Genomic DNA, 72,089 nt, shown 5'->3' on the forward strand with positions numbered 1-72,089 from the left:
AAACATGTAGTAAGCATATCAGTAATAAATATGCACAGAGCTCAGCGTCAAATCAGAGTGCAATTTCTGCATCCTCCAATCAGCACTAACAACATCACAGTGGGAAAAAGTCCACAGTGATTTTGAGCAGGTTCCTGTAAAAACTACATAAATACTATCATAAAAGTATTATGAGGCAACAAAATGCTGCACTAGAGAGGACCTCCAGAGGACTAAACTTGTATGGGAGAGCTTCCCCTTCCCCTTCCCCTTCCCCTTCCCCTTCCCCTTCCCCTTCCCCTTCCCCTTCCCCTTCCCCTTCCCCTTCCCCTTCCCCTTCCCCTTCCCCTTTCCCTTTCCCTTTCCCTTTCCCTTCCCCTTTCCCTTCCCCTTTCCCTTCCCCTTTCCCTTCCCCTTTCCCTTCCCCTTCCCCTTCCCCTTCCCCTTCCCCTTCCCCTTCCCCTTCCCCTTTCCCACCTTCTCTCTTTTCTTTTGTTCTGTTTTTCCCCCAAAGTGACTTTTACCATTAAGAGTCAATGTATGACATGTTATACATCCTGTAAATAATATTTTTGTGTGTGTAAGTCTGTTTCAACATACTTTTTTCAATGCAAAGCATCAAGATGGATGAGATATAAAGGTGAGAAGAGTAAATGAGGATGCATCCACAAACCCCAGCCAGAAGTAGAGTATAAATCCAACAAAGAAGCTGCAATAGCTACATACTTTTAGAGGCCATCCTACAAGAGAAGAGGAAGGACCTTGGATCCTCATGAACACAGCCTGGGTGTTCAAGTGCCTGGACACAGGCATCTAGAGCTATATGAGATGTAAGCATCCTGACTGATTGACAGAAAGAGAAGGAAGCTGTTGTAAACTTTGCCAAATCAGTTCACCCAGTGTCATGACTTAGATAATTATTGGCCTTTAGAATGACATTAGATACGTATATTTAATTCTGTGAAGCTGTCCTCATGTGACACAGGCACACGACCCATACCAGCCAGAGGTACTGTGAGGCAATAAAATCACACAATTTTCATAACAATGTATCTCTGTCTCAGTTGGAGCTGATCTGACAGATTAGAGCACAGAACATGATTTTCCCTGTCATCATCAAGCCTTGTAAAACTTGAGATAAGTATTAGGGGGAAAATTTTTCCAGAATTTTAGAACTACACTAGGCAGCTGAATTTCTTGCAGCCCTTACATTACATGTCTTTATAGCTTCTTAACGAAGCCCTTAATAAAGCTCAAGGTAATTTCCCTGTATGGTCCTTCCAAGATCAAGTCAAAACATGGTTTAGTTTCAAGGTGAAGCTGATGTCAGCAAAAGATTTAACAAGTAAGTTACAAGTGGAAGAGCTTTCAGGTTATATTGTTACTATTCACTGAATAATAATCGTCATAAATGTATATTAAGGTCCAGGCAGACCTGAGCCATAGAGATTCATTGTTCTTCCCAGAATGAGTTTAAGACACAAAAGAGGTCAAATGCCACCTATCAAACAGATTTATTGAACACTTATTCAGATGAAGGCATGAGGTAATGACAGGAAAGAGAGGAAAAGACAGAAAAGAAAAAAACCTAGCAAGCAGTCAGGATAGAGTCTCAAGAGATAGTCACCACCATGGATCCAGTGGCATCCCATTGGTCCGTCATTCCTGTGTGTGTCGGTGGTGGGGGTCCCCGTAGTTCCTGTGTGCATCAGTGGTGGGGTTCTCTTCATTGTTTGGTCACATGGCCTTGTATAAGGTGTTCGGGAAGATTGTTCTCTAGGCAATGGCACGTACCCCACGTTCCCCCAGTCCCATGCATGCATTTTTTTTGTTCGTCTTGGCTCCAGCAGGTCGAGGAAGGTGTTGGTGTCTAGGCATATTTTCTACAACAAAGTACCCGTCCTCCAACTCCCTTGAAAGCTGTTTTTGGGCAGCTGTTTATTCCTTGTCTGGTTTGCATTTGGCTGGCCCACATGGAAATCAAGCTGTGCTGCAAAACAGCTTTGATGGCCTGCCAGGAGGTCCTACAGGGAGCTTAGCAAACAAGCTTTGAGGCAATTGTCTTAAGACACGGTCTCAGACAATATAATCAAGTCAGGTGGGTTCCCACTTCTCTCCTGCTTTTTAATCTTCCAATTTAAATGACATATGTGTGTAATTAATAATGTAAGTAGAGGAAACAACAAATTCGAATAGTCAAATCTGTTAATTAATTTCATAAGTTTTAGAACTGCATTATCACTTTGAACTCTAGAACTTAATTTTGACAATAAAAATGTAGAACCTATGCTGGATAGATGAAGGGAGAGCAGTGGATGTTGTCTACCTCGACTCCAGCAAGGCTTTCGACACAGTCTCCCATAACATCCTCCTAGGGAAGCTCAGAAAGTGTGGGCTGGATGAGTGGTCAGTGAGGTGGATTGAGAACTGACTGAATGGCAGAACTCAGAAGGTTGTCATCAGCGGCGCTGAGTCTAGTTGGAGGCTGGTAACTAGTGGTGTCCCCCAGGGGTCAGTACTGGGCCCAGCCTTGTTTAATTTCTTCATCAACGACCTGGATGAAGAGTTAGAATGTACCATCAGCAAGTTTGCTGATGACACCGAACTGGGAGGAGTGGTAGACACACCGGAAGGCTGTGCTGCCATTCAGCGTGACCTGGATAGGCTGGAAAGCTGGGCAGAGAGGAACCTGATGAGGTTCAAGAAAGCCAAATGCAGGGTCCTGCGCCTGGGGAGGAACAACCTCATGCACGAGTACAGGCTTGGGGTGGACCTGCTGGAGAGCAGCTCTGTGGAGAGGGACCTGGGTGTCCTGGTGGACGACAGGTTAACCATGAGCCAGCAGTGTGCCCTGGCTGCCAAGAAGGCCAATGGGATCCTGGGGTGCATCAAGAAGAGTGTGGCCAGCAGAACGAGGGAGGTTCTTCTTCCCCTCTACACTGCCCTAGTGAGGCCTCATCTGGAGTACTCTGTCCAGTTCTGGGCTCCTTAGTTCAAGAATGATGAAGAGCTACTGGAGAGAGTCCAGCGGAGGGCTACAAGGATGGTGAGGGGACTGGAGCATCTCCCCTACGAGGAGAGGCTGAGGGAGCTGGGCTTGTTCAGCCTGAAGAAGAGCAGGCTGCGAGGGGACCTAACAAATGCTTAGAAATATCTGAAGGGTGGGTGTCAGGAGGATGGGGCCAAGCTCTTTTCAGTGGTGCCCAGTGACAGGACAAGGGGCAATGGGCACATACTAAACACAGAAAGTTCCGTCTGAACATGAGGAAGAACTTCTTCTGTCTGAGGGTGACGGAGCACTGGAACAGGCTGCCCAGGGAGGTTGTGGAGTCTCCTTCTCTGGAGATATTCAAGACCCACCTGAACAAGGTCCTCTGCAGCCCGCTGTAGATGACCCTGCTTCGGCAGGGAGGTTGGACTAGATGACCCACAGAGGTCTCTTCCAACCCCTACCGTTCTGTTATTCTGATTCTGTCATTCTGTGGTTGGGCCTGATCCCCTCGTTGTCCTTCACATGCCTGGTGAGCACATTCAGGATGAATCGCTCCATAATATTCCTCGCCACTGAGGTCAGGCTGCAAGGCCTGTATTTCCCAGGATCCACCTTCTGGCCCTGATTGTAGATGGGTGTTAATTTGGCAATCGTCCAGCCATCTGAAACCTTCCCTGATAGCCAGGACTGCTGATAGATGATGGAGAGTGGCTTGGCCAGCTCCTCCGCCAGTTCCCTCAACAATCTCGGGTGTATCCCTTCTAGCCCTACAGACTTGTAAGTTTCCCGGTAGCATAGCAGGTTGTTAACTGCTTCCTCATGGATGATGGGAGGTTTATTCTGCTCAAGACCATACTCCTTCTGGTGAAGGCTTTCATACAAGTAGAAACCATGGCTAGAACTTCTCCTGGGAGGGCGAAGTCCAAGAATTAGGTTGCCAGGAAGAGGACTGGCCCTGCCTGCTCACCTTCCCCGCACTCCCTGCATTCATGAACTGACGCTCCGCACCCTAGCTGATGTGCCAGACCCTGTTTGCCGGACCTGTTCGCCCTCGATCCTGGTTGCTTGCACTCACTGGGGGCTGCTCTAGTACGTGTCCTGGGTTCGGACAGGACAGGGTTAATTTTCACCAGAATCCAGGAAGGGACACAGCCGGGCGGGCTGACCCCACCTGGCCAAACAGAGCAGGGTATTCCATACCATGTGCCATCACGCTGGGTTCCGGTGGGGGGGAGCGGGTTGGGGGGAACTCACTCACGGCTCGGGAGAGCGCGGCGTCGGTCCGGGAGAGCGGCTCTCTGGGTTGTGTGGTTCGTGTTGTGTTATCTCCTTATCTGTGTCTGTTGTTGTTCCTGTTCCCTTTGTTTGCTGTTCTGTTAAACTGCCCTTATCCTGACCCACCAGTTTCTGCCTGTTTCTTTCCATTCTTCTTCGCACCGTGGCGGGGGGAGAGGTGGCCGCGTGGCGCTTTTGTTGCTGGCCACAGCCAAACCATAACAGTATGTGGTGGTCTGGTTGCCATCACACTCATCCACATCCACGCTGAGTCAGAGCTGCCTCTCATTAGCAGCTCCCTCTTTCCCGCGCTGGGGGGGAGGGGAGGATGGAGGCTAAGGTCTCCTCTCTCTCTCTCTCGGCGCTTTTGCTGCATTGCCACCATGGTTTTGGCACTTTAGGAAAGGTCCCTTGGAGAGAACCTGAGCTCCAGAGCCCTTCACTTTCAATGGCTTTGCTGAAATATGCCTTTATAACGTCAAGATAAAAGTGTTTATACTAGCAACATTGATAGAGGATATTGTCCACTGAATTTCACCCCTAAAATTATATCCAGCAGTGGCTATATCATATGTTGTCATAGTGGACACTATAGATCACTATTATTACTCTGCTGGAAAATAAGGAAATGATTTTGATATAAGGGAAATTAAATCAACCTGTGTAAAGAATGCATTCTTCCTATGTCTAATGAAAGTTTTGTTTTAATATCTCTTACACTAAAGAACAACACTAAAGCTAGCTCTCTCCTGTGACAGAAGTCCTCACTGAAAACATCTATTCAGGTCTTCAAAGCTTTTTCCTTATGAGTATGATCTTTTTTCTTCTGCTCTCTTGAATACATTACGATACCGAGAAATAAGGAGTTTCAGCTGTTATAATGTCTTTACTTGCCATTTAGGTAGTCCTTCTGATGTTGCTTTTTGGGGTATAAATTTATACTAAATAAAATAATGTCATTGATATGTGATTTTTTTTGTCCGCAAATGTAGGTCAAAACTTTATCCAGAATAGATTTTCTGTATTATCTTACTCTTTAATCTGTAGCTGAGCTTTTGTTCTAGACCTCTTTTCAGCAAACATACAACTTATTTGGTTTAATGTTTGATATATTATTAGGATCCAAGCTGCTTTCTTGGAGTCAAAACTTACCTTCTGATAAACATTGATCTAACTTTATTTACAGTAAGCTAGCCATGAAAGCAAATGCCACTAAACATAGCCTCCGTGTCACCGTGGGTTCCATGGTCCCAGGTCATGGAATCATGATCCAGCTTTCCTGCAATACAAAAGCAGACTCAATGTACTACTTGCCAAGCACTGTTCATACTGGACTAGACATTTCAGCTCCTGATGTTTTCCTTAGCTGCATGTACTGATTAATCTTTTCCCACAAAGGAAGCAATTAGCCTTCTGAAGTTTCCATTGGGTGAGTAGAACACAGCTTTACTTACTGTTATCCAGGCACTCCCTTTTAAAACAAAATAACACATATTGTGCTACCAAAGACAGACAAAAATTTCCCCAAAATCAACAACTGCCTTCCCCCCCAGGATTTCAGAGTTTCCTAAATATTTTGTTGACTGCCTGTCATAAATTCAATAATGAAATGATAAAAATCTGTTCTTAATCTGCAACGTAGTGGAAAGCACTGGCATCTAGGTTCCCTGTTTCTTGGTTTGTGCTCCTATCTCTTATATGTGTAATATTATATCGTACCTATAATATAAAACATTACACTTAGAATACTGAAGAGGAGGTAAAAAACATCACTAGTACCACCACATATGCCTTTAAGCACGGGGGATGTAAAAGAGGTAGTGAAAAGTCTGTAATAAAAAGACAGTTTAACTTCTCAAGATCAAAAGACGTAACTTACTAAGAGACCAAGGAAAGCATATTCACCTTCTCACAGAAATCAATGGGAGGTGAGCATTTCAACAGTTAGGGGTAAAAAAACCTTTGCTAAATTTGGACCTGAAAATATTCAACCCAGCAGATAACTGGAAGCTAGGCACTTTAGGATCTTTTTCCCAAAGCTAATGACCTTTACTGAATCTAGTAGAGCAGAAACCAGTCTTGTAAATGGTGTTTTCCAACACATAAATAAAATTTATTCTGCAAATTCTTTTTCATGACGATCACACTAAAAAAGAACACAGTCAATAGCGGAAACACTGTTCCTTCGATGGTTTGGTCTTCTTACAGTGACAAGTGAAAGTCTAATGAGCAAATGTGAAGTTTTACTAACCTTTAACTGGTTAATGCACATAGAAGTCTTTGGCTAATTTTCACTTCATAGATACTGAAGGAAGACTTTGTGAAAAATGTGTTTGAGAGCTTTAAGAATATGATATTAATTTAAAACCTTATTTGATTTACTGAGGAACTTTTTTATTGATATAAACACTAAAGTTTTATTTTGGCAAAGTATGAGGAATGTTGTTAAAATGTTTCAAGTTTTCCACAGTGCATTTCCTTCACATTTATAAAATTCTGAGAATGGGGACAAAAAAATTGAACACTAAATCACTAGCAAGTTCACAGAACAATTGCTACCTTGCAGTACTTCAGACAGGTAGATGGATGAAAACATGGCATAGATTCGACAATGAAATATACCTTCCACTCAAGCTGAAAATCATTAAGACCAATATAATAGTTTCTTTTGTGCGTAGTTATGAGTGTTTCACCCTTTTATTCCAATTCAAATTGCTAGAGTTTTGTGCCATGGGTTATATATTCTTAATCACTGTGGAATACAGAAAATAGACTCATAATAAATTCATAATATAAAATAACTATTTTAAAACTATCAACATCTTTGTCATTAGAGTTTGCATCCAGCTTTCTTCAGAATTCCAGTGCAAGTCACGAATCAAAGATCTGTATGCACACAGTGGTTTGCAGGCATATATGCACGTAACACAGACACTGAGTAAGTGTTAAGGTAAATAAGTAGGGTAAAAATCTTTGGCTGATAGGCAGAGTACAGCAATCTTGCATAATGAATAATTTTCTAATGGATACCTGAGTACCAGTTCATTTAGCATTTAATTCGGTGGGATTAATCATGCAATCAGTGTTTCAGTTAATTAGTTGACTAGGAAGAATTAGTCTAACACACTCTTCTTTTGCTTCTTTTACTCCTCTCTCCTTTATTTTTTCCCCCCACAAAGCAATATGCTGTAATACAAATGTTATTGTATCATTACAAGGCATAATAAAAGTATATCTTCTTAAAGATTTGAAATATATGTTACCTAATATTCCTTTCTCTCCTGAATATTCATAACAAAAATTAGTTTGCATGCTATCTAATTTTTGGCATTTAAAAAAAATTGGATTTACTTTAGTTACTTAACATCAGGTGTTTAGTGCAATTTGAGATTCTTAGGATGCTTGAGAACTCTATGTAAGGCTGGAAGATACAGCACAGGACCCACAACTACAAAGGATCGGCTCCCATTTCATCGTGCAGTTGAATGCCAGATAAGATTCAACTAAAAACCTCAAATGGCACAGAAGCTATGGTTATACAATAGATATGAACCCTTGTATTCACACACTTCACTTCCAAATTGCAAATGAATGTACATATCTAAGTATATGTATCTACTAGGTAACTAGACATTTAATCTCCCATTACAGTCAATGGAGATCTAGTTAGTAATTCCTGTAAAACCCAGGAGTAATGACTTCTTAAATATCCAGGTGCTATCAATATCTTCCTCAAGGCAATCCAGTTCATGGGAAGGAGACATTAAATTGCAAGTTGGGCAGTTGCTCCACTGAGAGCCTGAAAAACTGTAGAGACAAGTTACTGTTAATTACAATCCATTGTTTTGATTTTTCCTCTTTTAAACTGTTTTCAGTCCCCATTATCAGGAAATTAAATGTTTTCTTTTCAGAATAAATATTGCTTTCACTTTGATACTCTTCAGTATTTAAAGTAAGCACTGTTTATCTGATAACTCAGTCATGTTCTTACTTCTCTGAACAAATTGCAAGAATTTTCTGAATGAATTTAGAGAATTTAAATAATTTGCTATTGAACTAAAGACCATAATGGGATTATAATCATCTAGCATCAGGACTGAAAGGAATCCTCTGCTTCTCTGTTCCCTTGTCCATCTACTGAGTAGAGTTTTGTGTTTAGTGGAAGATGGCAGGTGGACTGACCACAGCTTTGTACTTGATATAGTACTTTGTACCATTTTATTTTATGTTCTAACTGAAACTAATCATTATACCAAGTTAAATTCAGTGCAGAATATGTAACAGGCAGAGATTTTAATTTCATTGTCATAACAAGACACCCTAGCAATCAACCTGGTTAATTTTCCACTATATAATAATTGTCATTCAATAATCTTGAGCTCGAGTTCCTAACTTCCATCTGACCAAATGTTTTTATTTAAAGTTTCATGCATCCTTAGCTAGCAACCCTATTTTACTGTGAGAATAAAGATTTAAACAGCTTAAGTGATTTGGCTAGGTTATACAGAAACCCTAGGACAGAACAGGAAGACATACCCACACCATGATGATCAGTCATATCTGTAGACCCATTTTTTATAGAGGACACATGGCAGTTTAGCAGATAAAATCAGAGACATTCTTCTCCAACTGTACATTTTCTGCACTGAAAAAAAAAAAGAGCAAGCTACAGAAAAAACTAATCATACACTTTTTCATATTCCCATCACTTTCAAATAAGAAGAATGTGATGCTTCAGCTGTATGAATCTGTAATTTCTGCTTCTCTGCTGATTTCAGCTTGTCAAATAAGTGCTTACTTTCATGGTAACTTTGAGAGGAGACACAGCGAAGAAGTGTGGAAGGCATTTCATATGTCTGTAGATCATGTGGTTTTCATGTAGAACATAGAAAGTATATGTGGCTCTGCTTAATTTTTATTTGTCTCTGATGGTTAGAATGCCAGCTAGAACTGAAAATCTTAAAGTGTGATTCTTGTGACCATGTTTATAGATATCACCCTCCTAGTAAAAAGGTTAACGTGAAATTATTGTCAAGGATGTGCTTCCCATGATCCATCTGTTTTTCTCTCCAGTCTTCCTTGTTTTCAGAATGCACAGGACCACTTCTTCCAAGTTCTCTTCTCCTATCTCTTTCTATATGCCACAAATCAAAAAGAAATGTCCTTCACCTTGACAGTGTTCATGCTCTTTCCATCTTTCCTAGTATCTTGAATCTAATGATTAGTCCAGAGCTGTGCTGATACCAGACTTTTTCATTCATTACACTATTTCCATATGAACACTACCATACAGAGTAATATAGAGGTGTATACAGAAAGGGGCTATATATGTTTGGCTGTGAGTTTGATCAAGTATCAGTTACGAAACAACAACAGCAAAAAATAGATGTTTAGCTTCACGTCTTTTATCACACCTGACTGATATATCTCCATACAGCCTACAGTATGATGGAAAGTTAATGTGTCATTTACCTTGCAGCATTGAATCTTTGCTAGACCAACACATCACAGTGCTGCTGGACAGCTGCCATTCTTGACATACGATTGATGTATGTGCTCAAAGGTATGAAATTCCTGAGTTGCTACAAGCTATGAGTGAATCAGTGCTTCTTCAACTTGATTTCCGATTGTTACCTTGCCAAACAATTCTGTGATGTGTAACAAAGACATTTTATTTTTAAGGCAAACAAATGATGTTTTATTATTGATCACATCTTTCCATAATGTATAGTAATGTGGTAAAAACAGACTGGATAACAAGAAGGTATAACACAGTCACAGCCAGTCCAGGAATGGAAACGAAAGAGGAGAGAGAAATTTATTTCAGTCTACCCTGGCTACGGACACCTCAGATGACTGATGCTGTTACTCCTTTCTCCCAGTAGAGGAGGAAGCCTACTTTTTATTCACTATTCATCACATTTCTCTACTGCAAAAACAGCATTCATACATATAACATTAAGAATGACAACATAATTAGGTTAAGTAAATCAGAAATCTAAAACTCTGTGTGTGTTGTGTTTCTGCTTCAGCCTTCCCACATGACAAGATAATTGAGACCACAACACAGAGTCAGAGTAAACTTGGCTGAAAACTAGCAGTGGTGCAGCAAGCATTAAATTTCTTAGTGTAAGGCCTTTTGTCCACCCGCGTATTCACTTTGTCCTTTTACCTCTTCTAGTTTTTCATTTTCCATTTTAAGAGTCCAGACATCTGCAATCAGAAGTCTGACAGTTCCCTTGTCAATGCTGTACACAGCAGTGACATCACTTTTCTGCTCACTCTGCCTCTATACACACGTGCAGGGATTACAACAGCCTTTGTGACTACAGTATTGCACTTCCAGCACTGCTTCACTGTTCTCCTTAAAAATCTTCCATAAAGTCAATACAGCCTGTGTCCTCAAATGGAAATGTATTAACTTGTATATGACTACATTAATCTATGTTTTACTTGAATATCAGAGTGTCCTGTGGAGTCTCTCTTTCAGTGGTATTTACTCTCCCTCATTTTTTGCCTGATCATACACATTTTTTCAGTAGAAACTTCATGTTTATTTGCAGATGATTAAAATCATCTGCAAATAAAGAGCTTTATGCCAGTCTCTGTTATATCCCGCTGGAAACTCGGACTAGATGACCTCTAGGGATCCCTTCTGACCCAAAACTTTCTATGATTCTATGATTCTATGAAACTCATGCCTGATAAAAAATCCTGGGTAGCTACTTTTCTAAATTATCTGCTCTCTCATTAAGAAAAGGGTCTAATTATTTCATCTGTCTTTGCTTTTTTTCTTTCCCACATTTGTCTTTTATATATCAACTACATTGCAAAAGATTGTCAGTAGTGTTTGTTGAAAAATCAGAATAATTTGTGGTAAAAAGTACTTATGTTAGCCATAGTCTAGCAGCAATATTGAAACACTCTGAAGAATCTGTCTCAAAGAAGCGTAAAAACATGGATTGTACTTAAATATGATCGACTTAAACTTTTACCAAATTGCAAAAATACAGCACTGACAAAATTCTTTCATTTCTAGGGCTTCATTGACTGTTGTGAGTGGAGTTGCATCATTGGTAGGGAAATGATGGCACATCAAGAGAGTAATGTCTGTAAATAGGCCCTATCAGGAAAAAAGCAATACAGATAGAGTTGGGACTCCTTGTTTTCCACTCTTGGCAAAACAATATGTTTGTATGCCTCACATGTAATGTCTAACTCATATATATAGCAATAAAAATGGAATATAAAAATGAGTAATGGATAATAATATATTGTGTGAATTATTCCTTATTAATCTCTTTCCATGTATTTTACACCTTTCTAATTTTTCTTGGAGTGACTTTCCTTTTGCTGGAGACAACATTTTAAATATATTTGATTTTGCATATTCTGAATCAAACAATGCACTCACATAATGCAAAGAATTAAATTAATCTTCCCCTATATATATAATTATGTTACAATTTAAGGTGATATTAGTTTATTATTAAATGGACAGTTACCATTGGTAAGCATACTTTGGGAATTGTGTTAGTCACAGTTAAATATTATAAAATATAACGATTCTTTTCTTTCTCCTGTCCTGGCAATTTTAGAAATCCTTATAGTGCAAATTAATTAAACATTTATTTTTTAAAAGTTTCAGTCAAAATGTTTCAGAAATCAGGACATAAAGGATCACTGGAGAAAAAAAAAACAAGAATGTAAAATGAATAATTTAGAAGTTATTATTATTAACATTACGAATTAATGACATTTTAAAGTAATATTTGAAAATTAAAATCTACATATCCGTAGAGTTTATCAAATAGCTGTAGTTATCCTGAATAATCTGTCTTGGCTTTTTTCCTCTTCTCTTTCACTCTGAAACACTTTCAAAGAAACTACTATTACACACACACACTTATTTTGCCTATGGCACTACTGAGGTGAGTTTCTTTCAACATAGTAGCAGACAAAAAAGGTATCTTGACAAACTGCAAAGGCTAACATATGGTTCATAAGACCAGTAGAGTCCAGCTAACATGTACTTTATTTAAAATTTCAGAAATGATTGAGCAAACTTCCCGTCTACTACCACTGCACACTATCTTATTTATTACAGTAAAACTGAAAAATAAAACTGCTAAGACTTCTGGAACAGACAACTGACTTGGTGCCCTATCAGCAGCACACTGCATAGAAATGCTGGAGAAAATATCTGAAAGTACTCTGTGACCTACAAAGGGCAACTGAAAGTGTTTCTGTTAGAGTGGTTCAAATTTAGAGCAGCTTTGCCTGTAGAAGTATATAAGTTAAAATAATGTTGATGCAGGCTTTCATCTTATGAAACCTTTTTTTTACCTCAAATTTATTTTTTTTCCTTAATTGCTCTTCACTTATGTGATGAGATAAAAAATTAAATAGTTTTGAAGATCTACAAGGAAAAAAATAGTCTAATTTCTAACTCAGAAAATTACACCAGTGTTTTTTTTAAGTATTCTTAAATGAAAAAGGCAAAAGTAATTTTTTTAAAAAACTTCTTTTGATGAAAAGGAAGCAAAAAACCCCTAAAATATCTTCATCACATGTTTTTTGTCAGACAGTATAGATAAAGATCCCCAGGAAAATGATGAATCTTTCCAATCAGAAAATTGATTAGAACATAATAAGATTTTTAAGGATTTGATATTTTATCCAAATATCACTGATTTATAGAGTATTGTATAGAAGAAATTAATTGATTGAAAATACAAATGAGAAGATAAATTTAATAGTAGCCTGTGCATGCAAATGTTGCTGTAAGACAGGCTAGGAAAAAAGTTCTTATGAACAGAAGCACCACTATGTAGAACAAGCAAAATAAATACAGACTGAAGAGACAGCAGAATGACTGTGAACGACTTAAACCCCTACCTCCAAAAAGGGAAAATTCCATTCTCATATGTATCAGAAAAGATTTATTAGTTGTATTGGGGAATTTTCAGTGACAGTAAAAAAGGCACCAAGAAGAAATCAAGTGGAACACAATTATGTACACTTTTGTGGTCAAGAAATATGAATTCAGAGTGAAACAAGTACAGACAAGAATGAAGAGAGTGATGAGAAGAACGGAGAGTACTTTTTTACAACAAGAGACTACAGGAACTTTTCTTGTTTAGTCTAGTAAAACAAAATCTGAATGGAAAACAAATTCTGAAAGGAATATGACAGCTTTCTATATATATGTCAGGGGCACAAACATCAGGAAAGGTAAAGAGATGTGTAAAATAAAGAAAATGTTGGCATGATAAAGAACAGATCGAAACTGAACCTGGATAAATTTAGAAAAATATTATTCTTGGACAGACCAACACAGTCCATCTGATATTAGGTTATTTGGCTCCATAACTCTGCATATTTTCCTAGTGATAAAACAAAGATCTCAGATAGTAGTGAACTCACATTTATGAAGATTGGAGAGGATTTAAGAAGTTAAGATCCATAGAATACTACAGAAAACAAACAGACAATCTAGAAACTAACCTGCTAGGGAAATGAGTCGTAAAAGCCATAGTTTCTCAGACAATTTCTTTACATTGTCAAATTACTCCCTACCCACCTAACAAAACAGAAGCAGAATTTCAACTAAGCAGACTTCAAGGCAGCTTCAGCTTGTCCAAGGTACTTAGAAAGTAAAAAATCTTAAGACTAAGAACTTTTCTTGGTCTTTGTTAGTTATATTCAATACACAGAGTAAAACTGCTGTGTTGAATAGAGCGGGGAAAATAGTAACTGTCAGACCATATGTCTAGGAAGGTGGATACCTGCATTCAAGGCCTTTTGTAGTCATTTAAATTCATATTTCTCACTTGCCAGGAGAAGTATCCTATCTGCTGCTGTAGGGCACACTACAAGTGCGTAGAAGAACCCTTGCTATTTTTCCTGAAGCCAGGCCATGATACATCAGCTCTCAAGCTGAAAAGAGCAAGAGAAAAGTAACACTCCTCTCGCTTGTACTTGCAAAAGTCTGAAGGGAAGGGGAGCACTGAACTTTAAACACCCTCTTTATATTTCAGTTCTAATGGCTCTCTAATGTAAAATACGTGAACAGCAACCCCTGGCTGACAAATGGCTGCAACTTGTAAATCACTAGAAATATAACAGCATTGAGACCTTAAGCGAGCTTTTCATGCTTAATAATTTTTTTTTCAAGTGCAATTCAGAGCAAATGGAAAATCTGAGCTTGCCCCTCTTTTTAGAATTTTGTAAGATGGCTGTCAGAAATGAAGAATGTGTAATATTTTGAAATGTTTAATTTCTCTAGAGAAGATTTACTTCTTTAAATTTCGCTACATCGCTAGCAGTTCAATTTTTCACTGACTTAATATAAACTCTAGTATGAAAATACGCGTATCAAGTTCTCAGATACAAAAAAATCCATCCTTTTTTTTGCCACCAAGTCTGTATCACCTATGTCTTTCTATTTTACAAAGTAACAAATGAATTATCTTGTTATCCATGCCAGAATTAGTCCCTGAAGACCCTGTGTTGCCTGAATTCGTAAATCAGTATTAAAGCTTTTCATTAGTGACACATTTGTTTAAGACTATTTACCTCATTTTTTTTCCATTAAAAATTCGAGTAATGCTTTTTATTTGGCATCTTCTCCTCATGTTAAATTTTGCATTGTCCACTGAATTCTGTTTAGCCTGGTTAAGCTTGCCACGCTTTGTCTCTTACAAGATATTTCTTCTGTTAATTCTACTACAACTAAAAGCTTAAATGTCTCAATGGCTTTGTTTGCAGTAAGAAAAAAATTTCATATGTCATTTTGAATGAAAGAACAAACTTTTTATTTTGATATGAGAAGGCTGATGGTATGCTCCTGCTGCCAAGTCCTACTCAGGACCAAAACTTAGAAAAAAGTAAAGAAAATATTTTAATTTTTATGTTATAACTAGAGGAAGAAAAGAAAAACAGAGGAGTACCTCTGACTGAGCAGGGTTGTTTTTTATTTTTTTGTGTGTTTATTATCAGACTAAACATTTTGTAGTTGATTTCCATCATATTCTTCCTATAGCATAACTATTTGAGTTAAATATTTTATAGTTTTGCTGTGGGGTTATTTTTTATGAATTTGGTTAAGTAAATAGCTAAGACAGCAAACAGTCAACAGTTAAGTTCTATGCCTAAGGAGAAAACTCTGTCACAAAACTTTTTACTCCACTTTTGATGTACTACATAATTTAGCCTATTCTTCAAGACTTTTTGAGTAATAAATAGACTGCTATTGCTTAGAAAGTTGACATTTTCTTTAAAAATAACAAGAGAAACAAAGTATATGATTATTCTCCTATTCTCAGAATGTATTTTTATTTAAAAAAGGGACGTCTGGAAAATATTACGTTTGATCAGCTAGGAGGAGAGTCTTGCTAAGAAACCAAGAAAATAAAGCTGCAGAAAAAGGGAAATCTTGCTGAACAAAAGTAAATAAAGTTATAAACAAAGGAAAAATAAAAACAAACACACACAGTGAAATGGCAACATTGCAGTACTTTGTTGTTAATTGCATTCAATGAGAAATGAACAACAGATCTTAGAAGCTCTAATAAATCACCTCCTTATATTAATGGCTTTGCTTCTAGCAGGAAAATACAGACTTCTCAAAACTTTAACATAATCACTTGGGGCTGAAAATTACGAGAATTCCCTACTGTTTTGACCTTGTTTATGTCCTCACTGCCTGAATACATGTAATTACTGCATGCCAGCAGGTTGACAGTAATAGGCTTTCAGTCAGAGACAGGTGAACCTAAGAGCCCCAAGACTAATCATTATGGCAAAATCATAAAGTTAACTTCTTTTTTCTGTCATCATGTGGAAACACATAGTCCTGAGAAGAGAATATTCATTAAGGAGAAACAAGGCATATTCAGATCCTGCATGGAACAAAGAAGATAAAACACAAGTGTGGGAGAGGACCAGCCAAGTCTCAGTTTCTAAACCCCAACATTTCTAAATTGCAGTCTGTCTGCAGTTTCCATAGGACAGTGAAATGTTCCTTATATTTCACTTTATTGAAAATAAAATCCCATAACTGGCTAATCACAGAGAAATTAGCTTCCCAGGAAAAGGAACTCACGGTTGGGAGATTAATTGCCAGCAACCTCACACTGAGATCTACGCAATTTCTTACACTTCTCTACAATTCATTAAAAGTACAGAAAGGTACCACACTGAACATAAGAAATTCAATGATTCACATACTAGGTCCCAGAGTCCAACATGCATCAACTTCATTGGTATAGGTAAGTATGACAGAAAAAATTATACCACCAAATGATATGATTACCAAACACCTTATGCTGCGAGGCCCAGTTTTGCTTTCAGCTCCATTACTAGAGGTCAGTACTAACACTTCTGTTTTAATAAACCTACAGATGTGACAGATAAAAGGTGCTATAACTGTGAACACAGTGTATTCTGCATATTTATTTCTTTATTTTGTTTGAATCTTATTTTAATTAAATAGATTCAGATAATTCTTCAAATAAGCTCATTTCACTGAAGATCAAAATTGCACTTCTGTAGCAATTGCTTTCCAAAATTGTCCTTGTGCACTCAGACAGTTTTAAAGAAAAAAAAAAATCTCAAATCTTTATTCAGCACAAAAATGCAAAACTGAATAGAAAGGCAACTTCTATGTCAGTCCATAAAAGTGTTGACAAAAAATGTTGTATATTTTCATGGTATTCCACTCAGGTCATGTCACGAGCATAAGAAAGCTGTAAAGATAAATATTTATGGAACATAAAGATTCAGGTAATTTTTGTTAAGTTTAAAAGAATTCATAAGTTTCTGTCCAATGGACTATAAATTCTAAGGAACAAAAAAGAGTGCAAAATATTACTATTAAAATAAGTGTATCGTTGACATACAAATATGTAGTATGTGTTTCAACATTTTTCAAAATGAAATTATTTTCACAGTGGTGCTCCTGGGTGTTGTAGATTTTCAAAGACATAAAAGATTAGTTTTTACATGCTAATGTACTGTGTACTGGAGAATTGTTTGTCTTGGCTTCTGAGAACATTTAGTACTTTGTGGTAGATATTGTTATGTCTTTGCTTTAGTTACTTTTAACATTGTTCAGAGAAAGAAAAAAGCTGAATTGTAAAGGCTATTATAATTTCACTGGGAAGAGAGGATTATTACTTTGCTCTAGAATACCGTGTTGAACTAAATTCTCCGTGCAATGTCCTTTCAAAATTATTTTGCCAGGAACTGAAGGAGAAGGAATAAAATGTTCAGCTTTAAATCCTTCACAAGACTTCAGCTTGAGAGCTCCTCTTCTTTGAGAAACCTACTTCTTGAGGTATTTCAGTTATTATATTTATACTGCTTCTTATGGGAAAGGACAGTCACTCAGTGTACCAACTGATACAAATTTAAGGTAGAAAAGGCTATCAATCATCTTTTTCTAGCTTCCATAATCTTGCTGTTAAAGTCTACGAAGTCCTACTGACTTTGTATTAGACTGAACTATTTTTTTATATCCTGCAAAGACAAAGGGTTTTATTTAGCAGATTATAGTTCCTGTTGTAAATGTGTCACCCTGTTTTCCTCTCTTCACCTACATTAGAGACTACAAGAAAAGGTGGAGGCTGTACAATCAAGTTAGCTACAGATTTATTGGTCAAATACAAACAGCCATTTTGAAACAGAATGTAAAGTTAGAAGATGTTGGTGTAAAAGTACATATAGAATTCCATTAAAAGCTTTTTCACACACTCTTTCCGTGCCAATTTAGTATTAATATTTTCACTTGTTGTTGTTAGTTAAGAATACAATTATTCCACAGCTTTTAACTGAAGTTAAAAGATCCTTTTCAGTAGTTCTATACTAAGGGGTTTTTTTTAACAAGTCGTGTACCAGTACTTTTAAGAATAGCAAAAGAGAACAATTTCTAAAGCTAAACTAAAGAAGTCACTAAGAAACTCAAATGGATCTATCCAGAACTGAGAAGTTTTTCCAGTATTTTTCATTTATTATCAGAAACTTTCAGATGTTCTCTTCATTCTTACTTTCATAACTTCTTCTCTTTTTTTGTTCACAGCTTCTTAAGACTACACACTGGAGGACTTCTGCTTGTACAAAAGCCATGTTGCTAACACTATTCTTTTGCACTTCTCAAAGTTGGAATACCACAAAATAAAATTTGAGGAAAAGGTGATAAAAAATATTGGTAGAGAAATTTCAGTTTCATCATTTTTATAATGCGCAAAGTGATATTTTACTGGTAAGACACAGTTAACCTACTTCTTTATGTTTACTTCTATGGGACTGTATGTGGTCATCTTACATTCTCTTTAATGAAAGAGAAAGAAAAGGAAAAAAATAATTTTTCCCTGCATGACTAATTTGTCCAGAAATAGATGCCTGCTTTTTATAAAATAAATAGCAAACACCCTGAAGGTGTATGGTCTGTCCTTTGACAGCAAAGGCAGAATTGGATTACTAGAACAGATTCACATGTCTGAGCTGAGGATGATAGTTTATATCAGCACTTGACTTTCACCTCTATGTTGGACTCTGGTTTTTGACTCCTCAGAGAGAATAAACCCAACAAATACTTCAAATCCAATTCTACAACCTGGGGTCTTTTGACAAAATGTATCTTTGAAGAGGCACCTTTGATCTGCACTAGGAAAAATGGGGAAATAGAAATCATAGAAATCATAGAAAGTTTTGGGTTGGAAGGGACCCCTAGAGCTCATCTAGTCCAAACCCCCCTGCAGCGAGCAGGGACACCACTAACTAGATCAGGTTGCTCAGAGCCCTGTCCAACCTGGTCTTGAATGTTTCCAGGGATGGGGCCTCCACTAACTCCCTGGGCAACCCGTTCCAGTGTTTCACAACCCTCATTGTAAAGAATTTCTTCCTTATATCTAGCCTAAACCTAACCTGTTTTAGTTTAAAACCATTACTGCTCGTCCTGTCACTGTTGTCTCTACTAAAAAGATTGTCCCCATCTTTCCTATAGGCTCCCTCTAAGTACTGAATGGCTGCAATCAGGTCTCCCTGCAGCCTTCTCTTCTCCAGGCTGAACAAGCCCATCTCTCTCAGCCTGTCCTCATAGGAGAGGTGCTCCAGCCCTTGGATCATTTTTGTAGCCCTCCTTTGGACCCGCTCCAACAGTTCCATGTCCTTCTTGTGCTGAGGGCTCCAGAGCTGAACGCAGTACTCCAGGTGAGGTCTCACCAGAGCAGAGTAGAGGGGCAGAATCACCTCTCTCAACCTGCTGGCCACGCTTCTCTTGATGCAGCCCAGGACACGGTTGGCCCTCTGGGTTGCCAGTGCACATTGCCGGCTCATGTCCAGTCTTTCATCTATCAGTACCCCCAAGTCCCTCTCAGCATGGCTGCTCTTGATCCTTTCATCCCCCAGCCTGTATTGATAGCGGGGATTACCCCAACCCAGGTGTAGGACCTTGCACTTGGCCTTGTTGAACCTCATGAGGGTCACACAGGCCCACCTCTCCAGCTTGCCCAGGTCCCTCTAGATGGCATCCCATCCTTCTGGTGTCTCAACCATACCACTCAGCTTGGTGTCATGTGCAAACTTGCTGAGGGTACACTTGATGTCGCTGTCCATGTCATTGATAAATAAATTGAACAGCACCGGTCACAGTACGGACCCCTGAGGGACTCCACTCGTCACTGGTCTCCATCTGTACATTGAGCCGTTGACCACTACCCTTTGGCTGTGACCATCCAACCAATTCCTTATCCACCGAACGGTCCACCCATCAAATCCATGGCTCTCCAATTTGGAGAGAAGGATGTCGTGGGGGATCGTGTCAAAGGCTTTACAAAAGTCCAGATAGATGACATCCATAATCCAGATAGATGACATCCAGGGAAGACCGGATGATGGGAAGGGAGGCAGGTGCCAGTAGCCCTGTGAGTGAGTAACAGACAAGGTTGATGAGCAAAATTCCTGGAATGATGTGACAGGAAGGTATTACAAAATCCACAGAACAAGGCTTAAACAGGGTCGCTTCTGGCGTTTGGGTGTAAGCAAGAAAGTACCTACAAGCCACAACTATGGAGAAATGCTCAGAATCCTTTCTGAGAAATCAACGTGCTGGGGTACCACTCTGAAGTGTATGTATAATAGGGAATGTAGCGTAGGGAATAAAGATGGTGAATCAAAGATCTGTGTGCAGTTGTGTGGCTATGATCTTGTTAGGATCGGAGAGAAGTGGTAGGATGGCTCACATGACCGATGTGTTGCAACAGAGTGATGCAGGATTTTGGGGAAAAATAAGCCAGGAAGATAAAGAGGAGAAGTTGCCCTTTATGTGGGAGAGCAGCTTTAGTACATGGAGTTCTGCCTGGGGATGGAAGGTGAGCTTAGATCTTAGGAGTAAGTATCAAGAAGTGGACAAATATGAGTGACGTTATAGTGGGTGTCTCCACAAGGAATTGGATCAGGCCTTCTACAGGCCTTCTACTGACAAACAGGAGTAGTCTCACTTCTGCATGCCCTGGTCCTCATAGGTGATTTCAACCACCCTGATATCTGTTGAAGGGACAACAGAGCATAAGCAATCTAGAAGGTTCCTGGAAATCATCAATGACAACTTCCTGACCCACAGGAATAGAGAATGCAATGAGGAGAGGTGCTCTGCTGGACCTCATACTCGCCAGCAAGAAGAGACTCGTTGGGGATGCAAAGGTCAAAGGCAGCCTTGGCTGCAGTGACCATGAGATGGTGGAGTTTAGGATACTGAGAGGAGAGAGCAGGGCAAAAAGCAAGCTCACAGCTCTGGGCTTCAGAGGAGTAGACTTCAGTCTCTTTAAAGCGTAAACCTCAGATGGAAGTATACAGAATGTGGAAGCTTGAACATGTAACCTGGGAGGAATACAGAGACACTGATTGAGTATGCAGAGATAAGGTTAGGGAAGTCAAAGTCTACCTGGAATTGAATATGGCTTCTGTAAGCACACAGGAGACATAAGAAAGACTAGGGAAAAAGCAGGCCTGGTGCTGAATGGGGCAGAGGACTTGGTCGTACAGGACAAGGAAAAGGCAGAAGTACTGCATGCCTTCTTTGCCTCAGTCTTTATTAGTAGAGTGCCTTTCAGGAATGCCAGGCCCCAGAGACCAGGGACAAAGTCCTGAGCAAGGAGGATGTACATTTCATGGGAGAGACCCAGATCAGGCAATACTTAAGCAAACTGGACACACAGAAGTCCATTGGCCCTGGTGGGATGCATCCAAATGTATTGAGGGAGCTGACTGATGTCATTGCAAAGCACTTTCAAATAAACTTTGAATGATCATATCAACTGGGAGAACTGCTGGAGGACTGAGGAAAGCAAGTGTCACTCCTGTCTTCATGAAGGGCAAGAAGGATGACCCACGCAACTACAGGCCATTTAGCCTCACTTCAATCCCTGGGAAACTTGTGGAGCAGATAATCCTGGAAACCTTTTCCAGGCACATGAAGGACAAGAAAGTCATCAGAAATAGTCAGCATGCATTTGCTAAGGGGAAGTCACGCTTGACCAACTTGATAAACTTCTACAATGAAAGCTATGAGCAGACTCAAACTGTGCCCTGATGGATCATGGGGTATGTGATCTAGCTTTTGAGTCAAACTTCTGTGATATGGGAAGTTTTGAGTCACTAAGGATCTATTAATTCACAGCACAAACATTTTCTCTGTCCTTAAAAAAATCAGTCAGTTACGGAAAATTCAGATATCTATCAGAGCTTTACCCTCATCTATCTCTGATCAATATTCACTTTTATCTGCTCTATAATCTACTAATTTTAATCAGGTTTTATTTTCTTGCCTGCTTGCCTTATGGATATTGAACATCATTGTTATTTATCATCACACAGGCCTTTCAGCAGATGAAGAAAACTGTTTTTGCTTCTAGTATCTTTAACAGATAACTATCAAAGAGTAGATATTGAAGGTAAGGAGATTACTTGTTTCATGTGATATCCCTTGTGCTGTCTCTTTAATGGATACATATGCAAGTCACCTTGAAGAGCTAGTCAAAAGCAGTGAATTTTGAGGAGGAATCTGGAGAACAGAAATGGCATCTGCAGGCAATTTTAGCATGGGTATTTGTGGATGAAATGCCTTAAGAGTTTTGGCTTTTTTTATGATCAGTGCTGGGTGATTGATTTAACAGCAAAGGTGGAGGGGGCAGAAATAACTTCTCACCTTTTTATTCTCTTTAATTCTAATTTGCAAGCTTTCGTAGCAGTCTTAACTTCAATAAATCAGTCACAGGCTGAGTCACTGACCAGATGACACCAGAGGTTTTGCAGAACTTTCAGTGTATGGAAAATACAGAAAGAGGTGTTGAGTTATTGCTGGAAGGAAACAAAGAAAAAACAGCAAAATGCAAGCTTAGTGCTGAATGTGAGATACTGTCAGGAGCTCGGATTTGAGCAATCAAAACAGTGAACTGAAGTATGAGGTTGAAGGAAAGAACGCCTTGATTGAAGAAAAAAAAGAAGTACTTGCAAGGTTTATTTCTGTAAGCAAGCTTTTGGGTGCTTTTTTGATTTTTTTCAGCACTTGACAAATCAATTTTAAAATATAATGAAACAGTTAATATTTAATTTACTTTTGTATACACACTCAACTCTGTCGAACCCTTATAAGAATTCAGTTATACTAAGATTTGATCCTTAATTCCATAGGGAAAATTGAAGTGACATGTAATAATACTGTAGGAGCATATGTTGCCAATATTTTAACAGAGTCCCACTAAAATTTCTCCTGATAAAAACTCAAAACTTCAATAATGATCTAGAGAATATATTCTCCACTTCTAAATGCATCAAATGTGAGCTTTGACATGAAGTAAAATAGTAAAATAATAAAGCATTAACTGAAAATATTTATTCTTAATTTTAAAAGAAGAGAAAAAATAATCACATTCTAAATCAATAAAATACAGTTATCTAAAATATGATTTTTTTTTCATATTAAGGAGACAGAAAATTCACATTTACAAATAGGTGTTTTGAGCTATGAACGCCTAGAAAACTCGTATCAGTGGTCTGACTTCTGTCTATGTAGTTATACAGTTCAGGACTCATCTGAATGTGTGTAGATGTCTAGCTCATCTAGACTCCCTAAACTCCTTTTACAAACAATTGAGATAAATAGGCATTTCTAGGGCATGGCTCACCTCATTTTAAAGTAAACACCTAAAACAGGTCAGATTAATTGTGCCTTAAAATAATACTCACAAAGCCTCCCATCCTATTTTTGTTGAAACACATTAATCTTTAATGATGCAGTTCATATCTTCAATTTTCTATGCAATTTCTCTAACGTTAATGAAGAACTGAGGTATACAATGTATCTAATATGACCTCATACCACTGGTCTTGGGGGAAGTAGGGATACAACATTATTCTGTGGCAACATGTAGAACCTGATAGAAACCAGCATGTTACAAAGTTAAAAAAAAAAAAAAAAAAAAGCTTTTTTTCTTTATTTTAATGTGCCCCATGTATGGTACATCAGAAGTGATTTAATACTATTTAAGATGGAGCTAGATCCTTAAAAAAAAACACACACACAAAAAAAAAAAAAAAAAAAACAGAAAAATCACTTCACTTTCTCCCATCCACTTTGTGGCTGTAGTCATAAATTACTTTTAGCCTAATCATACTATATGCTCCGTCTAACTATTGCACTGGTTTTGAGCTAGTCTAGTTTGCCTTTCATAATCAGAAAATTTTGTCAGAAATTGACATTTGTGCAGTCAGTGTTTCACAATTGAAAGTAAGTATCATTTAAGAAGTGTGATATGCTTCTCTCTTAACCCCTGTGGCAACAGTATCTGATACCACGTAACAGTACACACACTATTCAGAATCTGTTAAACAATACCCTCTGTAGTTGTCTTTTATATATGGGGTTTCACAAGAGTTAAGGGAATGTATAGCTACTTTCCTGACTTTGGTTAATAATTTTTATTTCACTTTGTTTGGATTATGGAGTTCCTTAAAATCCTTATCCATAATTTAAACATCAATGGTCTTAAAAACTTTGTCAATAATGAAGCCTTAGTTCCTTACTGGTTCAGGTACCCAGGACTCCCTATGCCAAATCATTAAGTGCTCAATTTTTCATCTGAATGTGCAGATTAGTTGGGAGAGGTGTGAAAACAGAGTCGGGCCAAGAATTCTTCATTGGCTATGTTTGAGTAGAGTCCTGATATGTGTTTGCTTTAGTAAGCTCATGCAATATTTCACTCATTGAGATTGTATCTGATGCAGTGCTTTCAAAGTCAATATGCAAAGAATGATCGTGTTTGATTGAAATCTTTGCTTCTAACAGACCGTGTCACAGTTCACTGCGGATTTATTCACAAGTCTAGATCTCTCCCTTTATTTTGGTTTGACATTTGAAATAATTGACAGCTAAATTACGTTCAACCAAAGTAGGCGTGGATAAGTCCAGAGCACTATACTATTCATTCCACACTTCTTAACACTGCTATGAAGAGGCAAGCAAAACAAGAACAAAGACATGTTGTATAATGTCAGAACAGGAAATGAAAAGAGAGACTACTTAAATTCCCAGTAACAAAAGTGTTACTATAGTAACATGATAAACTATTAAGAATAAAAAATCCAATTTTCCATCCTTGCGGAAATTCGCAGGCTAGAAAAAATATTGTTCAAGGTCTCATATGGATCTCATAGACCTTACAGATATAAGAATGAAAAGTTACCTGTGGATATCATAGAATCATAGAATGGTTTGGGTTGGAAGGGACCTTATAGATCATCTAGTTTTAACCCCCCTGCCATGGGCAGGGTCACCTTTCACTAGACCAGGTTGCTCAGAGCTCCATGAAACCTGACTTGGAATGTTTCCAAGGAGAGGGCATTCACAAATTCTCTGGGCACCCCGTTCCAGTGCCACAAAACCCTCATAATGAAGAATTTCTTCCTTATATCTAATATAACTCTTGCCTCTTTCAGTTTAAAGCCATTACCCTTTGTCCTGTCATGCCCTTTCAAGAAGTCCCTTTCCAGCTTTCTTGCAGGCTCCCTTCAGGTACCAGAAGACTGCAATAGGGTCTCCCCAAAGCCTATGTGCAAAGATGCATACAGACCTAAAGACAGGGAGTGGAGGGAAGTCTAATTCATTTCCTATCTTTAAAAAAGTTGAATTAATATCTGTTTTCTACACAAGTAGTTGAAATAAAACAAAACCTATTGTGTGTATATATTTAAATCCGCTGAGGGTTTTTTGTTTTATTCTTTACTCATGCTATGGTTTATTAAGTGTAGTGCAAGTTCTTTAGCAATTAAAACAGAAAAAAAATTCTTATTTTACCCATAATTTTATCTAAATTTGGTATAATATCTTATTAAGAGTTCAAGATTACGCAGTAGTCCTCTTACGGCAGGAAAAGATTTGCATTTCCCTATTAACTAATTTATAGACACTATGATTTAGAGTGCCATCAAATATCCTCTGGCAAATTTCCCTGGGCATCATGACCTGCCTCTGCTTTCCCTCTGCTTCATAAAGGTAATGTCTAGGAGCAGCTCTAAAGTTAAAGCACTGTGTTTTCTTTGACATAGCAACATAGTGCCATTTACCAAGAAACACAGGAAGATATAGAATATTTTCCAATAATTTAATTGAATTAAGAAAGTACTGAGATCATTATGAGACGTATTCATCAGATAGCTAGAACAGATGCCAAGAGTGCTCATCAGCTGCGAACCTGAACAAGCTTGACTACTATTTGAGAATACTTCCTGTTACAGGAGTAATTTATTATATCTTTGTTTAAATACTGAAAGATTTGCTTTTAGAAGTTAGAGTATTGAAGATTACTTTTATATAGCAGGACAAGAACTTTTTTCGTATGTGAAGTTCTTCTTAGCTGGACTAAGATGTTTGTATATACAAATAATAGATTTTGTTCATAAAATGTCTTAAAATATCAGTTAACAAAACACGGGGGAAAAGCCAGTGCTACTTACAAGAGGGTCCCTGAAGAACCACAGTAACTCATGGATCAGAAATAAAGAATTTTTTAAATAGCTTCCACATGCTCTACCACAGTAACATCTATATCAAAGAATAGCTATTGTATATAACACAGATATCTTAAATACAGATTGCACACACACAAAATATCCAACAAAACCAAAATTAAGGGTGAAAAGTCAAGCATTTCAACATTAGGAGAGGACAGAAATAAATTTTCCACACAAAATTATGTTCCTTTTTTCTCTCCCTATTTTGCCCTAAGGGCAGTAGTCTTCTATGTTTGATGTGCATTTTTTCCAGAAAAGATACATACATAATAATTAGGACAGATAGTTTCCCCCCACGCTGCAAAATATTTTTACTCACCACATTGTTTATACATGGCTCATGCCATTTTCTTTCTTTCTTTCTTTCTTTCTTTCTTTCTTTCTTTCTTTCTTTCTTTCTTTCTTTCTTTCTTTCTTTCTTTCTTTCTTTCTTTCTTTCTTTCTTTCTTTCTTTCTTTCTTTCTTCCTTTCTTCCTTTCTTCCTTTCTTCCTTTCTTCCTTTCTTCCTTTCTTCCTTTCTTTCTTTCTTTCTTTCTTTCTTTCTTTCTTTCTTTCTTTCTTTCTTTCTTTCTTTCTTTCTTTCTTTCTTTCTTTCTTTCTTTCTTTCTTTCTTTCTTTCTTTCTTTCTTTCTTTCTTTCTTTCTTTCTTTCTTTCTTTCTTTCTTTCTTTCTTTCTTTCTTTCTTTCTTTCTTTCTTTCTCTCTTTCTCTCTTTCTTTCTCTCTTTCTTTCTTTCTCTCTTTCTCTCTTTCTCTCTTTCTCTCTTCTCTCTCTCTCTTTCTCTCTTTCTCTCTTTCTCTTTCTCTCTTTCTCTCTTTCTTTCTTTCTCTCTTTCTCTCTTTCTCTCTTTCTCTCTTTCTCTCTCTCTTTCTTTCTCTCTTTCTCTTTCTCTCTTTCTCTCTTTCTCTCTCTCTCTTTCTTTCTCTCTTTCTTTCTTTCTCTCTGTCTCTCTGTCTCTGTCTCTCTGTCTCTCTGTCTCTCTGTCTCTGTCTCTCTTTCTTTCTCTTTCCTTCCTTCTTTCCTTCCTTCCTTCCTTCCTTCCTTCCTTCCTTCCTTCCTTCCTTCCTTCCTTCCTTCCTTCCTTCCTTCCTTCCTTCCTTCCTTCCTTCCTTCCTTCCTGCCTTCCTTCCTTCCTTCCTTCCTGCCTTCCTCTATGTCTTTCTCTCTGTCCCTTTATCTTTGTTTCAGCCTATCTATCTATCTGAAATATCCATAAACATTTTAAATATATGTGTATATATATATTTCTAATGAAAATAAAAGTATAATTCTGTACTAATTCTTTTTTCAGTAGAGGTCTTTGCTACCAGACACAAGTACTTCCCAGACAGTAAAAAATTTGAAACCAACAAATGTTATCACCATTTACAGAAAAAAAACTGGGGTAAAATTATGATTAAAAAATATCCAGTAAATAAATTATTGTGTACAAAGTGTTGTTTACTTTTCAGTTCTGTCACAAGTGAAACAGCATCCCACAGACAGAATTCCATCTTTACTCTCCACTGAATAATTACCAGTTTGTCACACACACTAAATGGAAAATAGCAATTCTATAATAAGAGTTAAAATATTATAGAAGAAGAGTTTGTGATTTGAGAAACCGGCTTCCTTTTCTTTTGCCTTAGTTCAGCATATGATTAAAAGTCAGTACTCATAATAACAAACATATCTTTGTCAAACATTGGACACTGCATGAAATTATCTGGAAATGTGAATTAGCAAAATGCAAACATACACAACAATTCAGAGTCCTGTAGAGAAATTACAAATCTTACATGAAGGTAAACATGCGATTAATTTCCAAGCAGTACTATGTAAACTTTTCTTCATAAATTAATTTGGTCAATCAAGATACAGTTTCAGATTTTGGAAGCAATATTATCTCATGTCTCTTACTAATAATATATTAATAAATTTATTTGCTACATTGACACTGGACCTAGTAGTCTTTTTCTGTTCTTCTGTTTGAATACTTAGTTTGCTTTTCCTCCACTGCTGTACTCCTTTTTCTAAATGTTCTCTTTTTTGGGTTTTTTTGGATATGATATTTATTGTTGCACCCTTAGCAGTTAATCTTATAGAAAATATTTTTTATGTTCGTCTGCTTTATATACTTTGAACTCACTGAAATGTCGACTTCTGTCCTGGTCTCCCACCATGTCCTAACACAGATTCAAATCATAGTAATAATAATTGTTGTAAGCCATGAAAAAGAAATAACAAAACTGTGAAACACTGCATGTTGTTTTATGTTTTCTATATTACTTCTTGAAGACTCATTTCTTGGTATAATTAAAAGACCTGTTTTTGGAGAATCTGAAAACTGCACTCAAGAAATTACATGAAATTACATTAAATCAAGTTCTATTTTAATAAAGAAAAAATACTAAACTTGTAGTAAGGTGGGGATTTTTCTCAAGCACTTTTAAATTAGCTAGTCTTCAGGCTGTGAACTGAAACTCATTAAAATGATTATGGATGCTTCTTCTTAAGTCTAAATTATCTAAGTTCAGTCGAAGATGTAATTTCTATGTACCTTTAGACCTACAAAGCCAACTGACAAAAGTTTTACTTGAGTGGGGTTTTTTTAGTTGTTTTACAGGGTTTTGATTTTTTTGTCACACTGCCCCAGTGCTATAAATAGATATCTAAGCTGGATGCCTTAGAAATGACTGTATCTTTTGGCTATGGAAGAACCCAAAAGAAGTGAGTCTTATAGTTAATACACAGAAAGTTTAATTCTGTGGTTTGTCTTCAACAAGTAAAAGCTCTGAACCTCTTTGTCATCCTGGGTAATTTTCTTGCTAGTTAATTTTACTAAGAAGTCCTTTCAACTCCAACATTCTTATATGAAGTTGTTTTTTAACAGACAGATTATTGGTACTTCGATTCAGAAGTTCCAGATTCAACAGTTACATATTTTTCCAATAAAAAAGAAATCTCTGGAAAAACCTGTATTTTCCACTTCTGTATGTATGTGCATACACATACACAACAGTTTGCTCATTTCCACAGATACACGCTATTATACATTGAAGTTCAAAAAATAAGAATAGTGTACTTGTAACAAAAGCTAATGGGGTTTAAAATGGACTTAGGTTCCTACAGTTTTATGCACCAGTCTCATCCTCCAGTTTAATTTTTCCTCTCTCCACATAAAGAAGTCACCTTTTACCATAATTTACCACTCAGTATACGGCACAATGTTTTAAGTTTACTTGATTTCTGTTAAAAGGACAAAAATAAGTAACAACTTCATTACATCTTCATAAAATTATTTCTTGTTTGGTGATACTTGTTAACTTTTGCCATAAGCTTCATTCATCGTGACACATTGAAAGGCAGCTCTACAATTGCAAGTGAATTTAGATTAAGTGCTATGAGATAATGTCACCTAGTCCTCAGTAAATATTCCTGTAGTTTTTGTTTGAGATAAGTTGTTTCAAACACCACTTTTTTATTTATTTCCTACTAGTTTGTAAAGATGCAGAACCTTGATTCTCTATACACCTGACTTGTATTTGCATTCTACAAGTGTATAATAAAGAATTTTATTCTCATGTTAAAACAACCTTTGCCATTTTATTAATAACTTGGCTTTTAAAACACTGACAGGATACCAGACAGCATTTATAAAGCATGTCTGGAAGCAATATATTTGCTCTCCTTAACTGAAATCCATTCACCCTGAAAGTATGAGCTCATGCGGGATAAATAACTCAGAAGACAAGATCATTCCTATTAGTAAAGAATGTAACTGGACTCACAAAGATTTAAATTAAAGTGAAAGCATGGTTATTGTCTTAACTCATCCAAGTAAATGTAACAATCTAAGGATTTATCTTCTCTGTGTATGCGTATGTGTTACATGTAATCAACTTACATATTATGGCCATTTATTTGTTAATGTTTAACACTTATTTATAACTTAATGCACAAATATAAGATTCTACTGTTTGTTATACATAGTAAGTTTTCATTGAAGCTGAAAAGCAGTTATATGCATAAATTCAAGCAAGATAATGAGACCTCCAAGGAATTTTTTGTGAATTATTCCTAGTTCCTTGCTAGCTCAGTACAGCAAAGAACAGCTTTCCTTCTTCTAATGAGTTTCCACTTTTCAGCAAAGATGTGGGCAAAGAGTTTCTCCTCTCCATCAGCTATATACATGTAATAAAATTCTCTTCACTTGTCCTTCAAATCTTGGTTTTGTCCCGTTTCCTCCTCTCTAAATTCACAACTTATCTTTGTCTTCACTCTTTTCTGTGTATTTCTGAGGCCAAGGCAGCAGGAGGGAGCTCCACAAGAAACAGATGACCGCCCTACCCTCTTGTCACTAAGCACAAGGATGGGACCTAAGAGACAGGGAGGAGTGGAAATGGATCCCTGCTTGGGGCGGCAGGTGAATCCCGTCCCGGCCTCCCTCACCTCCCCAGATGCCCTTAAGCAACAGATGCGGGGCTCTAGAAAGTGAGGGCCCGACAAATGAGGGTGTGGGGTAAGGTCCATCGGGGGGGTTGCCTAGGACGAGTCGGTCAGCCCCACGTATTATGACTGCCCTGGCTAAGAAAAAAAGGAGGGTAACTGTCATAGGCGATTCTCTTCTGAGGGGAACAGAGGGCCCGATATGCTGACCGGACTCATCCCACAGGGAAGTCTGCTGCCTTCCTGGGACCCAGATTAGGGATGTTGCTAGGAAGCTCCCTGGTCTGGTGCAGCCTTCTGATTATTACCCCCTCTTGGTAAAGCAGGTTGGCAGTGATGAGATCGTGGAGAGAAGTCCCAAGGCCATCAAAAGGGACTTCAGGGCACTGGGACGACTGGTTGAGGGATCAGGGGCACAGGTGATGTTTTCGTCAATCCCATCTGTGGCAGGGAAGAGCACTGCAAGGGGCAGGAAAACTCACCTGATTAACAGGTGGCTCAGAGACTGGTGCCATCGGTGGAATTTTGCTTTCTTTGATGATAGGGAGGTTGACATGACACCGGGCCCGCTGGCGACAGACGGAGTCCAGCTATCTCAAAGGGGAAAAAGGATTCTTGCCCATGAGCCAACAGGGCTCATTGAGACGGCTTTAAACTAAGTTTGAAGGGGGAAGGGGACATCGCCCATCTTACTAGAGATGATCCTAGGCTTGGCATGCCAGTGTTAGGGGTGAGATCAACACCCGAGCTTAAGTGCATCTACACCAACGTATGTAGCATGGGCAATAAACAGGAGGAGCTGGAAGCCATTGTGCAGCAGGACAGTTATGACTTGGTTGCCAACACAGTAATGTGGTGGGATGACTCTCACGACTGGAGTGCTGCAATGGATGGCTATAAGCTCTTCAGAAGGGACAGGGGAGGAAAGAGAGCTGGTGGGGTGTCACTGTATGTTAGGGACAGCTTCGACTGTATGAAGCTCAACGATTGTGATGACAAGGTTGAATGCTTATCGGTAAAGACAAGGGGGAATGCCAACAAGGCAGACATCCAGTTGGGGGTCTTTTACAGACCACCCAACCAGGAAATAGAGGCAGAGGAAGTTTTCTACAAGAGGCTGGCAGAAGTCTCACAATCACTAGCCCTTGCTCAGTTTGGGGTCCAGTCTTGTTCAACATCTTTATCAATGATCTGAATGAGGGAATTGAGTGTTCCCTCAGTAATTTTGCAGATGACACCAAGCTGGGCGGGAGTCTCAATCTGCGTGAGGGTAGGAAGGTTCTGCAGAGGGATCTGAACAGACTGGATCGGTGGGCCGAGGCCAACTGTATGATTTCAGCAGTGCCAAATGCTGAGTCCTGCACTTGGGTCACAACAACCCCATGCCATATTACAGGTTTGGGAAGGAGTGGCTGGAAAGATGCTCAGTGCAAAAGGACCTAGGGGTGTTGGTCAACAGCTGGATGAACATGAGCCAGCAGTGTGCCCAGGTGGCCAAGAAAGCCAATGGCATCCTGGCTTGTATCAGGAATAGTGTGGCCAGCAGGTGTAGGGAAGTGATTGCGCCCCTGTACTTGGCACTGGTGAGGCCGCACCTGGAGTACTATGTTCAGTTTTGGGCCCCTCACTACAAGAAGGACATTGAGTTGCTGAAGCGTGTCCAGAGAAGTGCAGTGAGGCTGGTGAGGGGTCTAGAGAAGTCTTACTAGGAGTGACTGAGGGAATTGGGGCTGTTTAGTCTGGAGAAAAGGAGGCCGAGGGTAGACCTTATTGCTCTCTTCAACTGCCTGAAAGGAGGTTGTAGTGAGGCAGGTGTTGGTCTCTTCTCCCAAGTAAATAGTGATGGGATGAGAGGCAATGGCCTCAAGTTACGCCAGGGGAGGTTTGGATTAGATATTAGGAAAAATTTCTTTACTGAAGGAATGGTCACGCATTGCAATAGGTTGCTCAGGGAGGTGGTGGAGTCCCCATCCCTGGAGATGTTTAAAAAACATGTAGATGTGGCACTTCAGGATATGGTTTAGTAGGACTGGTGGTAGTGGGTTGATGGTTGGACTCAATCATCTTAGAGATCTTTTCCAACCTAGTCAGACTGTTTAGTTACATATGTGTAATGGAGAAAAAAATATGAGGTTTATTCTGATCTGGCAGCACCTCCTATATGTCCTGGTGCTGAAGATGAGATTTGACAGGGCTGAGAAGCTGATATCTAGGATTCTAGATGCAGTTTCAGGCATCTGAGGTAGGAAGGAGTAAGTAGCCACAATATTTTATTCTTTCAGTCCTGCTTCAGAACTGAAAGAAAATAAGAAAAAATTCTTTTCTTTCTGACCAGGTTTATGTCTGACGTCACTAAGTCCATGTGCGATCTCTGCAAGGCATGCTTCCACCTTTATCAGGCAGCAAAGTATGCTGCAGTTTGCAGTTCTCTATCAGCTGCCCCTTTTTTTACTTGTTTCTACTCTCTCTGAAATACACTTTGTTCTCACAACTGTCTCCGTTGCTCAGCATCCACAGTGGGTGAAAATGATGCGAGTGAAACAGAATGCAAATGTAACAGTTTGGGTGGGCTAAGTGTGCTTCCACAGCAGTTTTGCAGCAAGGAAAGCTTATCCTTCACAGTGCACTTCTAAGGACAAAACATATTAGCACAAGGAAGTACGTGGTTGTGGGAGAGGATATTTCACTCCTGCAAATAAAAGACAAATTTGAAGGCATATACATGAGGTTTCGGTACAATATGAGTGTTCCATGCAGATATGGATACTTTATACAGAGTGACCAAGCCTGGGCTCACTGAACAGTGAAGGTGAACCCAGCTTTTTATTTTCAGTCTTAAATTCTTTATATCATTTTTCCTGTTACACGAGATTTCTCTCATTGTCTTAATGACATTTTAATGTCATTGCTTTGATTCATCCCTGCCTGAAATCTTTCTTCAGCCCTTCATCCTCTCTTATTTCTGATTCTATTTTGTGATTTGACTGTTTTATTATATCTTATTGTCATTATAAGCATTTTCTCCACTTAAGTCCAAAATTCCTTGTTTTTTTCAAGTCCTCCAATACAGAAATGAAGTGTTTTATATTCTCCCAGGTGGAAATACGAGATGATAAGATCAATTTCACCTTATAACCCCATTTCCCATGCTCTTCACTCTCCTCAACATCAGTTCAGAAAGTTTAGGATGAGGAGTTCAGGATAACACAGAATTTATTATGAGATATTTAGGGGAGCAACCAAAGGCAGGAAAAGAGAGGGGAGTAGGGAATTTTGAAAGAATCAACTGTGAGACAATAGAGTTGTAAGGTGATAAAAAGGGTCAGTCACATGTAAATACTTTGCTGGTCAGTATGCTTGTCTGGTGATGCTCTGTGCCTGTCCAATGCAGTCTGCTTTATTTTCTTATTAAAATCCTTTCTAACTCTTCGCTGTGCAAAGGCTCTCTAGAGTGTGTGTGCGTGTGCTCATGAGGGGGTGAGTGCAGCAGCTGGAGTCAGGCCATGGATTGGAGGGCCCACGTATCACTGGAGTGAGTGCAGGTGTGCTAGTGAATGTGTCACTGTTAGCGAAGATCAAGCTGGACTAGCTCGTGAATGGACGAAGTGGCCTTGGAGTGAGCGGGGGAGTGGGTCTCCAAGGGCTTCCTCTGGGTGTGACAGCACCTCTGTGTCTCTAAGCATGAGAGCAGACGAGTATCAGCTATGGGACCAGCGGAGTCCTGGCCAGCCCTGTGAGTGTGTGTGCACATGATGGTCTGTACCAGCAACTGGAGAGGGGCTGTGTCCCTGGGGGCTTGTATGTGCAGGTGCCAGCAACTGGCTGAGAACCAGGGGACAGCTGCTGGAGGGATCCACCTTGTACAGATGTGTGTATCACAGCAGCCTTTCCTGTCTCAGGCAGTTGGATCTGACATGAGAAATTTTTATCTAATTGTTTCAAATATAATGTGTATTTTCCCAAGTTTCTTGTTAATTCTGTCTTAAATATTAAAGGGCCATTAGATACTGGCAAATGGACAACATCAAGGAATCAAGAAAAGCTGTATAAATTCATGAGGAACAGTCAAGTTTTATCAGAAGATGTAGTAGATAAGAAACTTGAAAGTTGTTTTTCTTCTTAAATGTCTCTCTATATAGTACAGAGAATTTTTAGATCCTGTTATTCTGTAGGTATGGAGATGATGGGAAAAGTAGCATAAGGAGACTGAAAATCTTGGATTAGGATTTCTCTGATTAATCTAAACACAAAAAAATTGAGAAACCGTATAAAATGTTGGTTACTAAAATTACTTATAGAGAAGGAGTGAACTTGGTCTGGGCCTAAATTATTAATGTAATGCAGATAACTAGGCTATTAATAAATATAAGAATCTATTTACATAGATCTTTCAGCAGAAAAGGTGTATCACAGTCAAAAAAACCTTAGAACAAATAGGGAAAAAAAAAAGATTTTTATGTAGACCCACAGCAGTAGCAGTATAAGCTTGACTTTCAAGCACTTTCATGATCCGCTTGAGATGAATTTGAAAGACCTCATAGGATCAAGCCTTATTTAAATAGAATCTTTGGCTTGTTTACTACCTACAGTTCCTATATATGGATCCATGGCTCTGTGGCTGGTGGCACAACTTTGGCTTTTTTGACAATGGGATGGCCTACATGGCACCAGGCTTGCTGGCATCAGCCAGGATTCATCTTTCTCAAAGGGAAAAGAGGGTCTTTGCTCAGGAGCTTGCGGGGCTCATTGACAGGGCTTTAAACTAGATGTGAAGGGGGAGGGAGAACATATCAGGCTTGCCAGTGACAAACTATGGGGTGATACACAATGGTTGGAGGGATAGAGTGCAGGAGCTCTTAGTCCCCAGGTGTAAGAAGTCAGGCAAGGAAGGGAAAAGACCAGCATGGCTGAGCCGACACCTGCTGTTCAGACTGAAGGGCAAGAGGGAACTGCACAGGCAGTAGAAGCAGGGACCAGTATCCTGGAAAGAGTATACGGATGCTGCCCAGTTGTGTACGGATGAGGTCAGGAGGGCAAAGGAGCGGCTGGAGCTGAACTTGGCAAGGAATACTAAGAATAACAAGAGGGCTTCTACAGGTGTGTAAATGAGAAAACGAAGGTTAAAGAAAGTGTACTCCGCCTGATGAGCAAGAATGGCAACCTCGTATCAACAGACAAGGAGAAGGATGAGGTACTCAGCAACGATTTGGCCTCAGTCTTCACTGGCAACCTTTCTCCTCGGCCCTCCCCAGCTGATGGACTGCAAGATGGGAACCAGAGGGGCTAAGCCCCTCCCTCTGTAAAGGGAAGACCAGGTTCAGGATGACCTAAAGAATCTGAACCTATGCAAGACTATGGGACCTGATGAGATGCATCCCAGAGTCCTGAGGGAATTGGCTGATGGAGTTGCCAAGCCACTGTCCATGATATCTGAAAAGTCATGGCAGCCAGGTGAAGTCGCTGGTGACTGGAGGAAGGGAAACATTGTGTCCATTTTTAAAAAGGGTAGGAAGGAGGACCCTGGGAACTACCAGCCTGTCCACCTCACCTCTGTGCCTGGCAAGATCATGGAACTGTTCCTCCTAGAAGCTATGCTAAGGCCCATGGAGGACAGGGAGGTGATTCCAGACAGCCAGTATGGCTTCACCAAGGACAAGTCCTGCCCAAACCATCCTAGCAGCTTTCTATGATAGTGCGACTAGATCAGTGGACAAGGGAAGAGCTATGTATGTGATCTATCTGGACTTCTGTAAAGCCTTCAACACAGTCCCTTACAACATCTTTTGCTCAAAGTTGAAGAGATATGAATTTGGTGGGTGGACTGTTCGGTGGCTAAGGAATTGGTTGGAAGGTCTCAGCCAGACGGTAGTGGTCAAGGGCTCAGTGTCCAAATGGACGCTGGTGACAAGTGGTGTACCTCAGGGGTCCATCCTGGGACCGGTGCTATTTAACATTTTCATCAATGACTTCGCGAGATCAAGTGCACCCTTTGCAAGTTTGCAGATAACACCAAGCTGAGTGGCGCAGTGGACACACCAGAAGGAAGGGATGCCATCTAGTGGGACTTGGACAAGCTGGAGAAGTGGGCCTGTGTGAACCTCATGAAGTTCAACAAGGCAAATTGCAAGGTCCTGCACATGGGTCGGGGCAACCTCTGTTATCAATCCAGGCTGGGGGATGAAGAGATTGAGAGCAGCCCTGACGAGAAAGACTTGGGGGTACTGGTGGATGAAAAGCTTGACATGATCCACCAATGTGCACTCACAGCCCGGAAGGTCAGCTGTGTCCCGGGCCTGCATCAAGAGAAGCACAGCCAGCAAGTCAAGGGAGGTTATTCTTTCCCTCTATTCCGCTCTGGTGAGACATCACCTGCAGTATTGCGTCCAGCTCTGGAGCCCCCAGCACAAGAAAGACATGGAGCTGTTGGAGTGGGTCCAGAGAAGGGTCACAAAGATGATCTGAGGGCTGGAGCACCTCTCCTATGAGAAAAGGCTGAGATAGTTGGGGTTGTTCAGCCTGGAGAAGAGAAGGCTGCGGGGAGACCTTATAGCAGCCTTTCAGTACTTAAAAGAAGGCCTGTAGGAAAGATGGGGAAAATAATTTCATCAGGGCCTTTTGTGATAGGACAAGGAGTAATGGCTTTAAAGTAAGGGAGGGTAGATTTAGACTAGATACAAGGAAGAAATTTTTTACTGTGAGTGGTGAAACACTGGAACAAATTGCCCAGAGGTGTAGTGGAGGCCACACCCCTGGAAACATTCAAGGCCAGGTTGAATGGGGCTCTGAGCAGCCTGGTCTAGTTGAAGATATCCCTGCTCACTGCAGGGGACTTGGGCTCAATGTCCTCTGAAGGTTGTGCAACAACAAGAAAATTCATATATATTCAAAACAGAGTACTACACTGCAAATCCAAACCAGAAGGACCTTATGTTACGTTCAGAGGAGTACAGTCACAGAGAGTTAACTTCATAGTCGTATAAACTACAAAAAAAAGAATCAGTCTGTATGGTAACATTAGAAAGATAACGATTTTAACAGCTTAGTATGGATTTTACTAGAACAGAACAGGCAAGTGAAAAGTACCATGAAAATTTTTCTCGGACATAAAACTCAGTTGAATGATTTCACAAACTTAGAATTGCCCCTGGAACAATTGAACTTTGTTTCCATTACAGAGATAAAAATTAAAAAAAAAAAAAACAAAACACAAAAAAACCCAAACCCACCCACACTCAAACAAACAAACCAATATTTCTGATATTGTAACATGAGTGAATAATCTCAGAAAGTATCCTTGTGACAACTAGTATGATTTGGTATGCATATATATGACACACAAGATACATCATATATTATCACAATAAATTCCTCTTTTGCAGCAGCCTTTTGTGACTAGTTTGTTAGTTTGGTTTTATATAGTATGCCTATACAATTTTTTGTTATATATAAAAAGAACATTTGGACTAAATATGCTACTATTCCTGACACAAGTAAACCAGAACCATTAGGTAAATCTCTGAAATGTAATAATATAGATTACACCTAGAATGTAATGGTATTATTATAGCAAAGTTTTTATGGAAAAGACACTCATCATCACTGTCATAACATCTTTCTTGCAGTCTATTTTTCTGCTTTGAGAGGACAGTAGGTCTAGAATTGGACTTAGACTTCAGCTAACAGGAAGAGATGGAAAGGTAGCAGATTACTCCTTTCATAAACAACAGAAATAGTGTACCTCAGCTAAGGTACAATTTATTAACAGAGGGATAAACACAGTGGAAAATAAAACTAAATATGTAAAGCTTGAAACAACCATTATGTTGCAGAGAAATGTCTTGGTATGTGATATTACTAATTTATAGAGGATAACAATAGCTTTTGTTCAGGATTAATGTTTTGTTCAATATGAAATACTGCATCAGTGGTAAAAAAAACTAGAAAAATGTGAGAGTACCTACACACAGTACAAAAACTTTCTGGAAACTTCAATATTTCATTGACAATTTTTTTTTTTTTTTTTTAATTTTTAAGTGTGGAGTTGAAAAGATCTTTGCATCTTATCATTAAAGAGAGCTCACAAGGTATGAATACTGTGGAAAATGTCACACACATTTCAGAATATAGTGCAGGGAAGGGGCAATCAGGCAAAAGGGTTGGAAACCAGAAAGCTTAAGTGAAGGAGATCTATACACAGTGGAGACAGAACTTCGACTGGAATAAATCACAAAAGCTTTGAAATGACATCTATGTAAATCGATCTACCACAATAGAATGATTACATATTTTCAGTTGCATAACTATTTCTTTTCCTTAAATGCTCATTTTCCAATCTACAGTGCGTATGTACACAAATAAATGTGTTAAGGAATAGGGGAAATACTTACAGTCTCAAATCACAGAAATCCCTTTTTGGGCCTAAGAAGATACGTCCTCTTGCAGGTCACAAGACTGAAAAATATGTTTAGGATTTCCAAACAAAGACCTCAGGATTTTTAGATAAAACTCATGTAACTCTTATCCATCATATGATGAAGTAACACTATGCCCAGTACATCCACTGTGAATTATAAAAAGTTGCAAACATATCTTTAGAAGTTTTCATGTTGTTTTAATCTTCATTTCCTGTGACGTGTGAAATCCTCTTGGATGTATGCCAGATGACTTAAGTGAGTATCAAAGCATCTCTGGATGTCCTGGACATTTCACAGAGGCACTGACAAATTGCCCAAGTGATTAGTTTCACCTTCTCAAAGCTACAATCACAAACAGAACACTGTTCAGAAACACAATTTCTAAAAGTGAGGTAATTGCCAGGGTCCATGCATGTGCATCCTTTCACTTGCTGAAGAGAACAACAGAGATAGATATAAAATATTCTTAGAACAACAATTCACAAACTGATAGTGTTGCAGCATCATCTGATTTACAGATGTCCTTGCTAACTTCAAAGCATGCATATTTTTTTGTCATGTTTAGAAAGAGGGTATGTGCTATCTATGGATGGAATTTTTTTTGGACACAAGGAGAACACCTGCAAAAACAACACAAAGAAGAGATAGGCAATTCATAAAGAAAACAGGATGTTAATCTGAAATAAGTAGCAATAAAAAACTGCTTATGTTATTATGCCACAAAACATGAGAAAAGTTAAGCAAATATAAATTTCTATAGCTGTATTGACTTCAGAGGATTTTTGTTGAGACAAAAATCTAGTCTATTCATTATATATTTTTTGTAATTGTTATGTGAACAGCAATACATATATATGGATATAATTTCCAACTATGTATCCAGATTGTTTCCTGTCCTGGAAAACATATATTTCAATTTCCTCTGTGGAACCTTTCTTCTGAATTGGACTTTGAAGTTGGACATTAAAATCATAGAAATCATAATGACCATGAACCAAATCTCTTTATATTCAGTGATGGTGTTTTGGTTTTAAATAACTTTGTTAAATACTGTTATCTAAGTTATTACTAGCTTTTAATATTCAGCAATAAGCAAGTACAAGAAAAGGAAGAAAAAGATGTGCTTCTATGATTGTTTCCCTGGAGGCTAAATTTCTGTGTGAAGACGAAAAGCACAGAAAATGAGCATGGAAGTCAGAAACAGCATGATATGAGTAAAGTAAGTAAACAGATAAACCAGGAAATTAACAGTATTTTATACACGTAAGCAGATACAGTGTCATTTAAGAAAAGGGAAATATGTGAAGACATATCTGAAGGTTATAATTTTATTATTTTACCTTCCAGCAAACTTTGAGAATGTTTTTTGAGATTAATGATATTCAGTATGACATGCTAGAGAAAGGAAAATTGAATAGCCAGACTTCTCTTGCTGTGTCAGTGATCTATAGGAAGAAGCATTAATTTGAACTAAGAAGGCTAAAACTACATTTTTTTTCTCCTTTGTGGCAAAATGTTTCTGGTTGAAAATGAAAGGAAATATTTTATTTTTATTTGATGCAGTTACTGCAGAGATAAAGAGATGAAAGACTTAATAGCACTGATAGCAGTGAATCTATACCAGACGTTTTAGTCTGCAATATACAAGAATCTAAAATAGAGGTCTATAAAATCCTGAGTGTCATGGAGAATGTTGTTTACTCTCTTTCCCATTTGAAGATCTATGATGCCAGGTTCAGAACAAATAAAAGGAATTACTTCTTCACACAAAACATAGTTAAGCTATTGAGCTGTTTTCCAAAGGACATTTTGAGTGCTCGAAGTTTATGTGTGTTCAAAAGAAGATTTGGACATATTATTAAAGAAAAAAAAGATTTAAGATCTATTAAATAGAAAAAAATCACCTCTGGGTAAGGAATACCTTGAGTCACAAATCATTATACGCTGGAAGAATGTAAACATCAGGGAAAACATCACTACACATGTCCTGTTTTCATACTCTTTCCTGAGTAGCCACGTTGCTCCTGTCAGAAACTACACATGGAAGTGAAAGGAAAAGGGAAAAAGGATTCTTGCCCACGAGCTGGCAGGGCTCACTGAGAGGGCTTTAAACTAGGTTCGAAGGGGGAAGGGGACATCGCCCAACTCACTAGGGATGAACCCAGGCCTGGCATGCCAATGTTGGGGGTGAGATCAATAGTCCAGCTCAAGTGCATCTCCACCAATACAAGTAGCACAGGCAATAAACAGGATGAGCTGGAAGCCATTGTACACCAGGAGAGCTACCACTTGGTCGCCATCACAGAAACATCGTGGGACAGCTCGCATGACTGGTATGCTGTCATGGATGGCTACAGACTCTTTAGGAAACGCAGGCCAACAAGGCGAGGTGGTGGAGTTGCTCTGTATGTGAGGGAGCAACTGGAATGTATTCAGCTTTGCCCTGGGGGCGGACGAAGAACGAGTCGAGAGCTTATGCATAAGAATTAAGGGACAGCCTCATATGGGTGATGTTATTGTGGGCGTGTACTACAGGCCACCTGACAAGGAGGAGGAAGTTGATGAGGCCTTCTACAAGCAGCTGAAAGGAGCCTCACAGTCACAGGCCCCGGTTCTGGTGGGAGACATCAACCACCCTGACATCACCTGGGAAGACCACACAGCTAGGCACACACAGTCCAAGAGGTTCCTGCAGAGCATTGATGATAACTTTCTAATGCAAGTGTTGGAGCAACCAACAAGGAAAGGCGCTCTGCTGGACCTTGTACTAATAAAGAAGGAGGGACTGGTTGACGATGTGAAGGCTGGAGATACACTCAGCTGCAGTGACCATGAGATGGTGGAGTTCAGGATCCTGTGTGGAGGAAGCAGGGTAATAAGTAGGATCACAACCTTGGACTTCAGGAGAGCTAATTTTGACCTCTTCAAGGAGCTCCTTGGAGAAATCCCGTGGGCCAGGGCTCTCGAAGGCAGGGGGGTCCAAGATGCTGGTCGCTGTTTAAATATTACTTCCTCCATGCTTAGGATCAGTGAATCCCCCTGAGAAAGAAGTTTAGAAAATGAGGCAGGAGACCTGCATGGATGAGCAAGAAGCTTCTAGCAGCGATCAGGTGGAAGAGAAAGATCCATGGAATGTGGAAAAAGGGACAGGCCACTTGGGAAGAGTACAGGAATGTTGCCTAAGCATGCAGGGATGCAACGAGGAAGGCCAAGGTCCACCTGGAACTGAAGCTGGCAAGGGGTGTCAAAGACAACAAGAAGGGCTTCTTCAAGTACATCAGCAGCAAAAGGAAGGCTAGGGACAATGTGGGGCCGCTGCTGAATGAGGCGGGTGTCCTGGTGACGGAGGATACAGAGAAGGCAGAGCTACTGAATGCCTTCTTTGCTTCAGTCTTCAGTACCAAGACAGGCCCTCAGGAATCCCAGGCCCTGGAGGTAGGAGATGAAGCCCACAGAAAGGATGACTTTCCCTTGATCGAAGAGGACTGTGTGAGGGATTGCTTAAGCGATCCGAATGCCCACAAATCTATGGGCCCCGATGGAATGCACCCACGAGTGCTGAGGGAGCTGACAGATGTCGTTGCTGAGCCACTTTCCATAATCTTTGAAAGGTCCTGGAGGAGAGGAGAGGGGCCCGAGGACTAAAGAAATTCCAGTGTCACTCCAATCTTCAAGAAGGGCAAGAAGGATCATTCAGGGAACTGCAGGCCGATCGGTCTCACCTCCATCCTGGGAAAGATGTTGGAGCAGCTCATTCTAGAGGTCATCAACAAGCAAGTGAAGGAAAAGAAGGTTATCAGGAGTAGTCAGCATGGATTCACCAAGGGGAAATCACGCCTGACCAATCTGATAGCCTTCTATGATGGCAGGACTGGCTGGGTAGATGAGGGGAGAGCCGTGGATGTTGTCTGTCTCGACTTCAGCAAGGCTTTTGACACTGTCTCCCATAATATCCTCCTAGGGAAGCTCAGGAAGTGTGGGCTGGATGAGTGGTCAGTCAGATGGATTGAGAACTGGCTGAATGGCAGAACTCAGAGGGTTGTCATCAGTGGCGCTGAGTTTAGTTGGAGGCCTGAAACTAGTGGTGTCCCTCAGGGGTCAGTACTGGGCCCAGCCTTGTTTAACTTCTTCATCAATGGCCTGGATGAAGACTTAGAGTGTACCCTCAGAAAGTTTGCTGATGATACAGAACTGGAAGGAGTGGTGAATACACCAGAAGGCTGTGCTGCCATTCAGCATGACCTGGACAGGCTAAACAGTAGGGCAGAGATGAACCTGATGAAGTTCAACAAGGGCAAATGCAGGGTCCTGCACCTGGGGAGGAACAACCCGATGCACCAGCACAGGCTTGGGGTGGACCTGCTGGAGAGCAGCTCTGTGGAGAGGGACCTGGGTGTCCTGGTGGATGACAGGTTAACCATGAGCCAGCAGTGTGCCCTGGCTGCCAAGAAAGCCAATGGTATCCTGGGGTGCATTAGGAGGAGTGTGGCCAGCAGGTGAAGGGAGGTTCTCCTTCGCCTCTACACTGCCCTAGTGAGGCCCCATCTCGAGTACTGTGTCCAGTTCTGGGCTCCTCAGCTCAAGAAAGATGAGCAACTACTGGAGAGAGCCCAGCGAAGGGCTACGAGGACGACGAGGGAACTGGAGCATCTCTGCTACGAGGAAAGGTTGAAGGAGCTGGGCTTGTTCAGCCTGAAGAAGAGCAGGCTGCGAGGAGACCTAATAAATACTTAAAGTATCTCAAGGGTGAGTGTCAGGAGGACGGGGCCAAGCTCTTTTCAGTGGTGCCCAGTGACAGGACAAGGGGCAATGGGCACAAACCGAAGCACAGCAAGTTCCGTCTGAACATAAGGAAGAACTTCTTCCCTCTGAGGGTGACGGAGCACTGGAACAGACTGCCCAGGGAGGTTGTGGAGTCTCCCTCTCTGGAGATATTCAAGATACGCCTGCACGAGGTCCTGTGCAGCCTGCTGTAGGTGACCCTGCTTCGGCAGGGGGGTTGGACTAGATGACCCACAGAAGTCCCTTCCAACCCCTAACATTCTGTGATTCTGTGATTTTAGCACTCACTTTCTATGCCATTCTTTAGCTAATTTCTTAAACATGCTATATGTAAACGAGGAACTTAATGTGTGTGTGGAGACTTGCTAAGTAGAAGTTTAAGGTTTAAGCTCCAAGTCAAGAACTCTATAGTTACCCAATAACAGTATAATAGTAAATAATGCATTTTGTAACATTTATGCAAGTGAAATCAATAGCAATGCGCTCTGTTAATCATCTCTTAAGTGCTGCAAGTATATTTTGAATTCATGACTCCCAGTAATCCCAAAACCTTCTCCTCTTGTCAACCTCCCATAGAGGAAAGATTTTCTGTTTTGAAGTCAGCTGAAGGTTGTAAATTTTTTTGCATGTATAATCATATATTTCTGTATTTTAAACATAAACATTGACACTGAAATACCAACACAAGTACAGCTAACATCTTCATCTAAACATTTCTTTTTTTTTATTAAATAATTCTGAAGGCAAAATAGTAAGATACTTTGCCATAATCAATTTTGTGGTGATGTTGTTACTCATGGTCAATTTGTTTTATGATAATGTGATGAGGGAGGCTTAATTTTATGTATTTATTTGCTGAACTTGGAAATGTTACAGTGGCAACCTGTAATCTTTTGACAAATCTAATATTTTTGGTTAATATTGTTATCAGACCTTTGTTTTCCAGCTCAGTTGAGAAAAAGCATCATAGTTCTCCATGGGCTAGTAAAATTTTCCTGCCAAAGTTTTAATACTCATAATGTCTGAGTTCAGAATAGAAATTACTAATTAGTATGAAATAGCTTAACATTGTCAAGTGTATTGAACAGAGAATTGAAAGTGTAAAAATACTGTTGCTGAAGTATTTTTATGGATCCTTGAACTAATGATCACATATGGACCACTGACAGGGATTGTTTTATATATGCCCAGAGATCTCAGAGCATACATGACTTTTCTTGGTTGTGACTGTGCTGTTGTTTGCAATGAAAAATAAAATAAGGGCTTGTTAAGCCATGACTTCACTGTAAGATTCACAGTCGGTATTAAACTTAAACCCTGTGTTCTGCAATAATGATAGTACTTACAAGCACCAAAATACTGCACTGCTGAAGAGATAGATGTTGGACCTTTATGTGTCTTACTATAAAGGAACAATGCATTAAAAAAATTTCTGAAATAGACATACTTATTTTTGGAACTACACTAGTTTATTGATCTAAAAATAAAACCATCGTGTTAAGATCGTGAGTAATAAAAAGTTGTAAAGCTGGTAAAAAAAAATAGAATTTACTCTCTGTGTATTTCACAAAAAAGTGCTTCAGCTTCACTTTTTGCAGATGCTTACTTCTCTAATATTCAGTTCTGCTGAATATTTTTTTTTAGATTTAAGTTTCTTCATAGTAGCTAGCATCGGGATATGTTTTTGATTTGTCACTGAAAGTGTTATGAACACAACTATTACTGAGCAGTGCTTACAAAGCATCATGGCCTTTTCAGCTTCTCACAGTGTCTCACCACTGAATAGGCTGGGGGTGCACGAGAAGTTGGGAAGGGACATAGCTGGGACAGCTGACCCCATCTGACCAAAGGGATATTATGTACCATATGCCATCATGCTTAGCAATAAATGCTGGGAGAAGAAGAAGGAAGGGAAGGTGTTCAGAGTTACAGTGTTTGTCTTCCCAAGCAGCCACGTGACGGAGCCCTACTTTCCTGGAGATGGCTGAACACCTGCCTGCCGGTGGGAAATAGTGAATTAATTCCTTGTTTTGCTTTAATTGCACGTACGTCTTTTGCTTTTCCTGTTAAACTGTCTTTATGTCTATCTTCAAGTTTTCTCACTTTTACTCATCTGATTCTCTTCCCCATCCCACTGGGGAAGAATGAGTGAGCAGTTTTGTGGGGTTTGGCTGCCAGCTGGGGTTAAACCATGACAGGGTCTCTTACTTTTTAATATGCAACAATGCATCCTTGAAGATTCAAGTTCAGATCCCTAGTCTGACTCTCTTCTACAACTACAGCTTCCACTACACTCTCCAGCTCATTCTTGGCCAACTTCCAGGCAAAAACTGCTATAGCTACACACTGCTCATTGCTCCTCAGTGTTCATTTCTCTCTTTCGCATGGTATCAGACAAAATACTTCTAAATATGTACTCCTGTTCCTAACCTACCTTTACCTAATATATTTTTTTACATTTCTAGTTGGAGTAGAAGTCCTTTACCTTGCTCCTACATTTTTTTTTTCCTATGTTTCCCTGATTTTCTTCTCCTTTCTTTACTACAGTTTTTTCCACAAGCTGTACATTCCTCACTCTAGAAAAGAATCTTCTGTCTTCTGCTTTTCACCACCCCCTGTCTTTCCCTGCTTTGATAACTATCTTCCTCTCTTTTGAAATGCTTCGTTTTTGCTTTTAATCATGCCCAGAAGCTCATTGAGAAGCCAGGGTGATCTCTTGTTCTGCCTTCTTCCTTTCCCTTTGCGGAGGACAGACTGTTCTTGTGTTTCCAGCAGGCTGTTCTTAAATAACTCCCAGCACTCAGAAGGTCCTTTGTCCTGTTACCGGTCTTCAATGTGTTAAGCAGGGTTTTACACTCCACAGTGTTGCATTTTCTGTATCCAAGGTTACCATTGGTAGTTATGTTGTAAGTCATCCTGGTTTGTGAGTGGTAAATCTAGCAATGCACTTTTCCTAGTCATCATGCCCAGCATCTGCAGCAGGAAGCAGTCCTCAACACTTTTCAGGAACCTGATGGATGAATTGTGCACCCCTGTTTTGTTTTCCCAACAAATGTCCAGGTAACTGAAGTCACCCACGAGGACAAGGTTCTGCTGGCCTGAGATTTCCTTGATCAACCAAAGTAAGGTTTTGTCAGCCTCGCCATGCTGATTCAAAGATCAGTAACAGATACCTAACATGGGATTCCCCTTTGGTGATGATCACTTTGACCTTGATCCAAAGCTATTTGGTATGACTTACATGGTCTTGTCACACCCTAACAATGAGAGTGATTAAATGTCTCACTCCATTAACGAGAGTGATTCAAATTTGCTGATGACTTCACAATGTTTATTCATGATTATGATAAATAAAATTATTGTGGTATGATTATGACAAGCAAACTACTGAGGCACAATTATGACAAACTACAGTGGTACAACAGTGATAAGCAAACTATGATTGCACAATTATGAGAAGCCTAGCTTTTATAGTTTCAAAGGACAGGGAAAATAGCACAGTGGAGACAGAAAAGATAGGAAAAGAAGAAGAGGGAGAAATAAAATGTTCCCATAGAGTCATGTCCTGCTTCAGACACATCTTCCTTCTCCAGCATGGGGTTCTCCACGGGCCGCAGGGTGGATATCTGCTCCACTGTTAATCTCCATGCGATTCAGGGGACAGCTTGCCTCTCCATGGTCTTCTCCACAGGCTGCAGAGGAATCTTTACTCTGGTGCCTGGATTACCTCCTTCCCCTCCTTCTTCATTGACCTTGGTGTCTGCAGAGTTGTTTCTTTCACGCATTTTCACTCCTCTATCCCTTTGCTTTTTTTTTTCCCCCTTCTTAAATATGTTACCACAGAAGTGATACCACCATTGCTGGTTGGCTCAGCCTTGGCCAGTGGCGGGTCCATCTTGGAGCCGGCTGGCATTGGCTCTACATCAGACATGGATGAAACTTTCAGCAGCTTCTTACAAAATCCACCCCTGTAGCCCCACTGCTACCAAAACCTTGCCACGCAAACCCAATACAATGAATTACTCTTTGTGGACGATACGGTAACACCTATAGAACCACACTCTATATAAACATTAGTAATGACAAAATGTCCTTTTCCAGAATTCAATATTTATTGTTTTTTTTTTCAAAATACATTACTCATCTTTCATGTTTTCATGCTATGTCTGAACATAAAAACTCTAAAACAAAGTGAAAGATGTAACTAAAGGGAATGTCCTTTCATAGAGAATATAAAGATGTTCAGGTTTTATTCTGAAATTGAATTAAACCACATTTCAAAATCACCAGATTGATCTTTTTTCAGCTTTACTACTTAAAAGATGAGAGTAATATAATCATAATGCAGTTGTGGAGTCATGGTCAAGAATATTTTGACCCAGCTGCTATCTAATGTACTTAGCATCAGAATGTTGTGTGATGGAAATCAGTAATTGTTCATCAGCACAGATACAGGTATAATTTCCAACAAGCAAGAATCTATACCTACAAGTCTCTTCTTTGAGGAAAAAGAACTCTTTTGCCATTTCAGTAGTTAGCCTAATTCTTCATACACAATAATTCCATGTTACATAAGTTCCATCAAAATACTGTCAGACCAGCATAGCTACAGTAGATTTTCATTAATGAATAGAGTCTCAAGTGCTATAGTGAAGACCTTAGTTAATTAAACATTAATCTCTCCATTTACTGTATGTGTAACTTAATTACAGAACTAGTTTTAGAGTAATTTATCATTTATGGAATATGAAATAAAAATAAATCTTTTTAATCATACTTTAATCAAACAAGCAATTCATCAATTAATTCAACATATCACACCTACTCCACACCTCTCTAGTTAAGACTTTAAAAATTGCAGTTCAGAGTAAAATAACAATGCCTTCAGTGATATCTTGGAGTCAAACTTCAATATCTAACTCTATGTTTTGACAAACTGATTATATTTCACAGTTCAGGTGAAAAAGCTTTTCAGATACCACTAGGATGCTATTTTCTTCCTTAAGAAATTACCCAGAGTTATATATTCTTTTTAAATTTGTATTTTTTTGTGTTCTAATTTCTCATTAGTGCCTTAACCTAAGCAATACTGTCCTTCTGTGATAATATTTATGACTGATTTCTTCCTTTTCAAATAAATCATATTCCATGAAGTCCACAAAAAAGGTTCAAAAGTTTCAACTGGCAACAGTTTTTCATATTCTGGAAAACTATAACCCCAGGTTTTGACTCCAATTTAGCATAGTTCTATCTCTGAGGAATTTTTAGTCACATTTCACAACCTTCTGATTTATATTCTGCTGATTAAAGCAATATGTTGTAAATGAACAAAAAAAAAACAATGTGGAAAAGAGAAGAAAAATGTTGTTCTGATGCATAAATCAGGTATTTCTTAGGATAGAAGTTAAAGTAAAAAAACCCCAGAAACAATCCACCTTTATAAATATTATTACTCCAATTTTGTGATATTTTGGGGCCAATCTTGACTTATGCAAAAGCAGAGACTGCAACTCTTGTGTACCAGATTCAGCACTATATAAGGCTCTTAATTTCACTACTTACACTGACTAAAGAATCTTCTTTCTCTGCTTGCATACTTTAAATTTTACCTAGAATTGGGGATGCGCGTGTGTTTAATATGGTGCTGATGACAATAATAAATCAAAAACTCTACAGAGAATCCACACAATTTTTTAATCAATAAAGTTTCTTAAATACTTTCTTGAAAACTGTCTGCATACATCAACACAATTCAGTTGGTCAGGAAGCCATTTTTGCAATAATTAGATATTACCAGACATACAAGGAGAATTTTATTGTAATGTATTTGAATTCTGACACCATGGTTAAAAGCATATGGATTGAGGCCACAAGCAGTTTCTTATGTGTCACTAGAAACTAAAGTCTATTCTTTGTCCTTTGCCTTATTTTTCTTGAAAGACCAGGTTGGGTGATTTCTCAAAGGCAAGTTGAGAAAGGCTATTGATCTTGTTATTTTCTTAAAAAATGACACATTTGCAGAAGGGCCTTGAATTCAGTTAGAGAGCATAAAGTCTCCACCCTATCAACATCATCAAAGGGAAAACATTTTGTTGTCCCCTGACTTATTTCTGGTTGAATATTACATCAAACTCTTAATTCCACACTTCCAGTAACAGTGACTTCATATCCTTTACCTTCAACTAGCAGAAAATACCTAAAACGAACATAAATTTGATATTTATGAGAAAACCTACATAAATACAGCACACTAATAGTCTTTCTTTAGGAAAGGGGAGGTGGGTGGAACACTTGTGAGCTATGGTGAATTTGGGGATATATATATTGAGATTGCTTGAGCAAGCTTTGAAATCTGTAAAAATTTCCCTTGCAGAATGAGACTTCTAGAATCGATGGGTTAATAATGGACTTGTGCCATGCTATCTTCTAATACCTATGGCATTATTATCTTTAGCTTCTTTAGGATATATATAGAAGTTCTGAAATCTGCATTGAACTCTTTGCCACAAGACTGGTAATTCCTGGAATTACAATAAGTTGTAAAAATATAAATTTGTTGAATACATTAAGCAAGGAAGCACACTATTTTAAAGGTAAATTTAACACTTATTTATACTTCACAAATAATATTACTTATGGGAAAAAAAAATTTCTGATAATGATTCACCTACCTAATATCCTCGGTGGAACCAAGAATTAGCCATAGAACTCAATTACATAAACTCCAGAAGTCACTATTTAAAAATTACTATTTTTGTTACTACTTCCACTTAAGAAACACAATCAAACTGACATACAAATCTTAAATTGCTAGTCTTTAAGGATTTTCTTTGTCCCTGCATTTTCATAAGTTTAGCATTTTGTAACCATTATGAAGAGTCCTCCACTCCCCTTGCATGTCCAGATCAATCACTTCGTATTTGTCAATTATAAAATACTTGATATGAAAATAGTCAAGCATTATACCTGTGTAAAGTAGGGAGAAGATACGTTTGGCATGCACTTCAATACGTGTTATTAAGATTTATAAAGGGGTTCTTATTATCATCTTTAAATTATGAGAACAACAGATAACCCCATTCTCATATAGTCTTATTAATACCAAACACTTACTATTAACATTCCTATCACTAAATTAAGTCCTGAAGTAAAATAATAATACTGGGTAATACTGTAAAAAAGCTTGTACTTGATTTCTGCAAAATCATCTGCAGAGTAATGCTGTACTATTTGTGATGTTAGTAATGTAGTTTAGTGATGCGGTTTTATTGTTCATTATTTTTGTTTGCTTCTATTCCATTTAGTGATCTTAGTCTTCATTTTGTAAATGTGTTGTATAAAGTTACAGTAACAAATGTTGAAGCAATATCAAAGCTTGAAGTAATAAAACTTGACTGATGTACTGCTTTGCTGATGGGAGTTGGAAAACTATTTTTTCAAAGTGCATTTGCATTTAATCTCTCGGTTTCACTAAGCTTAAAGAGCTTGTTTATCTTTTTCTGGATAAAGGAAATAAGTGGTAGAAGACCTTTGGTGTAAAAATAGAGAAAGGGTCAAATTAACAGGTAATGCAAATAAAAGTTCAAATAGATTAGAAGCAAACTCAGCTGACATTACCTGTTAAAAATTTACCAAGATACTGAAGATTCAACTGGTAAGTAGTTCTGTAGAACAGTTATTTTCAGAGTTTAATTGGAAGCACTGACTGAATAAGGAAAACATTAATCTGCATTTGGTGTACACAAGAAATTGTTCTATTTCAAAACTTCCTGGGAAAAACAGAATTAAGATGATACAGATATACATTTTTTTTTCTTCATGAATTATTCAAACAAGACCAAATTCAGACCTTGAGTGAACATTTATTTCAACAGAGCTGCACCTGCTTACATTAACCTTAAATTATGCCCTATTTGCCTCTTTCAAAGACTAGAATTAACATATATTTAATTAAACAAAATTAAAAGAAGGTATAAACCTACATCATTTTTGACTAAAAGATGAACAAGTGCTACTTCTCTCTACAATAATACAATATTTGAGGTTCTACTCAACTCTAACGACTTACAGTTTTCCACACTGTACTATTACTGAAAAGTTCTAAAACTTAGCTCTGCGGCCAGCTGACCTATTCAACAGAAATGACAAACTTCTGCAAGCCATTTCCTTTGGTCAGCTAGGTCAGGGGTGCAAAAATATATTGAAGAACGCTTTTGGTAACAAGCCTTCTATCAAGTCCACTGTTGACATTCTGACATGGCCCTTTTCTTTTTGTGCAAGAGATTGATTGGATATTGTCCCTTCCTAAAATGCTCGATGATCCAGCTAAGCATCTAGGTAGGCATTTTTACATGTACCTTCTAGGATTTTAAGCAATGGACAAAACACACAATTTGAAGTTGTCTTCCACCATAACAAGATGTGAACAGCAAAACCACAAAACTAAAATTTTTAGTCTACGTTCAAAATCTGAATATCAAAAGGCTTGCTTAAAATCGAGAAATATCCCTATTTTTAACATTTCTACATGGCGCTCTTTGCTGTATCTGCATAAAGTCATCTGCTGCCTAATATTTGGCACTTTTAAAAAAGCAATTATTTTTTACTTTTTGAATGCATCTTGTACCATTCACTAAGTACTACTGAGGATATGCTATGCTGTAATTTTATCAGTAGAGTCTGCAGCACTACTAACAGAGACTGTGTCACCACTTATACACATTAGCCTTTTCTTGTTTTCAGAATTACCTGTAAAAACTCTGTCAATGGGCTGGAGGAAAGGCTTGCTGGCTTGCTCTATCATTACAAAAACTTCTAGCCAGTTTTGGGAGGAGTATTTTCCCTTATTGTGGCCACTCCTTCCATATACCTTTTAGATAGCTGTGATCTGTTTGCCTTAGCACCTGATCAACCACACAAAAACACTGCAGTGAAAACACTGATATTCTTCTTGAGGCTTCCATTTCCTTCCTTTTTCTATTGCAGTGAAGTGTTGTATTTATTTCTTAATTATATTCTAAGCTCTCTTTGGCAGAGATGACATTTTACTTTGCCGAACACACTGACTCTAATGTTGATTAGTACCTTATATGGTAACATAGTGCAAATACTGTTATAATAAGTGTGAGTCATGAGGTCTGGGATGCTCCTTGACACTGGCAGATGCATTCTTTGATATGGTAATCTTTTCAGTGATGTTTTCACAATGTTTTGTCATGTTTGCTAGACACACATTAAAGATGATAGTGTTAGGAGAAATTTTTTTAACTGAAATGATGAAGAAGCTGTACAGATATCAGTGGAAACTGTAGTCATGTACCAACATGAACATAGGAATGAATTTTTGATGCATTTTCAGATTGGTAGATCTTCTCTCACATATCCAAATTTACAAAACTACCCATAATTTGCTGCAGTCTTTATTGATAGAGGCTGGTTGCGTTCACTTTTTCAGCTTCTAATAAATGCTGAAGTATGATTTAGATTCCAATGCTCTGGAAATTTTGACCTGTCAATTCAGGAGAACATTGTGTGCTTTAAGAGGCATTTGTATTTCGTATTTTTGTGTGTCTAGAATACAAACTTCTCATCTGAGTTAGACAACTGTGATATGTCTAAAATGGTGAAATAAAAGGGGACAGAGAGAAAAATCAGGCACTAGACATGTGACTATCTATCCTGATTAATTTCTTCCATTTATGCACTTTGGTTTTGAAAGCAGTTTTTTGTACTGTCTTATAAGTCGTCATTAGGTTTATAAATGTCACCATGCATCTTTCACGTTTTTATAAAAATACTCAGAAATAATTTATAAGAACTTTCAAATTGTAGTGAAAAAAGAGCCACTATTTTGTTTGAGAGGACTTTTTTTCTTAAAAAAAAAGTTACATAGAAAGCTAAAACATCTCAGAGCTGAACTACTTACTTGTGCACTAAATCGTAGATTTTCCATTAAAAAAAATTACTGTGCACAGCATTGATCACTGAGGTACTTTGGGAGCCTTTCTGACTCTGTTTTTGGATGCAAAACCCTGCTAGTTTCTGAAAACAGACACAAATGCCTGCCTAGATAAATAGGCTGCTTGTGTATATCAGTGATAGATTTGATTTTAGCCAGTTAAGAGCATCTAGACATAAAGACCTTTCAGTCATGATTAAATGTCTCTCTCCTTAGAAAAAAAAAAATGTGACATACAAATTATTTCTGTTATCTGGTGTATTAAAAGGGAAAAAAAAAAGAAAGAAACTAAAAAGTAACTCTGAAATTCAAAACGAAACCAGCCCCCTCAGTCATCCAAAACTCTGTAAAAATATTTTTTTTTAATACCCAAGATAAATCTCAAGGATGAGTTAGCAGTCTTTGAAGAGATGCAGTATTTCACCAAAATAAGTGAAAACAATGCAATGGACACCTAATTGGATCTCTGATAGAAGGGATCATAAGAAACATGAAACTAGAACAAAGCAGCTCTAGTCTGACAGATTTATCTGGTTTAAGTGATTGCTTTTGCGCTTTTTGGTTTGGTATGTTCTGAAGGTATTGATCATTTCCGGTTTCTGACTTGGGACTGTTGAATTTGAACTCTGATTTATCGGGGCTACGGTTTATAATTTCTTAAGTATCAGTGCAGGATCTTCCCACAGGGGGAGGGGGGGGAGGAATTTTGAGAGAGGTCCAGCAGGTCTAGCGAGGCACCTCCCCTGGTAGGCTCACTTACCAGCTGTCTCAGGAAGTTATCTTCCACCCAGTTCAGGAACCTCCCAGTTATTATTATTAGAGTTTGTGTTCTTGCATACACAGTGATCTAATGCTGTAACTATTGTACTAACCCCTGTTTCTACTTAGGAATGTAGTAGATATATGTAGACATAAGTTATCACTTTAACTCATTAGACAAAATAATTAAAACCAAAGCATATCTTGGTGCTCAGTGGATAATTGGGATAGCTGTAGGATAAAAGACTCATAAATAATTCTACTCCAGACAGCTCAGCCCTGGGAGGGCAGACGCACCAAGCTACAGAGAAAAAGAGGCACCAAGAGGGCAACAAGACTAGAGCAAAACAACGTGGAAGAACATGGTACACTTGATTTTAGAACTGAGTTTGCACAGAAACAAAGGTCAGTCAGTGGACATTGTGAAGAAGAGTACAGGCCTTTATCTGAAGACGCCGGATGGCCACTCAGAGGTGCCAACAGACATGTGTGAAAAATATTAACATATGCTAATTTGTTCTCTGAAAAACCATGACTATGCTAAGCATTTCTCAGAAATACAATGAATATGTACATTGTGATTGTATTTAACCTGAAATGAAAGGTTATTTGACACACACAATTGGAGGACAGATCCCCTCTGTGTCCAGTGCTGCAATAAAAGAATACCTGCTTAATAGTCTTCTGGTTATTGAGTCTGTGACTCTGGCTTTTCACAGTATCCCCTCCTTCATGGGAGAAATCACGTTTCAGGAGCTTCCAATGTGTATGTCGGGCAGGATTCACCTCCTCCTGAGGTTTTTGTCTAAAATAGATTGAAGGATCTACTTCCTAGAATTTCCTGTTTGTCTTCATTGGTAATTAATAGAGTCCAGATGACAATTTTAGATATAGGTGTCTACATAATAAATGTTCAAAAATTGCTGAAACAAATCTGATTTCTGATTTGCAGGTGGGAACCCCTCTTCTAAACCTCTGTACTCTGAATCCCAGGAGAAGGTTATTCAAGCATATATAGTGAATATTTAGATATACTCTCCTGCCATCAGTCTAATCATGAGGTACTGTTGCTCTCAACGTAAGTTTTCAGGCGGTATCTCACCCTTCCCTAAAGATCAAGAATCTGGGAACGCCACTTTGCTGTAATATGGCTGAAGCCAAGCATTAAATAATAAGCTCTGATGCTTAGCTAAATGTTTTGGATCTCGTTCAAATTTTTATTCCAGAAAATAAATAAAATATTACTTTTAATTAATTATGCTTGTTTATTTTTTGGACATACATATAAAGTCTATAAAATTCAGGCAATCTTTATGTGTCTAATTGGATCAAAGTGTTCATAGAAATCTTTCAATTTTTTTATATTTTATTTAAAAAATTCTATTGCAGTGGAGATAAAAAAAAAATGCCAATGAAACTGGCAGTTTAATGTGCACTTCAATGTATAAAAATATTTTAGAATCATCCATAAACTGTAATTTCTATGACTGGTAACAGAATTTATAAAATGGGAAATTTTCCAGAAATAATTGTGTATCACAAAGAAATCATACACTTTCATTTTCTATGAATTATAAAAATATTCTTACTGTATAACGCATATTCTGAAAAATCTATCATCTATTTTCCTGCACACTTTAAAAACTAAATACGCCATCAAATTAAATTTTTATTAGCTATAAAAACATAGATGATGTAAAAAGAATTATCTTTTTCCATGAAAACAATAATAAAAGTAATGCTTCAAAATTAATTAAGAAAAGTTTCTGCTAAAAACAGCAATGATTTTACAGTGTTTAGTGTCAGATGCTTCACAAGTTAGAAAGGATTCTGAATTTCAAGTAACTTCCCAATTCAGATCCCTATACAGACACTAAAAGAACCATAAAGCCCAGCCATCAGAAGAGCACTGAAATCCTTTCCTCTTTGAAATAAAATGGAAATTTTGGTATTGATTTTACTGAGTACAGCTCTTCATGTATTGTAGGTGACATCTTCAGAGATCCAAGCAAATATTGAGAGACAGATTATGACTTTCCTCTGTGATGATAAACCTGGTGGGTCAGAAGTTCACTAGAACTGTGTTTTCTGCCTCCTAATGTGAGACAACTAAACAACTGAAGTTCACATTTCAATAAATGAAGAAAGTTATCAACTGCATCTGTCAGTTTAGGATTTTACATGGGAAGAACTGCATAGTTTTGCAGTACTTGCAAGAATGTAGTGCAGAGAGTTTTTCTTGTGGGTCTTTCCTGTCATATTCCTCTTAAAAAGCAGCAATGAGGCTAAAAAGAATAACAGAAACTGCAAAAATGCTCCTTTTATGACTACTGAAAAGCGTAGAGAAAACTCACACACGCACATCATCCTGTTGTTTCTTCTGCAACACATGTAAAAATCTTTCTTCCTTGTCTGCTAAGTTTGGAAAGACATGTATTGCCTTTCAAAACAGAATTTAGTCTGGTGGCAGAAGCTGTGGACACGTGTATAGCCTGAAAACTTCAGAAAGGGTCACAGTGCTGCCTCTCGGGATAAGGATGCATTGAGTGACACTTGCCAATATCATTAATTTTTCCTACTTGTTGAAGGCCATTGTTCAAAACTCACAACCATTTTTGAAAGAACAACTCATGTCAGTATGCAGTTAATTCCCTAACTCTCCTACATCACAGAGAATATTTTTACGGCCTTTCAGCATGAAACAAACTTTTTTATTATTTTTTAACCAGTGATAAGCAGACATTTGATATTCAGGTGTAACTCAGAGACGAAACCTACTTATTCTTCTCTACCCATTTATTTCATAACTTTTAGTGTGTGACCATTATCCAGGCACCCTGGGCAGAGTAGCACTGCTTCATTTTACTTGCAATGCAGCTGACTGTCATATTTAACATTGTATAGATAAGAGCAAGCTCTACACAGCATTAAAATTGCCACTCTGTTTCTCTGTCTCTTTCCTTTTAAAGTCATAGGTATGTACTATGAATAACACATGGGATAAAGTAAATCATCTTCATGGAAGTCTGTGTATGTTTCATGTCTCCAGTGAGTTTCAGTAATATTGGGTTCCCCACTGGATTGTCCATTTATTGTAATTTCTTGGGAACAAGGACTAAGTGAAGCACAACAATTTGCCATTTTTTAATTGCTGAAAAGGAAGTTGATCTGATGTATTTCTAAGAACTAACTCTGAAACAGGATGTTCTTGTATTTGAAGAAACCAATATATTTTTCTCCCAATTTATTTGCCACTAAATATTGAAGTAATTAGTCCACATCAGTAGGAATATTCTACCCACTAATGACAACTGCCAGTGGTCTTGGTTTATTCATCTTACCAGTATATGCTCCAACAGAGATCTGTTTTTTCAGGCACTTATTGTACCTCTTCTACCATTTCTTTATGATTCTCTATTTTTATGAAGATTAGGGACCAGTGGGGTAGACTAGAGCCCTGAAGAGGTAAGTAACAATTAAATTGTCAGTGTATTGATACGAGGAGCCCTATAAATTAGCTGGCAGGAAAGGGCAGGAAAGGACACTGTCTCCCACTGAACCAATGCCACTTAGTAGAAGTCATAAAATCCTAAATGGGAAGAGGACAGTAAAACTGATAGACTGTAACAGATTGTTGTAATTCAGAGAGCCAGCTAATGCTTATTTTAAAGTAGGAAATCCAGAGCACATTTCATTTCTCCTTTACAGCACTGTATTCCAGTCAGTGGCAAGTCTAATGTTTTTTTAGAAGATGGGGATCTCAAAAGAAAATTCTGCAGAACATTTTTATGTATATGTACGCACACAACATACTGGAGGTCTTACACAAAAATACTGTACAAAGCAAGAACAGTACATATTGTTCATACAGGGAAGAGTGGTCAGAGAGGTGGATTAAGAACTGGCTGAATGGCAGAGCTCAGAGGGTTATCATCAGCGGCACTGAGTCTAGTTGGAGGCCTGAAACTAGTGGTGTCCCTCAGGGGTCAGTACCGGGCCCAGTCTTGTTCAACTTCTTCATCAATGGCCTGGGTGAGGACTTAGAGTGTACCCTCAGCAAGTTTGCTGATGACACCAAACTGGAAGGAGTGGTGGATACACCAGACGGCTGTGCTGCCGTTCGGCGTGACATGGACAGGCTGGAGAGTAGGGCAGAAATGAACCTGATGAAGATCAACAAGGGCAAGTGCAGGGTTCTGCACCTGGGGAGGAACAATCTCATGCACCAGTACATGCTTAGGGTGGACCCGCTGAAGAGCAGATCTGAGGAGAGCGACACGGGTGTGCTGGTGGATGACAGATTATCTGTGAGCCAGCAGTGTGCCGTGGTTGCCAAGAAGGTCAATGGTCTACTGGGATGCATCAAGAGGAGTGTGGCCAGCATGTTGAGGAAGGTTCTCCTTCGCCTCTACACTGCCCTAGTGAGGCCCCATCTGGAGCAGTGTGTCCAGTTCTGGGCTCCCCAGCTCAAGAGAGATGAGGAGCTAATAGAGAGAGTCCAGCGGAGGGTTACGAGGATGATGAGGGGAGCAGAGCATCTGTCCTGTGAGGAAAGGCTGAGGGAGCTGGGCTTGTTCAGCCTGAAGAAAAGAAGGCTGCAAGGGGACCTAATATACACTTACAAATATCTCAAGGGTCGGTGTCAGGAGGATGGGGCCAAGCTCTTTTCAGTAGTGCCCAGCGACAGGACAAGGGGCAATGGGCACAAACTGAAGCTTAGGAAGTTCCGTCTGAATATGAGGAAGAACTTCTTCCCTCTGAGGGTGACGGAGTACTGGAACAGGCTGCCCAGGGAGGTTGTGAAGTCTCCTTCTCTGGAGATATTCAAGACCCACCTGGACAAGGTCCTGTGCAGCCTGCTGTAGGTGACCCTGCTTTGGCAGGGGGGTTGGACTAGATTATCCACAGGGGACCCCTCTAACTCCTAACATTCTGTGATAATCTGTGACTTTCTATCTGCCATTTGGACAACTGCGGTACCACAGACTTTCTCCATTACTCAGATGAAGCAAGTTTGTATAACTTATCTCGCTTTGGCAGAAGTAGACTTGAGGATGGTTTTGTAAAGAGCTGTCAATTCATTGGCTTTCTCCAGGTTAGCTGAAATACCAATTTTAAATTGCCAGTTTTTTACAGTATGCACTGCTGATATGCCTGTATTTCTCATCTATAGAGTTTTGTACAGTGTATCCTCATCTAGCATAACGTGAGGAAAGAAAGCAAAAAGGCAACAAAATTGTCCATAATTTGAAAGACTACGACCATGAAAATCATTAAAGGTTGATAAATCCCTTTTACTGAAATTTATCCATACACCTTCTTAACTGTATAAGCTCTCTTAATTATTTTATTTTTCCATCAGCAGTATTTACAGTTCTTTTTCTGAAATTCCTCTGCATTATCTTTGGTCTCAGCATGCTTTTCATCATCTTTTTTTTTTCCGGAAGAACAATATGCTTCAGAGCAAACAACGGAAATACAGACCAATGCACAAAAAACAGTCTTAATGTTTGTGTGCTGTGAAATACAGAAGTTGTGTAATTACATTAGTAGCAATACCAGTGCAAGAGAGAAGAAGAAAATGTGACAACAAAAATTCTTTCATTAGTGACTGTGCTCTATTTAATCTTCCCCTCACCAGTGTTATGCCATTTTACATTTGCAGAATTTGTTTTCTTGCACTTCTCATGCTTGAGATGCTTTGTACGTGCAAAAAAATACAGCCATTCTTCATGTTACTTCTAAGGATGACAGTGTATTTAACAGCACAGCAAAAGCAGGCAACTCTGCAACAGAAGGCAGGTAGGATGGGTAGGATAAAAGGGCCTCACCGACTTGGGTGCAATCCCACAGTACCTGAGCAAAGCAAGCAGAGCAAGGTTGGTCACAATAGCCATGAGCTCAAAGCACTAGATAAGGCCTAGTGACGACCTAGGTACAAGCTGAATCTGCATTTTGGGGTGAAAATCAGGTCTGAAGAGAATAACAATGTTAGCCACACAGCAGTGATCACCAGGTGAACCCATAGTGATGAAGCAGGTCCAAGCTCAAGCCAAGAAGTCACATCCTTTGATCAAGATAATGGTTTGAATCAGCAAGGTACATTGACAACATGGGCATAGCCGTAATGCAGCTACGATGTGGCTCCGACAGGCTTTAAGTGAAGCAAGGGGTTAAAAGGGTTTTTAATAGAAGTGGCATTACCTAATAGTTGCTGTGCATTTAAAAACCTGATAGTGCTTATCTATTGTCTAAATTAACTGAAGGAGAGAGTCTTGCATCTCCATACAAAGGGGTTAGTTCCTGATAGGGCTGGGAGTCGCCCAGAAAGGGTCAAGACCGACCCTGCTCTGTGGATGGGAGCCAGAAGAGGACTGAGTTTGCGCAGAAACAAAGGTCAATCAGCGGACACCGTGCAGAAGAGGATGGGCCTTCATCTTGGCACCCCTGACGACCACCACTAGGAGGCACTGTGCAAGTGCAACTGGGAGGAGTATATGGAAATTACTTCTTGGAACTAATTATAATATGGAAATTATTTCTCGGAACGGATTTTGATATGCAATGAGGATAGATGCATATGTATAAGTGTATTGGGAAGTCTAATGTATATGTAATATTTGATTGTATAAATTGAAGAGACACGTTGCTGCTCAGCGCGCACAACTTTGGTGGGACTACACCCCATGCTGCCCGGTGCTGAATAAACATACCTACTTTACAGTCTTACAGATTGTGGAGTCTGCTTTCTACACGTCAGTTTTGGCGAGCCAGGCAGGAGATCTCTACTCAACCGTGGGAGCGACTGTGGAGCGGACGCTCCTAGGCACGCCCCGGGCACTTTCCTCAGAGGAGTCTCCACTGCCAGCCGCTCACACGGAGAGTAGACAACAACCTCCTGAAGCCACGGATATAAATGGTATGTTTTGTAGGGAAGGGCCTGTAAGTCATACACGTGGCTGGGGCTGCTGGTAAATCTCACTGAGACATCTGGTGTGCAGCATAGTCCCCGTGGGAAAGGGTACCCTGGTAAGGAAGGGGGGGGTTTCTGACTGATAAAGCAGCCGCTAACGACCTTAAGGGTAGATCGAACAAACCCGAGGTTACTGCTGCATCCCAGTGTCGGGAGCTAGGACAGACCTGCTAATGTTTGGAAGGGTAAGCGGACCTCCGCGCAATTGCGTTTGAGTGGTTTTTGTATGAATGCTAACTGTAACTGGTTTTGGTTGTTTTTGTATGAATGCTAACTGAAGTGATAATGTTATAATTTGAATACCTGGGGATTTTATGTTAAAAGTTTTGTCTTTGTGTGTGTGTATGTGTGGTTGAGACGCAGCATTGTCGTGAAGTGAGTGGGAGTCCCTATCTGCGGTTCCACAACTCCGCGAGAAGCACGGCCAGAGACGGACAAAGCACTTGGAATAATTATGAAGCTTGTAAATCTTTTAATGTGCAACTTGGGCTGTGGTAGTGCCGAATCAGTCTCCTAAATGACGGGGAATGGGAACTGGTTAATTATTAAAGTGGTAGAGAAAAGGAAATCTCTCCTTAGGTGGTTTTGGTGGTTTGGGAGTATTTGAATGAGGGGGCGAGATTTTATTTGAAAGGGGCATATGTGACTCCCACAGGGTGGAAGGTAGCCTTAGATTGGGAAACAACCTCCAGAAATCCTTAGAAGTCCTGGGGTTGGTGGGCAAGCAGGAATAATTCCCTGCTTTGCATGTGGGCTAGCTCCTAGATTATATAAAAATTAGTACCAAGTTTGGGTCCTGTTGAAACGTAAATCTTGTGATAAAAAGTGATACTGTATATCTAGGTTGCGAGGAGCGTAGTGTCTTAAGTGCCTTCCCCGAACCCCACGGTTTTATAGTTGGGAAAGAAATCACCAAGAAATTGAGGTAGTGAAGCTGGTGTGTGGAAGGGAAATTTGGTTACGGAAATTTGAGATGTGTGGGAGAAAGATTGGGAGGAAACTATAACAAATTGTAAGAAGCGATTTGCGTGCAGACTTATTAAAAGAATAGCAAAAGGCAAGTTAAAGGGGCAAGAAGTCACGAAATGGGTAACAATCAGGGAGGAATTTTGAAAAAGAGTCCTTTAGGCTGTGTGCTCGCTCACTGGAAAGACATTGTTGGGACCAGAGGCATAGAAAGTAAAAGGACCCTTATCAAATATTGCAATTAATAGTGGCCTTTATATAAATTGGAAGATGGGGCAAGGTGGCCATTAAACGGGTCAATAGATTATAATACTTTCTTGCAATTAATGCTGTTTTTGAGGAGAGAAGAAAAATGGGATGAGGTCTCATATGCAAATATATATTTCACCCTCCAAAACCATCTGGAGTGACAAAGGGACTGTGGAATGATACCATCACAGGACCCCATGGTACTCGCACTTGAGTAAGAAAAGAATAAGGAATTCAGAGGTAAACTGAGGCAGTGTTGTTTGGCATGTAGAATTGGGCAAAGATGTACTAATCTAACTGACTTGTTTAAGCCTGTCCCTTGACCACAGGAACAGGATGCGAACTCCGATGAAATCCCCACTCCTCCAGACAGCCCTGTATCTTCCCGGACTAGGATTTCCCCCTCCAAGACCCGAAGTGGGATGCTAACAGGTCTGCTCACATGGAGAGATTGCAGGCATACCAAAAGTGGATTTCTAAAGGAATGGAAAAGGCCATTCCCAGAACCATAAATTGGCCAGCTTTATATGCAGTTAAACAGGGTCCTTTTGAGTCTCCGTCCGAATTCCTGGATTGATTGAGGGATGTAATGCACCGTAACACACCGCTGGACCCTGGGTCAGAGGTAGGAATACAACAACTAGTCTCCCTATTTTTGGGTCAGTCTATGGGAGACATTAGGTGTAAACTCCAGAAGTTGCGTCCTACAAAAGGTAGGAACTTCAAAGTCCTGCTGGATGAAGCATGGAGAGTGTTTAGCAATAGAGGGGAAGGAACAACAAGAGGTAGAATTTTTGGCTGACACAGGGACAACATACTCAGTTCTGAATCAAGCCTTGATGCCCCTGGAGAGTGACTATATCATGGTAAAAGGGGCAACTGTCCAAAGTGAAAAGGCATACTTTTGTAAACCTTTGAAGTATAAATTAGGAAAACAATGAGGCATCCACAAATTCTTGTATGTGCCCAGTTCCCCAAAGGCACTTCTGGGAAGGGATTTGTTGGAACAATTGGGTGCAAAAATTACATTTGAAAAGGAGAAATTACTCTGGAGGTAAAGGATTGACAATATATTCAGGTGCTGAGTCTATTTCTAACTAGTCCTCCCACAGAAGGAAAATTCCCGAGGAGATCCTAAACCAGGTATACCCTGGGGTATGGGCCACTGATGTCCCTGGAAGAGCGAAGAATGCTCCATCCATTGAAGTTAGACTCAAAGAAAGCCGGCAACTGGTAAGAATTAAGCAATATCCCCTAAAACAGGAAGATGAGGAAGTAATCCAGCCAGAAATAGAAAGATTTTTACAATTAAGATTATTGAAAGAGCGTGAGTCGGATTTTAACACCCCTATAGTATCTGTCTGTAAATCTGGTGGGTCGTTTCAGGTGGTCCAGGATTTGAGAGCCATAAACAAAATAACAGAGGACCTCTACCCAGTAGTAGCAAACCCATGTACTTTGTTAACTGTATTGGCTCCCAAATTAACCTGGTTTACTGTTTTAGATTTGAAAGATGCCTTCTTTTGCCTCCCTCTCCATGAAGCCAGTCAGAAATTATTCACATTTGAATGGGAGAACTCCAAAAGTGGTCGAAAGACTCAGCTCACTTGGACGGTGCTGCCACAAGGATTTAAGAGCAGTCCTACCATCTTCGGTAATCAACTTGCAAGGGACTTGGAGTCCTGGGAAATCCCGTCTGAAGAAAGGAAATTACTACAGCATGTGGATAACACCCTGATTGCCACCGAAACAGAAGATGGTTGTATCACTTGGACGATGAGTCTACTAAATGTCTTGGGGCTCCAAAGGTACCGGGTATCTAAAAAGAAGGGCCAGATAATGCAGTGCGAGGTGATTTACTTAGGCTATGAAATTAGTGCTGGACAAAGTACTTGAGGACGGGCCCGTTGTTAAAATTTTTTTCCTCACACAAGTGGGTTACACTAGGTATTGCTTTATTCACAAGTCAGAGTTGGGCCATCACGTCAGTGAGTGGCAAAGCTTAACTTGCTAGACCAGTTTATGTAAACTTATTAAACCGATTACATCAAGTCTAGAGTCTTCATAAGTTTCTAAGCAACTGTTCCGTTCCTTTAAGTACATCATTTATTAAGTTCGTTCTTTTCTTCTGTCTTCGTAGAATTCTCCCTCGCTGGTTTCAGGCCTTGCTTGGTTTCAGGGTCGCCTCGGCTTCTTTTGTGAATTTTGTTTGATACAATCCATACCATTAATTTCTATCCCAATTGCACACGTACACATTGTATGGTTTCTTAACACAGCTCTGTTTACACAGCTGAATCTACGTTCTAGTTCTATGATTTTATTCTATTCTATAATCGATCTTTATAATCAATCTCTAACACCCATAAAGAGACAATATGCCAAACTCCAAGACCTCAGACACTGAAAGAGTTACAGACTTTCTTGGGAATGACCGGGTGGTGTTGGCTGTGGATTTATAAGTATGGACTGCTTGTTAAACCACTATATGCACTAACAGCTACTGGACAAAGTCACCTTAAATGGAACAAGGAGACCATGTAAGCCTTTGAACTACTGAAAAAGGCTCTGATGTCGGCTCCTGCTGTAGGGCTCCCAGATGTGAGTAAGACGTTTTTCCTTTTCTCTTATGAAAAGCAGGGGATTACTCTGGGCATACTAGCACTAGATCTGGGTCCATATCGACGAGCAGTTGCCTATCTCTCCAAACAACTGGATGCAACTGCGAAGGGTTGGCCTGGATGCCTGCGAGCGATTGCAGCTGTAATATTAAATATACAGGAAGCCTGAAAATTTACCTTGGGCCAGAAAATGACATTCTTGATGTCCCACACGCTATCCACAGTATTGGAAGAAAAAGGAAGACACTGGCTTTCTCCACAAAGATTCCAGAGATATCAGGCCATACTGGTAGACCAGGATGATATGGAGATTGTAGTTACTAACATTGTCAATCCAGCTTCCTTTCTCAGTGGAAACGCAGGAGAACGAGTGCATCATGACTGCTTGGAGACCATTGAAGCAACCTATGCAAGTAGCCCAGATTTGAGAGACAGCCCTACGGAAAATGGAGAAAACTGGTTCACAGACGGAAGCAGCTGTGTTCTGAGTGGTAAGAGACATGCGGGGTATGCTATTACTACCAGTCAAGAAATTATAGAGTCAAGACCTTTGCTCATAAACACCTCTGCACAGAAGGCAGAAATAATTGTTTTAACCCGTGCCTTGGAATTGGCCCAAGCAAAGCTGTGAGTATATACACAGACTCGAAGTATACGTTTGGAGTTGTGCATGTGCATGAAGCAATCTGGAAGGAAAGAGGATTATTGAACTCTCAAGGGAAAAACATCAAACATGCAGAAGGAATTTTGAAACTACTGGAGGCAGTTCATCTCCCCAAGAAAGTGGCAATCAGGCATATTAAGGCGCACCAGAAAGTGAGCTCAAAATTGGAAAAAGGAAACGAGCTGGTGGACAGACAGGCAAAACAGGTGGCCAAAACGGAGGTAAAAACTGAAGGGGCTTTAATCCCTGATGGACGAATCTCCCTAGAAGGTAAGCCAGAATATACTAAGGAACACCAGAAACTTCTCACAGATCTAGAATAGTCAAATAATGAGGAAGGGTGGGCTCAAACCCCACAGGAAAAATTAATCATTACCTTTTGTCTGATATGACATTTGATAAAGAAAGAACATAAAAACAGGCATTGGGGGACAAAGTCTCTGTACAAACATTTAACTAGAAAGATTTTGGCCAGAAACTTATACACCACGGTGAGGCAGGTGACTCAACAGTGCAATCTTTGCCTCCAGACTAATCTGAAAAATAACCCTAAACCAGAAATGGGTCAGATTGGAAAAGGTAATGGGCCTGGGCAGCAATGGCAAATTGATTTCACTGAACTCCCAAGAAAAGAGTGGTACCTATATCTATTGATATTAACCGATATCTTTTCAGGTTGGCCGGAAGCATTCCCGACCAGGATAGCTAAAGTTGAGAAGCGTAGCCTTTAGTGTTGCAAGAGTACGGGAGATTCTTATAGTGAACGGAAAAGGAACCAATTACGACGAAAGCTGGAGTCCAATAAGTATTTTGAGAAGATGCTGAATAATGATGTACTATAACAGAATTAAGAGTAGTAAAAGAATTTACTAACTTTTTTGAAAAGGGGGGACTGAAGGAAGGGGTTAAAAGGGATTTTAATAGAAATGGCATTATCTAAATAGTTGCTGTGCATTTAAAAACCTGATAGTGCTTATCTATTGTCTAAATTAACTGAAGGAGAGAGTCTTGCATCTCCATACAAAGGGGTTAGTTCCTGATAGGGGCTGGGAGTTGCCTAGAACGGGTCAAGACCGACCCTGCTGTATGGATGGGAGCCAGGAGAGAACTGAGTTTGCGCAGAAACAAAGGTCAATCAGTGGACACCGTGCAGAAGAGGATGGGCCTTCATCTTGGGACCCCCAATGACCACCACTAGGAGGCACTGCGCAAGCGCAGCTGGGAGGATTCTATGGAAATTACTTGTTGGAACTAATTATAATATGAAATTATTTCTCAGAACCGATTTTGATATGCAATGAGGATAGATGCATATGTATAGGTGTATTGGGAAATCTAATGTATATGTAATATTTGATTGCATAAATTGAAGAGACAAGTTGCTGCTCGGCGTGCACGACTTTGGTGGGACTACCCCCCGTGTCGCCCGGTGCCGAACAAACATACCTACTTTACAATCTTACAGATTATGGAGTCTGCTTTCCGCGCTTCATAAGAGCAACAGCCTCAGCTTAAAAATTACTCTTGAGCAGAAGTGGGGGGAGGCCCCAGTGTAATTTCTTAGCAGAGATGTTGGGAGGCAATTGACTTAATGTCTGGGCAATATCTAGTCCAGATAGAAAGAATTTGATATTATAGTCACAGTAATAGGATATTATGCTTTGAATCAATTCACACGGACTCATGCAATCATAAAAATGCCCCTTGAGTTCAGTGAAATACTTCAAATGTTTTCTCAACAGATGAAGGTCGAATCTCAAGGAGATCAGCCCAGGTAGTTTGTGAAATACTCTGAGAAATGTCCCACTCAGAGGGAGTTACTGGGTGCAGCCTGTTGCAGACCAGAAGAGCTCAGAGGGTCTTCCTTGGTACCACTGTTTTTAGGGTCTCAAGATGATTGACTTTAGGCATCAGTAATTGTCCATCCTGGTCACAATCCACATAACGCAATCCTGATATTTAGGCAGAAGCTCTACAACTCCAGTAATACCCAGAAAGTACAGTTCTGATATTTACCATGAGGGTGCGACTGTAGGCATCAGGAATTTCGGGTGCGGTCAGGGAGTGCCTGGTCGTCCCAACTCACTGCTCTTGTACAAATATAAGGAAAGTGCCAAGTTGTACCAATTCACTGAAGGCAAGAAAAATAGCTAGTTGCACCAGCTAACTATTCTTGCAATGTAAGCAAGAGTAAAATGTTGGCTAGTTCTGGGCGCCGGGTGTGACCAGTCATGCCGGCTAACTATTCTTTCAGTGTAAGCAAGATTAAAATGTTGGCTGGTTCTGGGATCGCCAGGTGTGAGGGGGGGCTGCACCACCACAACCATAATATAAATTGCTGAATATAGTAAGCTTGTAATATCTAGAGCTGATATAAAATGCGTGAGAAAACTCTTTCAGTGGTTACCTGTTACTTAAATGAAATTATGGTAACTTTTCCAATTAGACAACATATAACAAGGCCTCATTGCCAAAAGAAATTACGAGAGGACTGATAGGCCGGATGCAAGTATGATCAACACAATATATTTAATGAGAGACACTGAAGAAGCAGTATATATTCTAAATATTACCCATACTCAATAGTGACTTAATCTGCCTTTCACCTTGCACTTTGCTTAGTCTAAAACCAAAGAATATACTTTGGCCTGCAGATATATTTCTACAAAATTTCAAAACACTTTCAAAAGTAAGCTCTGATAATAAAATGTGAACTGGATTATTTGATCCATTATTTCTATTGTTATAAATAAGACAGGAAATATGTACTGTTAATCTGTTGCCTTGCAACAATTTCCACTGTTAAATACTGCCGAATGCCTGTATTAAATCAGTTGATTCTGGTGACAGAGTGCTGATGAAGTAAATCATAAGAGCTATTTTTCTCGCTCACCGATCATGTAGATGCCAGTATGTGATAGAAAAAAAAGTGAATACAAAGGGAATCACTCATATTTTCATTAGCATTTTAGAAAAAGTTGAGCTGTCTACCTTTAATTAGGTGGCATGTGTTTTAGATATTTATGGAGATGACAGAATCACAGAATCACAGAATCACAGAATAGTAGGGGTTGGAAGGGACCTCTGTGGGTCATCTAGTCCAACCCCCCTGCCGAAGCAGGGTCACCTGCAGTAGGCTGCACAGGATCTTGTCCAGGCGGGTCTTGAATATCTCCAGAGAAGGAGACTCCACAACTTCCCTGGGCAGCCTGTTCCAGTGCTCCGTCACCCTCAGAGGGAAGAAGTTCCTCCTCATGTTCAGACGGAACTTGCTGTGCTTCAGTTTGTGCCCATTGCCCCTTGTCCTGTCACTGGGCACCACTGAAAAGAGCTTGGCCCCATCCTCCTGACACCCACCCTTCAGATATTTGTAGGCATTTATAAGGTCCCCTCGCAGCCTTCTCTTCTTCAGGCTGAACAAGCCCAGTTCCCTCAACCTCTCCTCGTAGTGGAGATGCTCCAGTCCCCTCACCATCCTTGTAGCCCTCCGCTGGACTCTCTCCAGTAGCTCTTCATCCTTCTTGAACTGGGGAGCCCAGAACTGGACACAGTACTCTAGATGAGGCCTCACCAGGGCAGTGTAGAGGGGAAGGAGAACCTCCCTTGTCCTGCTGGCCACACTCTTCTTGATGCACCCCAGGATCCCATTGGCTTTCTTGGCAGCCAGGGCACACTACTGGCTCATGGTTAACCTGTCGTCCACCAGGACACCCAGGTCCCTCTCCACAGAGCTGCTCTCCAGCAGGTCCACCCCAAGCCTGTACTGGTGCATGAGGTTGTTCCTCCCCAGGTGCAGGACCCTGCACTTGCCCTTGTTGAACCTCATCAGGTTCCTCTCTGCCCAGCTTTCCAGCCTATCCAGGTCACTCTGAATGGCAGCACAGCCTTCCGGTGTATCTACCACACCTCCCAGTTTGGTGTCATCAGCAAACTTGCTGAGGGTACATTCTAACTCTTCATCCAGGTCGTTGATGAAGAAGTTAAGCAAGACTGGGCCCAGTACTGACCCCTGAGGGACACCACTTGTCACCAGCCTCCAACTAGACTCAGCGCCGCTGATGACAACCCTCTGAGTTCTGCCATTCAGCCAGTTCTCTATCCACTTCACCGACCACTCATCCAGCCCACACTTCCTCAGCTTCCCCAGGAGGATATCATGGGAGACTGTGTCGAAAGCCTTGCTGAAGTCAAGGTAGATAACATCCACGGCTCTCCCTTTGTCTACCCAGCCAGTCATGTCATCGTAGAAAGCTATCAGATTGGTCAAGCATGATTTCCCCTTGGTGAATCCATGCTGACTACTCCTGATAACCTTCTTTTCTTCCACTTGCTTGATGATGGCCTCCAGGATAAGCTGCTCCATCACCTTTCCCGGGATGGAGGTGAGGCTGACCGGCCTGTAGTTCCCTGGGTCCTCCTTCTTGCCCTTTTTGAAGATTGGAGTGACATTGGCCTTTCTCCAGTCCTCGGGCACCTCTCCTGTCCTCCAGGACCTCTCAAAGATGATGGAGAGTGGCTCAGCAATGACATCCGCCAGCTCCCTCAGCACTCGTGGGTGCATTCCATCGGGGCCCATGGATTTGTGGACATCCAGATCGCTTAAGCGATCTCTCACACAGTCCTCCTCGACCAAGGGAAAGTCGTTCTCTTTGTAGGCTTCATCTCTTCCCTCCGGGGCCTGGGATTCCTGAGGGCCAGTCTTAGCACTGAAGACTGAAGCAAAGAAGGCATTCATTAGCTCTGCCTTCTCTGTATTCTCCGTCACCAGGACACCCTCCTCATTCAGCAGCGGCCCCACGTTGTCCCTAGCCTTCCTTTTGCTGCTGATGTAGTTGAAGAAGCCCTTCTTGTTGTTTTTGACATCCCTTGCCAGCTTCAATTCCAGGTGAGCCTTGACGTCAAATTGTATGTGTGATTGAGTTACTTTGGTAAATTTTTGTATGTATAAAAAGATGAAATAAGTATGTAGACAGGTAGATAGATAATAGGGATGGAGAAAGAGGTAGATACACTTATATGGACTCTGCCTTTCACAAGAAAAACTTTAGAAATTCTACCCATATACTTTGTTTAGAAAAAAATATTAGAGGACTGGTCATAATTTAATCCCACCTGACATAATTTTTTTTATTTAGAAGAACATACAGCTAGCATTTTTCTAGAAAAACATCTCAAGATGTCATTCAATACAGTATAAAATCAAATTCATAAAGCATTCCATAATAACCTGAATAATTTAGCTATGGCTTATACATTACTATTAAATCATATTATGCTATATTTAACATTATCAATTCTGTCAGTATTTGCAGTGAAGAACTCATGATTACACAGTAATTTGGTAAAACATTACACTAGAACTCTAATTACTGTTTAGGCATTGACTGATACACAGCTAACAATGTACAGGTGTAAGGGTCCAGACAATATCAGGTTAAATGTCTCAAACATTCATCTAAGGTGATAATGTGAAGGAAAAAGCCTGTGAGTGTTGGATACAGAAGCTTTCTACCTATCTTGTGCTGATAAGCACTAGGCCTAAGCAAAGGGCCTGCTCATCCTGGAGCCTGGTGATCTGATACTAAATCAACCAAGTGACGTCTGGACTGAGGGAAGACCCTCACAGCCTTATGTTTCTCTCATAAAGCTAAGCAGACTCTTTACAACTAACAAGCCAATAGTCCTGCACCAGGAAGAGGTCAAACAAAGGTAACTGTGGTAGGGGGAGATCGTGACCACCGACTCCATTCAAAACCAAAAAGACTTGCCCCCCACACCTGTAAGGAGCATGTGTGCTAATTTACATGGGAAGTGAGGCTAACTTAGCCTGCAACAGAAAAAGTGGTTATCACCAACTAACTAATTAGCATGAGAAGTGAGAAACTCAGCTAAGGGGATGGGGCTAGCTACTTACAAAAACTGTGAAAATCACTGTAAAGGCAGTGTCCCCCAAGACCTG

The sequence above is a fragment of the Opisthocomus hoazin genome, chromosome 1 (genome assembly GCF_030867145.1).
Source record: "Opisthocomus hoazin isolate bOpiHoa1 chromosome 1, bOpiHoa1.hap1, whole genome shotgun sequence".
In the NCBI taxonomy this organism is placed as follows: domain Eukaryota; kingdom Metazoa; phylum Chordata; class Aves; order Opisthocomiformes; family Opisthocomidae; genus Opisthocomus; species Opisthocomus hoazin.